General features: G+C 47.3%; 1 protein-coding gene across 2 annotated transcripts; it reads left to right on the forward strand.

The window, feature by feature from the left end:
• The first annotated feature begins 1,736 nt into the window (after window positions 1-1,736).
• On the forward strand, window positions 1,737-45,881 carry RFT1 (RFT1 glycolipid translocator homolog). Of its 2 annotated transcripts, XM_025986403.2 has the most exons (13): window positions 1,737-2,589; window positions 7,470-7,555; window positions 9,574-9,690; window positions 10,924-11,113; window positions 11,875-11,976; window positions 15,445-15,582; window positions 21,877-21,955; window positions 25,376-25,426; window positions 26,968-27,098; window positions 28,204-28,348; window positions 32,484-32,589; window positions 38,627-38,876; window positions 39,207-45,881. In XM_025986403.2, exons 1-13 carry the CDS (start codon window positions 2,527-2,529, stop codon window positions 39,372-39,374), a joined length of 1,626 nt encoding a protein of 541 aa, XP_025842188.1. In that variant the 5' UTR covers window positions 1,737-2,526; the 3' UTR covers window positions 39,375-45,881. The 2 variants fall into 2 exon arrangements, with proteins under 2 accessions (XP_025842188.1, XP_072576878.1); XM_072720777.1 differs by lacking the exon at window positions 25,376-25,426 and having other exon boundaries at window positions 2,464-2,589.
• Window positions 45,882-58,555: the final 12,674 nt, after the last annotated feature.

Consider the following 58,555-nt stretch of genomic DNA (forward strand, 5'->3'; position numbering starts at 1 on the left):
GCCTGACATGGAGTCCGTGGTCAGTGCTCATTGAACCCCAGCACCGTTCCTCCCCCTACCCACCCCAGCACTCAGGATGGCTCTGAGCACAAAGTACATGTTCAATTTCTCCTTACTAAGTCCTAACTTTCAGAATGAGAGAAAAAAGCCCCCGACTCTGTACCCAGGAACCCCTCAGAGTTTGTGTCCTGGAGTCCCGTGAGGCTTTGCTCTTTGGACTTAGCTTGGACATTTCCCTTTTGGCTTCTTTGCTTCCAGCAAAACGATCTCCTTGTCCCTCCTAGACCAGCCCACCAGGATGCCCAGGGTTAAGAGTATGTGGACATGAAGAGCTCTTGGTTGGTTCTGCTTCAGGGACGAGTCATGGAGGAGGAGGCTACTTGGCTGGGGATAAAGGGAGTGCAAGCCTACCTTGCCTGCCAGCCCAAGGTCCATGGCGATGGGCAAGCTGCCCAGGTCAAGCCCTTGGGCATCTCAGCCATTAGGCCAAATACATTAGGCCGAGCCTCTAGCACTTTGCCCTCCTCTCTGGGTACATTCCTCTCCCAGGTGGGTGCCTGATTTACTCTGCCTTCCAGAACATGCCCCCTCCCCCTCTAAAAGCCTCTTTTTGTCTAGTTTCATTTTTTCATTGCACTTATCACTATGTGAAATTTTATTATTAGGACTGTTTCAGTTAGTCTTCCTTCCATTAGATTTCAGGTTCCTGAAAGGCCAGACTTTTGTCTGCTTTCATCCTTACGATTACCCTCACAGAATAGATAGATAGATGATAGATAGATAGATAGATGATAGATAATATCACCTATTTAATATATGGGCATACTGAGTTCCCCCAGGTTAGTGAATAGCAGACTGAGGATTCAGGGCCAGGTCTGTCTCAGAGTCAAACACATTCTGAACCTCTACCATCAGACACAGTTTGATTATTGGCAAGATGGAGTGGGGAAGGAGAGGACATAGGCCTTGACCCCTGTAGTCTGTTTCTAGGAGCAATAGCAGCCGTAACAGGGCAGGCGGCATTTATGGAACTCCCGGGAGCCTTCTCCAGCACTGCTGCAGGAGGCAAAGCCAGGAGGGCTTCACTCTTGCCTTCTTGGAGCCCATGAGCTGTTTAGACAGAGACACATACTCTAGCCTCTTCACTGCAAAGCAGACTGCGCTAGAAGCTATAAACATAAAGTGCTTTCCAGGTGGTTAGGTTGCTGTAAGTATTTACCAAGCACTAGGCGGCTTAAACCAGAGGAATTCATTGATTGCAGTTCTGGAAGCTACAAAGTCCAAGATACAGTGCTGGCTGGTTTGTAGATGGCCGCCTTCTTAGTGCATCCTTGCATGGCGGGAGGAGAGAGTGAGAGCATTCCTCTCTCTTGTCTCTTCTTATAAGGGCACTAACCTCATTCATGAAGATACCATGCTCATGACCTAATTACCTTCCAAAGCCCGCACCACCCCCATCCCTGCCCCTGTAATACCATCACGTTGGGGATCAGGGGGCTTCAATATGACTTTGGGGAGGATGCTAACATTCAGTGCATAGCAGATGCTGACTGTGGTACTCGGGAAAGTGGTTGGTGTGGAGGGATGCCATCGGGGAAGGCACTTTGGGGCAGAGGGCAACAGGAACAGGAGCCAAGGAGATAGGGCCTGTTTGAGGAATGGTAAGGGCTCCGAATAGCTAGGCCTGGGGCGTGCTGGGAAAGGGCAGTGGTGGTGTGTCAGGTGGTTCAGAAGGTAGGCTGGCGTCAAATCACGGGAAGGCCTAAAAGAGACTGGGCAAGGGGGCTTCCTACGACTGCACAGCAAGCAGTAAGAACAACTACACGGTGGCTGGTGCCGGGCGTTGGGTGCTTCACGTTTTACAAGGCGCTTCCCGACCGTTCCTCGGCTCTGCCCTCAACCCTGGCGGCGAGTAGGCAAAGCGCGGCGAGTTTAAGGATCTGAAGCCCGCGGTCGGCTCAGTCGGGCACAGGTGGTGCAGATCTGAGTAAGTGACATCTCCACGTCTCATCTTACTCGTCTGGCGGCGGGGCCCAGTGCTCAGCTCTTTGGGAAGGGGTACACAACACCACACGCGCGAAAACGACGGCCTAACTTCCAGGCCTTCCTTGGTCCTTTCAGTAAGGATGCTGACGGTACCTGTGCCTGGTTCGGGCGCCTGTGGCGCAACTCGGCGGGCCCACAAGGCAAGGACCTCGGGAACAAGGCGGGAGAAGTCAGTGTTCCTTGGTCGCTCGTCCGAGGCCTCGGGGGAGGAAGTCCGGCTACCTTTAACAGCTTCTCTTCATTTACTTGGGACCGGGAGGGGTAAGCGCTGAGCGCTCACAGGCTCAACACGAACGACGAGGCGCAGACCCTCTGACGTCACTCAAGCCGGCCGCGTAAAGGACCGGAACTTCCCGTGCTCCGCCTCCGCCGCCCCCAAGCCGCCAATCAGAGAGCGGGCCGCTCCGTGACGCCTATCTCCGAGCGACGAGGCGGGTTGGTGGCGGCATTTCCGGGGGACTGAGCCCGGGCGCCCGGGCTATGGGGAGCCAGGAGGTGCTGGGTCAGGCGGCCCGCCTGGCCTCCTCTGGTCTGCTCCTGCAGGTACTCTCTGGCCGGCCGGCCCCAGCCCGAGCCGAAGCCGGGATGCGCGGGGAGGCGGCCCTGGGGCCCTTGAGAGCGCGCCCCCCACCCCCCACCCCGGGGAACACCCAGTCCCAGGCGTGGACCCCGCCACAGAAGGGTTGGGCAGGAGGCGGTGGCGGCGGAGAAGGGGCGCCCGGGCCTGGAGTTAGAGCCCCGGCTGGGAGACTGCAAACAAGGCACCTTCGTTCTGAGCGTTCGTTTTATCTCCCATGGGGTTGTAGGAGGCAGGCCGGGTGGCAGGGGTCCCTTTGGTGCGGTGGCATCGAATGTTTTTAAGGCAAGGGGTTCACTCTCTGCATATCACATCGCTGACCCTCAGAACACCTTCTTCAAACGCTCTGATCCCCGCTGAGTTCAGAGAGACAGTATGGCAGAGCTAAGAAAAAGATGCTTGGGCTTAGGAGTCCCGGTTCTGCCCTGCGCCTGCTGCATGACCCAGGACAGAGAACTTCTAAGCCTCAGCCCCTCATCGGGAAAATTGGGGTAATGATAGTACCTAGCTCATAAGGTTGCTGTGAGGCTTGACTGGAGTCATCCAGGTAATTGCACTTAATGCCGTAACCTGACTCTTAGTATGCGCTTAGTAAATGTTGGCTGCATTTTCCTTCTGGCTATGTGACCTTGGATAAGTCACTTCCCCTTCTTGGCCCTAATTTTCATTATCAGAAAAGACACATGCCAGTTGGTCCAAATGGTATCTAAAGATTCTTTTAACCCTCAGAGCAGGGATCCCTGGGTGGCGCAGCGGTTTGGCGCCTGCCTTTGGCCCAGGGCGCGATCCTGGAGACCCGGGATCGAATCCCACGTCGGGCTCCCGGTGCATGGAGCCTGCTTCTCTCTCTGCCTGTGTCTCTGCCTCTCTCTCTCTCTCTCTGTGACTATCATAAATAAATTAAAAAAAAATTAAAAAAAAAAATTTAACCCTCAGAGCTGGTCATTCTAAGTGGCTCAATTTTTCAGTGGTGCGCTCTTGAGCCATGCAGCCTTTCCTCAGAAGAGTCTGGCATCCACCCTCTCCCTTTATTTATTTTTTTATTTTTTTAAATTTTTTAATTTTTATTTATTTATGATAGTCACAGAGAGAGAGAGAGAGAGAGAGAGAGAGAGGCAGAGACACAGGCAGAGGGAGCCCGATGTGGGATTCGATCCCGGGTCTCCAGGATCACACCCTGGGCCAAAGGCAGGCACCAAACCACTGCGCCACCCAGGGATCCCTCCCTTTATTTTTTTTAATAAAGATTTTATTTATTTATTCATGAAAGACAGAGAGGCAGAGACACAGGCAGAGGGAGAAGCAGGCTCCACACAGGGAGCCTGATGTGGGACTCAATTCTGGGACTCCAGGATCACGTCCTGGGCCGAAGGCAGACACTAAACTGCTGAGCCACTCAGGGATCCCCTCTCCCTTATTTTAGAGGCAACATTTCTCTTGCGTATTAGGAGAGAGAACCAGCTACCTTTGAGCTCAAGTTTAGTCCTTGTCACTTGGCAGTTCTCCGGCCTTGTGAAAAATTGCTTTGCTTTGAGCATCAGTTTTCCTCATCTTAAATGAGAACAATAAAGCAACCTCATAGGGTCATTAGCAAGATTAGATGACATGACTGTAAGTGCCTGGCTCATTATAAGTACTTAGTAAACACTAAGTATTTTTATTATGGTAATCAGGATTTTTTAAATGGCCATTATAGGGATGAAAGGAAACAATCACATAAAACATGTAGAAGAGCTCCTTGCACAAGATAAGTGTTTGATAAACATTCATCTAACTGTGAAGTAGGTGAACCCTGAATTTACCAAATTGTTTTCCTTCTGTTCCACAGCATAAATAACTGAGTTTAGTGCTTTATCCACAACACTAATTGTTTAGGCTTTGATGATACCTTACCACCCAGATTGGCTTCATAAAAAAAAAAAAAAAGCAAGTCACAGAAAATACAACGGACCAGGAGTCAAGTGGCCTACCTGTAAAAAAAAAAAAAAAAAAAAAGTGGCCTACCTGTGAAGTCAAGCTGTGTCATATGATTGTTGTGTGACACTGAGCCAGTCACTTTGTTCTGAGTCTTAACTTGCTTCCTGTGCATTTACCCAGTTGCTTTTAAGGGTCAAATAATTAACAGATGTGAAAATGCTTTATATTAAACTGTAAAGTCCTTGAGGGAATTAGATGGAGGATGGGCTAGATGGGCAATGGATAATGAAAGAGGGCACTTGTGATGACAACTGGGTGTTGTGTGTAAGAGAGGAATCACTGGATTCTACTCCAAGGATCAATATTGCACTGTATGTTAACTAAAAAAAATTTTTTTAAATATTTTATTTATTTATTAATGAGAGGCAGAGACACAGGCAGAGGGAGAAGCAGGCTCTATGCAGGGAGCCTGACGTGGGACTTGATCCCAGGTCTCCAGGATCAGGCCCTGGGCTGAAGGCGGCACTAAACTGCTGAGCCACCTGGGCTGCCCCTAAAAATGTTTTTTTTTTTTTTAAACCCACAATATATATACAATGTGTGTAATAAATCTTTTATTTAAAAAAAACTTTATTTATTCATGAGAGACAGAGAGAGAGGCAGAGACATAGGCTGAGGGAGAAGCAGGCTCCTTACTGGGAGCCTGAGGCGGGACTTGATCCCAGGACCCCAGGATCACAACCTGAGCTGAAAGTAGATGCTCAACAAATGAGCCGTCCAGGCATCCCAAATCCCTCATTTTTAATATAAAAAAATGGTAAAGTCCTTTACAAAGTTAAATGAAGACTATGTTGCTAGTAAGGGCCACTGTGGAGCAAACCTCAACCTTCATTGAGGCATGAACAACCTCAGCTTCATTAACTCAACCCTTTCATCAAGCCAATTAGGAGATAGGGAAATAGCCTGAAACATTTTCTTAGACAATGAGAACTTTGGCTTTTAAGTTAGCATAAATATGTGTGCATTGTTTAAAAAAAACTTTAGGTTTCCTGAGTATTTTAATTGGTATATGTTTAATCTTGTATGCTGCAAACACTTGAGGTCGGTTTGCAATTACATTCTATTCTGCAAGAATTTGAGAGCTTATTCTCTGTCTTAATTCTGAGCTGGCCATAGTGAAAGTATTAATGCCTTTCATTTGTATGTATTTTTCAAAAATACTTTCACCTCCATAATCTTGTTTGATCCTTGTTATCAACCCTATGAGATAGGTAGCCTCATTTGACAGAAGGGAATTGAAGCTCATAAGAGTTAGGAGATGATGGGTGATTTGAGATTATCAACTGAGCACTTTTTCCATTCAGGGCTCCATGAATTGGCTTCAGACATCTAAGATTGAGTAAAAAGTTTGGTATATACATATCTGCATGTTTCCAAGGAGAGCTACAGAGCTTTCATCAGATTCTCAATGGCTACCTTTGATTGCATAAAGCTTAAGATTGGCTTTGAAGACCTTGTTGCTCTGTGACACTTATGTGTTATAGACACTGGCAATGTGAAACTGCACTCTCCCTTTTTTATCATACCTTTCCCCAGAGATTTTCAAACCATCATGGCCCATTGGCATATTTTGATTGAATCTTTCAAATTTCAGCAGTTCAGGGGCATCTGGGTGGCTCAGTCAAACGTCCACCTTTTTGATTTTGGCTCAGGTCATGATGTCAGGGTCATGAGATCAAGCCATGTATCTGGGTCCACGCTGGGTATGGAACCTGCTTAAGATTTTAAGATTCTCTCTGTCCGTCTCCCTCTGCACACATATTCTCTCTCTCTCTCTCAAAAAAAAAACAAAAACCCACAAAGCACAAAAAAACCAAACTGAAGCTGTTCACAGGTAACTGAGAGTGATTTGTCATTTGCTGTGAAGCACACTTGAGTTACACCTGCCATGCTTCCTGGATGCGGGGGGGGGGGGGCGGGGGGGTGCTGAGGTTTGCATCTGATCAACATCTCCATTTAGCATCCCCACTTAGCACCCTGTTGTTCTCTGTCTCATGGAGAAATTCTTTGGTCAGGTGGTTTTCTTGAATTGTTTGAAATCCTGGGATATATCCCCTTCAAATGGCAATAGCTAGCTAGACTGTCTCCCTTTCCCCATTTTGTATTATCTTATTATTTGCAGTTATCATTTAAAAGGTACTTCATTATATGTTAACAGTAGTCATTTTTTTTAAGATTTTATTTTTAAGTAATCTCTATATTACTTGGAGCTCAAACTCATAACCCCAAGATCAAGAGTCACATGCTCTACTGACTGAGCCAGGAAGACACCCTTGTACTCAAAAAAAAGAAAAGGATACTTCAACTCCTCTCGGGAAAGTGGCAAATATTCAGTAAATAAATACAGCCCCCCCCCCTTTTTTTTTTCTTTTCTAATTAAGAAGACAAGTTCAAAGAGATTAAATGTCATTATCAGAATCTCCAGATATTACTAGGCAGAGAAGAAAGAGGAATTAGACCATGTGATGCCTAGAGATTTTGCCATATGCTGCAGGCTCCCACTTGTACTATTTCTAAACAGGCTGGAGAGTGGGCCAATGTGGAACACTAACTAGAATTCTGTGTCTCCTGGAGTGCCTAACTTTGAACCTGAAGAAATTTACTGAATGTTAGAGTCTTCCTCTTATTCATAAATTAGAGAGACTTCTAAGTGCCTTTGTGGGTTCTTTGACCATAGCACAGGAGTGCCAGGGGACTGCAAGGAACTCAACTTCAGAAGAAACTCAGGTGGCGCATTTTTGAGAGGGTCTCTCTGGCAAAGCTGCTGTATGTCAGTACATTATTAGGAAGAACAGCCACATATTTTCATTTCACAAATAAATATTCCCAACATAATTTATTCTCATGTATTTTTCCTCTTTTTCTGTAGGTGTTGTTTCGTCTGATCACTTTTGTCTTGAATGCATTTATCCTTCGCTTCCTGTCAAAGGAGATCGTTGGCATAGTGAATGTAAGGTAAGAAGGGTTGTATCCTGGTATTGTCTACAACTCATGTCCCTAGTCAGGGTACCTGTGTGCCACCCTCAGATTTTACAAGCATGGACTTTTACCAGAAGCAGAGTGTTTTAGCAGTAGGCTGAGGAAGAGCACACCGGGGTGGGGGAATGAGCAGGCGATGTTGCTTTTAATGGCCCCATGAAGTGTTTTCCATTAGTGGCCTCCAAACACACATTTCTCTGCCAGCTGTTCCGGTTTGCCTGCTCTTAGAACCCAAGAGAGGAGTGGGAGTAATTCTCTGCAAACTCTATCTCAGGTATAATCCTGTGTTCTTGTCCTGCTGACAGCAAAGGAAGCAGGAATTCTGCAGTTCGTGAGGATGTGCTGTGTAATTGCAGGGCTGGAGCAGCCTGCCTTCCCTCCTCAGTGAATTTTTATAATTGGAAAATGGTAGTTAGGGTGAGAGCTTGAGTTCTTGTCATGAGTCCCTTGGAGACTCTTAGAAAGCTGCCTTGCTTTGTCTTTTAGACTCCATTTTGTTTCTTCTCCTCTCCTTTCTGTTCAAAGGCACCCACACATACTCTGTATTCACAAATGACACAAAAGTATATGAAGTGATGTGAGTGCTCAGAATAGCTCAGCTTCTCAGGTGTACCTTCATGTCCTGATAAACAAGACAGTGTGTTCTAGACAGCATTTCACATCAGATACCCACCAGACATATGCTCTGGGCTCTATTCTCAGAGTTTGGAGGAGATTCTCAAATTGTGACCGGCAAAGGAATCATCTGAGAAGTTTTGCACTAGGTAGGACTGAGGAGGAGCCCAGGAATCAGTATTTTGACAAGCTCCTTAGATGATTTTAAAGTAGAGGCCATACTTTGAGAAATACTGTTTTAAAAGCAGGAAGAGGGGTGCCTGGCTGGTTCAGTGGGTGGAGTGTGTGACTCTTGATCTCAGGGTTGTGAGTTTGAGTCCTACATTGGGTGTACAGATTACTTAAAAATAAAATATTTAGGGCACCTGGGTGGCTCAGTTAGTTAGCTCAGGTCATGGCTCAGGTCTGTGGCTCAGGTCATGATCCTAGGGTCCTGGGATGGAGCCCTGCATTGAGCTCCCTGCTGGGTAGGGAGCTTGCTTCTTCTCCCTGTACCTCTCCTTACTGCTTATGCTGTTTTGTGCACATGCACTTTCTCACTCTCAAATAAATAAATAAAATATTTTTAAAAATTAAAAAGCAGGAAGGAAGAGGACCAAATCTTTTAGGTTCTCAGATTTGAAAGCAGTTTGGGCTTCTTATCATCCTGTCTCCCCTAGATTAGCAGGTCTCTGCTTTGACAACCATTGTCTGGCCTGCCCCTTATTACTTAACATATGATTTGATCTGCTCATTGGCGATGGTGGACAGAAGCACTGGGTAGCAGCATGATCCTTGGACAGCCTCAGAGAGACCTTAGCCCTGGGCTGTCCTCACGTGGCTTCATCAGCCACGTCTATTGATGAGGGAAAATCTCAGCTACCTCTCACATAGGTGCAGGAGAGTCTACCTAGGTACTGCCTATCCAGGAAGTATGCAGACAACCCTTGCTGATCTGGGCTGCAATGACCTCTGTAACAAGTCTTGCCTGTCCTGAGATGCTTTTGGCCAGAGCTTCCACCCAGTAGAGCCTCAGCTTCTAAGAATTGATGGGTCACCAGTCTCAGGGTGACCAAGAGGTTTCTTTGTTGTGTATGGTCATATCTTGTCCTTTTCTCCTCCATATGGTCAGAGCCGTACCTCTGCCTATAGCTGTGAAACATTAGGTTTTGGGGGCTACTGTGGCAGTGTTTATCCCAGCATAATGCCTCTGTAGGCACACACTCAGGTGTCCCCTGTTTAGTAACTCTTAGTTCCAGTGGATCAGATAAGTACGAGGCCCTGTAAGAACTCACCTCCCTTCAGAAGACTACGTCTTCCTGTCCCTGGCAAAATCTCAGTAATTCTCTCTGTGGGGAAAAAAACTAGAGTCATTATTGATTTCTGCTTTTGCTTTACAGGCTGACACTGCTTTACTCGACCACCATCTTCCTGGCCAGAGAGGCCTTCCGCAGAGCGTGTCTGAGTGGGGGCGCCCAGCGAGACTGGAGCCAGACCTTCAACCTCTTGTGGCTAACGTGAGTTGTGCTTTGGCAGGAGACAGTGTGAAAGCAAGTCTTCTAGGCTAAACAGCAACACTTGCCCAAAGCTGAGTGGTTTCCAGCTTCAGTTAATTGGGGGGTGGGGGTTTGGGGAGTGGTTTCTGGAGACTGAGCATGGGACAGGAAGGAGAGAGCGTCCATGTGGAAGGAGTTTGTTGGCTGTTTTCTCTGTGGATGGCCAGGAGCCGGGAGGAGGCTCTGGGTGGGGGGTTTTGGGGCCTGGTTTCTAGTCCTGTTTCTACCCTCTTGGGACATGGTTTCTGCTGTTCCTGATGCCCATTCTGGGCCCCACTGGGCCTGTGCCATCTTTATTCCTTATCTTTCCCTCTGTAATCTTTTCTGGGCTTTTAACAACCACTTAGGATTTTTTGAAAGCCTTTTAGGGCTTTCATTATATCTTTTTTCAATTTTGTTAGGTGGATTTCAGTTCTGAGCCTTTTAGAATATTCTTGAAGGCCAAGTACATCAGCTAAAACTTGTAATGGCTTTTTGCAGTTAGATCCCTGCAGGGAGGGCTGGTCCTTGAGGTTGTTTCTCGGTGCTGCCTTACGTAACTCCTTCTTGCCTCGTGGAAATGACTGTTGTAAGGCTGGTAGGTGTTCATTTTATTAGAGCAATGACAGTTAACTACTCAGTCATATTTAAGTGCTCTGTGGTGCACATGCGAAGGGACACTGTGCAATGGACTGCTGCTTATTTGAATGTAAGAGCCAACTGGATACTGACTTTAGTCATTTGAGGTGCAAACAACAGGCGCGTACTTTCTGGGAATTTTGCTTATCTTGTCAACATAACACAGTGGATAGGAGTGTAGGTTTTGGCATTAGATGGAGATTGGGTCCTGCTTCTGCCCTTGACTAACTGCCCATGACCTTGGCCAAATTACCCAGTGCTTGTCATCAGTCTTAGTTCCCTCATTACTTAAATGAGGATAATGAAGGGATCTTTGTGAGGTGTCCATGGGATAAAGGGGGTGCATCCGAGTTCCTGGCATGTAGGAAGTGCCTTTACTAAGGCACTAATGCTAGTGCTAGCTATTACTAGTGCTAGCTATTTTTATGACTATTTTTTATAGCTATTTTATGACTATTACACTTAGTAGTGCTAGCTATTTTTATGACTATATTTCCTTTTTGTTCAGCGCTACTATTTTAATTTATTTTTATTTTTATATTTAACATATTAAAAGACATTTTTCCCCTTTTCCAGAGTCCCCCTGGGTGTGTTTTGGTCCTTGCTCCTTGGCTGGGTGTGGTTACACTTGCTCGAAGTGCCTGATCCTAATGTCGTCCCCCACTATGGAACTGGAGTAGTGGTGTTTGGCCTTTCGGCCGTGGTAGAACTTCTGGGAGAGCCCTTATGGGTCTTGGCACAAACACAGATGTTTGTCAAACTCAAGGTCAGTATGCTTTCTGCTTTAATGGGAAATGTGAAGAATAAGGGAAAGGGTGGTTTCTTAAAAATGTTTTCTAGGAGAGAATGATTTTTTTCAGATTTCCATCTAAAAGGAAATTTGGAAAAAGGCAATATGATGAGTTTAGTTCATCCCCTTGAAATTTGGCAGATGGGCTGGGCTTAAGTTTACCTCTGCTGTATTATTAATGCAAAATAGGTTTACCAATAGGGAAGTTCTTAGTTTAAATAAGAATTTAAGAGGACTGTAAAGGTTTTTCAGATTTTTCTAGTAATTTTATTTTATTTTTTTAAGATTTTATTTATTTGAGAGAGAGAGCACAAGCAGCAGGAGGGGCAGAGGCAGATTCCCCACTGAGCAAGGAGCCTGACACAGGGAGCCCGATCCCAGGACCTCAGGATCATGACCTGAGCCAAAGGCAGATGCTTAACTGACTGAGCCACCCAGGTGCCCCTAGTAATTCTGTGTTTAATTGTGTACTGATATTAACCTTTCATCTTTCAAAATATATAATTTGATACGTACAAAAGAGTATATAGGGTATGTCTAAATCTTAAAGGATGATAGTATACTGAAGATCTGTGAACTTATCACCCAGCTCACCTAGAACATTATCATTGCTATGTTCTAACCCTGTGTCCCACTCCTGCTGCCAGGGTAACTACTATCCTAGGTTTCTATTCATCATTCCTGTGCATCTTTAGTTTCTAATAATGTAAAGTGCACCCTTTATCGCGTTTTTGCAGGTGATTGCTGAGAGCCTGTCAGTCATCCTCAAGAGCGTCCTGACAGCTTTTCTTGTGCTCTGGTTGCCTCATTGGGGGCTATACATTTTCTCTTTGGCCCAGGTAAGAGTTACAGCTTTTCCCTTTTGTATAACCTATGTTTCCCCATTTGATTTTTTTTTCTTCTTGTTCCTGTTACTATGTGATTTACATTCGCAGTATTCATGCATGTGAGGCAGGCTGGAAGCTCTAGAAAGATAGTCTTGACCGTGCTTTTCCTTTGGCTGTCTATCCTGCTACCGGTGTCCCCAGGGACCTGGTAAGGTCCCCACACTAAGCCTCACTGTCAAACTTAGCAACTCCTTTAGGTGTTCTGTGGGCAAGCCCATGCCAAACTCACCTTTGATTGTCTTATGTTCTTATGGAGGAGGGAAAAAAGCAGTGAAGGGGTGGGGTGGGAATTGAATTGCATGTGTGTGGTTTTCCTTGGATTTCAGTCAGGTGTTTTCAGAATAGGAGGAAACTCTGCCAAGCCTGTTTGGAACTTGGACTGTAGTCTCACACAATGCAGAGCACAGGAACCAAGTCCTGGCAGGCACGCTCTCACTTCCAGCAGCCCCAGCCTCGTTGCCATCCCATGTTCTAGTTCTAGTTCATATCTCAAGCTCTAATGAAAGTACAACTAGAGTACAGTGCTCATTTTAAAAATGAATCTTAAAATTAGATAGTTACCAGAACAGCTTATAGTACAAAGCAGTTTGTAATTTTTCTTAATGTATAGGAAGATAAGTTAAAATTTTTAGTAGTGATTTATGTGAAAGTCTTTCCCGTGTCCTGAGCAAAAAGTACAAATATTTTTGTGAAACACAGAAAAAGTAGCTTTCAAATTAAAATTATAAGAGTGAAAATTGCTTCCTAAAAGCAATTTGCAAACAGTTGTGTATCTTAGAGAAGTTATTTGTGATTATTTTTGCCATGTTTTATTGGATCTGGAACTACACTTCTATGCATCCATTGTGTTTTTGATACACTCTTCCTAATAGGACAGGAGGCCATGGAGACACCCAGTTGTTGGTTGACTCTTCTTGGGAAAGGCACTTGCATTAGGACTTTCTGATGCATCCACCCAGGATACATCATAGGTCAACAAGGCCCATTCTGAGTTCATTTGCTTTCTTATTATAAGACTTCAGAGAGCTCTTGCCTGGTACATTCTCTGTCAGTGTCTATGTGAGAGGTCTAAGAGCCAATAGCACCTCAAATCAGCAGGCAGTCCCCACCAGGGTTCTGGGATTCCCCTTTGTCCAACCCACCTCCAGTTTCCTTCTTAAACAACCCCTTACAACATGACATCATATGTCAAATAAAAGAGTCACTCTAGAATATATAAAGAATTCTTACAACTCAACAACAAAAAGACAGACTATCCAAAAGTGAGTAAAGGACTTCAATAAGCATCTCTCCAAAGGAGATATACAAATATATAGCCAATAAGCACATGAAAAGATGCTCCATATCATCAGTCATTAGGCAAGTGCAAATCAAAACCACAATAAGATACTACTTTATACCCATTAGGATGGCTGTTATTAAAAAACCAGAAAATAACAAGTGTTGACATGGATATGCAGAACTTAGAGCCTTCACACATTGCCGTTGGGCTGTAACACTGTTGCCACTGTGAAAAACAGATTGACGGTTCCTCAAAAAGTTAAATGTAGAACTGAAGTATGCCCAGCAATTCCACTCCTAGGTATATACCCAAAAGATTGAAAATATATTCACACAACTTGTATAAAGATGTTCATAGCAACACTATTCAACATAACCCAAAGGTGGAAACAACCCAGATGTCCATTACCTGATGAATGGATGAACAAAACAATTTATATGTGTGCTATGGAATATTACTCAGCCATAAAAATGACAACGTGCCACAACATGATAAACTTGGAAAACATACTAAGTGGATGAAGCCAGATACAAAAGGCAACCAATTGTATGATTCCATTAATATGCAGTGTCCAGAATAGGCAAGTCCATAGAGATAAAGCAGATTTTGATTGCCAGGGTGTGGAGGAACAGAGAGTGACTGCTTAATGGGCACAGAATTTCCTTTTGGAGTGATGGAAATCTTCTGGAATGAAATAGGAGTGGTGGTTGTACAATATTGTGAATGTACTAAAAGCCACTGAATTAGATGTTTTAAAATGGTTAAAATGGTCGGTGTTGTGTGATATGAATTTTTCCTCAATAAAAAAGGTGGGGGGATTGTTTAGTTAGGTAGGATATACTGTATGAAGACTACCCATAGGTTGTTACTATGTCCCCAGGCACGGGTCCATGGGAAGATGAAGGGAAGTGGGGGAAGGGGGGTCGTCTTGTCACAGAGGATGTTGTATCTGGTGGCATGACTCACGGCAGAACTGCTGTGTCTTCTTAAAGGGCCTGAGGCATGAAAGAAGGATGGTGGTTGGGAGCGCCTGGGTGGCTCAGCGGTTCAGCATCTGCCTTCAGCTCAGGGCGTGATCCCAGGGGCTGGGATCGAGTCCCACATTGGGCTTCCTGCATGCAGCCTGCTTCTCCCTCTGTCTATGTCTCCGCCTCTCTCTCTCTCTGTATCTCTCATGAATAAATAAATAAAATCTTAAAAAAGAAAAAAGGGAGGATGGTGGTTCGTGGGCTCTGTCCGCAGGCATAGACAGGGGTGGAGAGCAAGGAGCCCAGATGTGCAAGACAAGGCTCCCCTTTCTCCTTGCTCTGTGCCTTTGCCACAGGAGCAGGCTTAGCATTTCCAGATTGAGGGTGGCACCTGGAGGTCTCCCGTCCTTCCTGAGCTAGTGCGCATTGCTGTTCCCAGCGGGGAGAGGAGGCAGAAGAGAGCTTGTGAAAGGGGCTGTTTGGATACTCCTCCCAACCTGCAATCAAAACCCCAGGCTGTGGCTCCTGGCCAAAAGCCACCCTTTTGTCCTGGCTGCGTGGAGGGAAGGGTGGGCCTTTTTATCACCCCCCCCCCCCAACACACACACACACACACACACACTCTCCCCCATCCTGGAATAGCTCTTGCCCTGCCTGTGCACCTGGCCTGAGAGGAGGGAGCCAACAGCTCGGTTCTGCTTTGTAATCCATGTTTACATGCTTTCCCGAGTTTTTAGAAAAGTCCCTGTCATCTAGGACAGCAAGTCTTTGGATATTAGCACAGGACACATGGGTCCTTGCAGTGTGCTGTTGAGGTGGGGAGAGTCATTCCTTTGGCCAAAAAAGAACCTTTTGAGAACATATCTGACATTGCCGTTGGTGGTGGCACTAGGGGCTGGCCGTCTGTCAGGGAAATGATGTCCTGCTTGCCCAGAAGACCTGTTCTCCCAGTCTGGTGAAGTGTTTAGAGCACTTTCCCCTGAGATGCCGCAGTGGAGCTGGTACTTAGGGAGTAGTGCTCTTCTCCAGAGGGGGAAGCATTGCTCACTAGAAGATGCAGTTAATAAAGACAGTTCTATTGCTTGTCTGGCCTTTGTCACATCTCCAGGCATATCTTAATTCTGCCTACATAAAAACAGTGCTGTTTAAATCAATTATTTTCTTTTTCAGCTTTTCTATACTGCACTTCTGGTGCTCTGCTATGTTACTTATTTCACAAAGTTATTGGGCTCCTCAGAGTCAACCAAGCAGCAGGCTCTTCCTGTCTCCAGAATGACAGATCTGTTACCCAGTATTACAAGAAGTGGAGTAAGTAATACACTCTATCTCTTACCATTTTAATCACAGATGCTGATTATCCCTGAAAGAAGGAAACAATTACTTTCTTGTTTATTGCTATAACAGGATAAATTCATAGCTCATGTTTATTGAGTGCTCGCTGTGTGCTAGGCCAGGGCTTCTCAGCCTCGGCACTACTGACATTTAGGGCTGGATAATTGTTTGTTGGGGGCTGTCCTGTGCCTTGTAGGATGTTTAGCAGATCTTTACTCACTAGATGCCAGTAACTATCACCTCTCAGCTGTAATCACCCAAAATGTCTGCATGGGAGACAAATGTCCCCCAGGGAACACAACTTCCCCGTTTAGCCCCTACACTGAATGCTTTACGTGCCTGAGTTAATGCTTATACCAACTCTGTGAGGCTGACATTATTATTTCTATTTTAGGGTTGAGGAACTGAGGCTTAGAGACTGTCTGCTCAAATTGAGGGTCAGCATAAGGGCAGGAGCCTGGAGTGGCTTGAATCCCCGCAGATCACAGGCTGTGGCCACCACGTGCCACACTCTTTGTTCTTCCATGTCTTGGCTTTTCCCAGGATTGGTTTCCAGCACAGAGTCCGACGCCCTAACAAAGCAGGGATGACTTCCCTGTAGCTCTGTTACCTAGAGTCAGGCCAGTCTTTCCGGTGCCCCGCTTTCCCCTGGAGAAATCCCCTGAGGATTCTAGGTGCTGATGTGTGGGAGCAAGGCATAACCTTTTCCTTCTGAACTCTTCAACTGTCAGTCCATTTGACTTTTATTTCCTGACTCTGGTGGGGTCGTTGCTACTGTCTGTGGCTGTGGAGTTGTGCACGTGATGTGATGCCGCATTGCCTCTGCTCAGAGGCTTTGCAAACTGGCCCACCCACATTCCCCTTTACCCCTGTTTGTTTGCCGGCTAGATGTGGTGCATGTAGTTGAGGTGAGGCTTCAGCTGGACTTCTCCTTATTCCTCTTTTGTGATTACTTGAGAAAGTAGTGAAGTATTTGAGCTGCAAGTTTTAGAACTTATGGAATCCTGTTATACAGCTTTTCAAGAAAGACCAGATGTTACGTAACCAAGACGGATAATTCTCATTTGTTAAATGAGAGTTCTCCATCCTGATCAAACAGATCCCACCTTTAACCTAAATGGACATAGCATTTTGGGATACCAGGTTGCTTCATCTGAAGGCTGAGAAGATAAGGATTTGGGATCACTTCTGCCTGGAGCTTCTGCTGCCTGCATGCAGAGCAGGTCTGAGAGTGCAGGAAAGTCCCCCTCCTCAGTGCTCCCCAGGGTTCATCTATACCAAGCCTGGGCCAGCCCCTGTGCCCAGGAGTATTTTGAAAAGGAGCTTTGGACCATTAATAGAGGCAAGGAGATAGAGGGCAGCGAGGAGAGCCTTAGGAGGATAGGAGGATAGGAGGGCAGTGAGTGTATATTTAACCCAATGGTGGACTTGCAGCTCTGAGCTACAGTTTCCTTATCTGTCAAGTGGGAGAGTACCACTCTCCTCAGGTGCTTGTGGGAGTGGGATGAAATGGGGCATGGGAAGTACTTAGTACATGGCTGGCACAAGTGGGTGTCCATAAGTGACAGCTGATACCGTCACCCCCATGTCGCTGCTGCTTTGTGTAGGAGTAGCTCCACTGGCACATCCTAGTGAGGTGGTGTCTGACAGCATTAGGCTAGGGTCTCAGTGGTTCCATCTGGCATACCCCCCAAAAGTACCCAGACTCATACTGCCAGGACAGAAGTCTTGTCTGTGAGAGGGTATGTGTACCTCCTCTTACACAGTGGCGCCATTCCTGCTGACAGCACAGCCCCATGCAGGGTGCCATCAGGGTTACAGACATGTAGGAAGGTGATTGCTGGGCCTCAAGGAGCTTCCTGTATGTTTGGGAGGCAGGACTCTCTCCAGAACTCAGAGTCCTTATTTTTAAGGTGAGATTATTGGTCTGCATGACCCATGAGGCCCCTTTTAAGACTTAAAGAATTGTGAAATATTTGAACTTGGACAAAGAGCCATTTATAATAACTACCATTGCTGACTGTGCCTTGCACTATGCTGAGCACTTTACACAGACTCGTGTGTTTAACCATCATAGTAACCCTGTGAGATATTTGTCTCTGTTTTGCAAATGAGAAAACTGAGATCCAGAGGAGTTAAGTGACCAAACCAACATCACACACCTGATTTTGGACCCACTTCTCTGTAACATGGGGTTGTGGACTAACCTTAGTCTATGTGTTTAATCTCTGTTGTGTAGTCTTCTGAAAGAAATTGGCTTATTGCCCTAAGTAGTTATTTGTTGACATAACAATTTCTCAGATAGAACAATTCATTATTCAAGTTTATTTTTGTGAAAGAGGAAAGAAATGAGATGTGTCTGAATGCAGTCGATGATTTTACTACCAGCAGCGTGACTCTTGGGAGCTGCTTTGCACACTGGAGGCTCCCTCACACAGAGCTGGTCAAACAGTTACATCCAAAACTGATTTGACCAAATTGGGAGATAGATTTCTTGTACTTGCAGAATTCTATCTTCTGTAAGAGACTTTTTTAGCCTTATAATAAATGAAACCTCAAATAATGGCTGCTTTTTTATATCTTTTATATTCTTTAATACCTGAGTGATTTCATAGGAGAGATCTGCAAATGTTTAAGTACATCTGAGGAACTTAACACAGCAAGCATGTGATAAGCAGTATTCTGTGTTAAGCACTGTTTCAGGTACCTTGAGTGGGGTCCCCGCCCTCAGAACTTGCATTGTGGTGAAGAGATAAGGTGTGTACTCAGATAACCACTGTGTGTAGTGTTAACAAAATAGAAGCACAGAGAAAGAACATGAATTCCATATGGGAGCATGGAAGAAGACTTTCTGCAGGAAGCTGCTTTTTTGAGCAGGGCCTCGACACTTGGGCAGGGAGAAGTGAATGTGCATGTGTAGTGAAAATGCACATTTGCCACTGCGGGAAGAAAGAACATTTGCTTGGAACCAGTTATATGCCCATCACTGTCTTGACATTGGGATTGCAGAGGTGACTGCTATACTTAGGTTGGCTGGACAGTGCACGAGGGGAGAGGAAGCAAATGGTGGAAGGAGGTTATGGCCTGCTGGGCTAGGGCCAGGTAGCAGTGGCCTCAGTGTCCTGGAGTGTGGACTTGATTCAGGGGCAGGGGATCCTAATGAAAGTTTTGTGAGCAGTGCTGTGATCTAATTGCCTATGTTGAGGCGCTTGCCATCTGTTTCACATCGAGTGTCTTGTTTTCTCTCATTCAATCCTCATATCAGATCCAGGAGATAGGACTCCTTACCCATTTTGCAGATGGGAAAACTGAGGCTTAGCAAAATTAAGTGTCTTGCCCATAGTTTTTACGCTAAGAAGTTGAGAACTGCAGCTTGAGCCTTAGTGTCTGAGCTTGACTCTGAAACCTGAACCCTTCCAGGAGAAGGATGAGCTAGAAAAAAGATTGGAAGTGAAAAAGCTCATGAGGAGGCAGTGGCAGTTGTCCAAATGAGGAGTGAATGAGGACAGTGGGAGGGTGGGTGGACGTGTGAGTGTGGACATAGCTGGGGCAGAGTTGATGGCCCCAGAGCAAGAGGGAGGGGAAGGGGTCCACTGTGGGATGTATACGTGATACAGGGCAGGACAGGGCCATTGGCTGCAGACTCCTCGGTGACTCTTGTCAGTATGGGAGGCACATGGCTGCTGGACCATCCTGAAGCAGAAGAGTTTGGGAAGGGGAAGACTGACTCACATTAAGCCATCATGTATCCCCGAGTTCTGACTGCATACCTTCCCCTGAGATACTGCCTATCACCTTTTGCCATCCACCAGTACAGCAAGGCAGTGGAATGGCTTATTGACCAGAGGATTCCAGAGAAACACAGAGCTGTGAAGACCAGCTAAGCAGTACCAACCTAGCTCTTGTGAAATAGGCCTCTTTTGACCTCCCAAGTGATAAATACATTCTAAACAAAATGGTAAAAGCCCAAAACTCATGCTGCTTCTTTTCTACCACTTAGCAGACACCTTGGAGAAGAAACCCAATCTCTGATCAGACTTCCTGCCTCTATGTCCTGAGTGAGCATTTTTGAGATAAGTGGTGTCACCATTCCTTCTAAACTGCAGTTCCATTTAAGTTAAATGCATTAGGAGAATGGAATGCTCCCATATGAGCTTTCAGATCAGATACACTGTCAAGATTACACTCTAGTAAACAACCTTTTTTTAGAGAGCTCAGTCATATTCCTAAACCCATTCACAGCCTTCTGGCAAGTAGTCTTCACAAAAGCTCCATGGCCAGCTGTAACTGCTCCTTTCCTCGGAAAAGAACACAGGCACTACTGCACAGGCCTCCCCAGAGGACCACCTGGTGTGGGGCGCAGAGTGTGACAGAGACAGAGAGAGAGAGAGCTGCCCACAACTCCCCTGGAGTGAAGGGCGGGATCAGTGCTAGGGATGATGTGGCTCACAGTGCCCCCTAGTGGTTTTACTCTGGTGCTCTTAGTTCTGGGGAAAGGAGATGCCTAATTTTCTTTTTCTTTTTTCTTTCTTTCTTTCTTTCTTTCTTTCTTTCTTTCTTTCTTTCTTTCTTTCTTTCTTTCTTTCTTTCTTTCTTTCTTTTTAAGATTTTATTTATTTATTTGAGTGAGAGAGAGGGAGAGGGAGAAACAGACTCCCCACTGAGCAGGGATCCCAATGTGGGACTTGATCCCAGGACCCTGAGATCATGACCTGAACTAAGGCAGACATTTAACTGGCTGAGCCACCCAGGCGCCCTTATGCCTACTTTTCTTGTACAGCAAAGAGGGGAGATTTACTCTTGGACTAGAGCTCCCAGTGGCATCTACTCCAGGTGCAATGATGCTTTGAGGGCTGTGTGATTTGAGAAGATTCAGGCCTGTTTTCACAGTGTCTAGAAGAAAGGCTCTGAAACCAAGGGCTGAAGAGATTTGAAGACTGAAAGTGACCCTTGTTTTCAAGAGATACTCTACACTTACTGTGTCCGGCCACATGTGGCTTTAGAGCATTTGGAATTGAGTTGGGCTGTACATGCAATGTAAGCACTGATTTCAAAGACTTAGTATGAAAAAAACATGAAATGCCTCTAATATTTACTTACATGTTGAAATGATGTTTTGGATTAAATAAATATATTAAAATAATTTTACTTTATTTTTCTTACTGTTCACTGTGGTTTCTAGAAAAACTTAAATTATATATATAGCCTGCATTATATTTCACTGGACAGCGGTGCTCTACACCAGTGGGCTTTGGGCTGAGATCAGGGGCCCATGTGACTGGGACAGGTTCTACATCTGCCCTTCAGGCAACTTCTATAGCTGTAACTGATCTTTTGGAGAGGTGGAATGGGCTTGACCTTTGTGATTTACCCCTTTTCTCCCAAAGAACCCCATGAAATCCTCCCTTTCAAAGTCATCACTTTGAGTTAATAAGAATTTTTCAAAATTCAAGTCCTTGAAATGAAGCACCTAACATAACACCCAGACTAAATATTCTGGGATCCTAGGATCCCTCCATGAGAGAGGAGAGGCCCCGGGGCGCACTGGGGAAGAGAGAAAGAAATCTCATCCAGCTAGCTGCCTCCCTCTTCCATTTTGTGGTCAGCAGTCTGGCTTTAAGACTGCCTACTCTTTCTTACAAGTTGACCTCTGCCCTTCCTAAGTGTCTGCTTTCTTCTTACCTTCCTTGTCCTTAGGAAATGGACAGTTTGGGAAGAACTATATCAAAAGTTCTGGGTTTGTTTTTTTTCCTTTCCTCTGTCATATCAGTTCTGAGCAGTTTGCATGACCTAGGAAGCCTGGCTTCCTTTTGAAATACACAAAGTTCATTTATACATTGTGTGAAGGGACCCTGGATGGCTAAATATAGCATTAAGGTGTGGGGTGAATGGAGTAGAATTTGTTCTGCAGCTTGGCATGCTTCAGACATTGTCTAAGGAAGGAGATGACTCTGAGTTGCGTGAGTTAGATATAGTCAGCTTAACTGAGCAGCAAGGGGACAGCACAGTTCCTTAGGGCTCTCAGCAAATGATTCCTGGGTGGGCTTCTTATACCAACACTCCACCTAGAGAGTTTGTCTCTAGGACAATGGAAACCCTTTGCCAGGATTTGTCGGGTGCCTTCTATGTGCTTAGCATTAATTGAAAAATTTGTAGGAACTCCCCAAGTTGGGATTTAGGGACCAAAATGAGTTTGCCTTTCCTGTAGGATTATTTATTTTACTCTTAGACTTGCAATACCCAGGAGCTTTTGTTTTGTTTTCTTTCTAGGCTTTTGTAAATTGGAAAGAGGCTAAATTGACTTGGAGTTTTTTCAAACAGTCTTTCTTGAAGCAGATTTTGACAGAAGGTAAGTGAAAAGTCACTCTTAGCAATCAGGACACCATAGTTTGAATAAGGGGATTCCACAGAACTACCGATTACCTAAACCCAGGCAACATGCTTTCTGGAGCCCCCTGGGCAAAGGAACCTCAGAAATAGAAGCTTTTTAAATAGGGAGAGGGAAACTGACATTTATTTAGCTTGATAGTGAAGGTCAGTGCTATTGTATAACTTCTGCAGGGCCCTAGTAATGAGAAACAACTTAATTTGAATTCAAGTCTAATTCCCAAATCCCGTGTTTTATCATTTAAAGAGATGTATCATGAAGTTCTATATCAATTAGAGAAAATTTGGAAAATAGAGAAAATTATCTGTAATCTCATTATCCTATTATTTTTATATACTTCTTCTTTTGAACATTTTTAAAGAACCAGGTTTCCATCATTTTATTTTCTTAAATAATAAGATTCACCTGTGTGATAGTTTGCCAGAGTCCCAATTTCTTAAGGCTTTCCAGTTTAACAGTGACAGAGCTCTCCACACAGAGGACTGGCCTGGAGCTGAAAGTACATCTAGTTTTTCTGTGCATGTGTATTGGTTTATTTATGCCCAGCTTTAGTTCAAAGAATGAGATTTGAAGCAGAAAGAAACTGGTAAATTTAGTGGTTTCTCTCTGTATAAATTTCATATGTCTGTATATCCATATATCTATTACTGAACATATTTTTAAATCTTTTCAAAATTGTCTTTTTAAGAGAGCAAGGGAGAGTGCACATGTGTGTGAGCTGCAGGGCTGATAGCCAGAAACAGGGAGGGAGAGAATCTTAAGCAGGCTCCATCCCAAGCACAGAGCCAGATGCAGGGCTGGATCTCATATCCCTGAGACCATAACCTGAGCCAAAATCAAGTGTCAGTCGCCTAACCAACCAAGCCATCCAGGCGCCCCTCAAACATTATCTTTTAATTGTAAAAATAGTGTAACCTTGTTTCAAAAATGTTGGAAAATACAAAAAAGTTCCCTATAATTCTAGCATTCTAATATAGCCATCATTATTATTTTCCTTTTTCCCTCTTTATTTTTTGTTAATTATGCTTTTAAAGGGAAATAACTCTCCTAAGCCTCACTATCCCCGTCTGTGAGTTAAGGGATGGGATCAGGAGGGGTCTGAGGGCTCTTGAGCCCTGAGAGTGCTTATTTCTAGCCTGAGCCTATAACATTGCCATTACAAAAGTAGAACTTGTTCACAGGACTTCTGGGGAAAGGGTCAGAAGCCTTTGGAGAGCTGAGTGAAGGTGCCTTAACTCTATGTTTATTGCGAGCAGGATGCGCTGTTTACTACTGTCTCCCCAATACCCTGCTGGGACTGGCACATGCTTGGTGTTCAACAAGTATTTGTTGTTGATAAAGAAAGGTACCTAGGGATCCCTGGGTGGCGCAGCGGTTTGGCGCCTGCCTTTGGCCCAGGGCGCGATCCTGAAGACCCAGGATTGAATCCCACGTCGGGCTCCCGGTGCATGGAGCCTGCTTCTTCCTCTGCCTGTGTCTCTGCCTCTCTCTGTCTCTCTCTGTGGCTATCATAAATAAATAAAAATTTAAAAAAATTAAAAAAAAAAAAAAAGGTACCTGTAGTGAAATTGTATATTGTGATAGTTTACATTGTTAGAATAAGGAAAATCAATAGAGGGAATTTGGAAAGGGTGTTTGCTTTTATGTACTTTCTCCCAAAGTTTTAAGAGCAGTTTAAACGAGTTGAGGAATGGATCCAGTCCATGCAAATTGGTTGCCTGGGCTGCAGTAGCTAGACGGCAGCAGGTGTAAACCAGGCCTGAATGTGGTACCGATTGCTTGCTTGCCCTATGGCTAGACCTTTGCTGGTGTGACAGCAGAGGGCTGTTGGGAACCTCTCAGGGCTTCCGTCTCCATTGCTGTGAAATAAGGAAGTGGCTGGATAAGAGAACATCCGCCCCCCAATTATTTTTTCTTTAAAAACTACAACTCTAAAAAAAGTTGAAACCGTTCATTGTAATAGCAAAAATATAGATGCTGTTACATTCTGCCCCCACATTTCCTGAACACTGTGTGCCAGGTGCTGAGAATATACAGATGAATGAGTTATAGGCCACAGCCTCAAGGAGCTCATTCTCTCACCCAAGATGCTGTGAGGGGTGTACTTGGAAACATTAGTGTCTCTCAAGTGCTCTTGCATTTCCTGGAGTTCTGCTAGGAAACCAGGGACAGAGAAATGAGGGAGATGTAGTTCCTGTCCCCAGGAAGCTTAGAGACTGGGAGGAGAGGGCAGTTGTACCAGAGCAGAGTCAGGTCCCTATGGAAAAGCCAGACTAGGTGGTCAGCATGCTAAGAGCCGAGGCTGGGAGCAGGAGGGGCCCAGCCCAAACCTGAGCAGCTCAGAAGGGCTAAAAGCTGGTCAGGTAAACCAGAGGATGACAATGTAGTGCTGGGAGGTGGGGATGAAGTCGGTGAAAGAGCACTAAAAACATAGCACGGGCCTCAACTTACAAAGGCCTCAAATGCAGAATTAAGGAACCTGGAGTTTTTGCAAACACTAAAGAGCAATTTAAAGGTGTGAAAGGAGGGGTGGCCTTAAGATCTGTATTGTTGAAGCTGGGACTGTTAGCAGTGAGGATGAATCAGAGCAGTGCAGAGATGCAGATAGGACCTAGTGCTGTCCTGTGGGCCCCACCTGGGAAGGCCTACAGAGGACCCTGCCTCAGACACAGTGCTGGGAGACTGCAGGGAGGCCAAGACCAAAGGGAGACCTAAGAACCTCACTGCTTCTGGCTTCTGAATATTGTTTTCCTTTTTGAGCAGGTTGGTAGGAGGTGAGAACTTGCCCTCTGGGCTGTGGTCATTCTTCAGAGCTCCGTCTCCATAGTGGACTGTGTTTTCTACTCATGGATAATAAAATTTATGGAAGGTGGGGATGGGGCTCTGGGTTGGTGTCTTCACCTTGAAGGCGTTAGCCTTAGATTTGAATCATGAGCTTGCATTCCAGAGCCTCTTCAGCCTCCATGGAGCTTTCTCCACCCAGGGAGGCAACTTGATGAGTGTATGCACATGATCATGGACCTATCATTTCACAGAACTTACACTTAAAATTTGGGACAATCATCTTTATTATTAACATTTTTGTAATCTTCCCACCCCCCTCCTTTTTTAAGTTATTAGACTGGTTTTATTGATTTTTGTTTTGTTTTTAATTTAATGGTTTGGAGATTTGCTGTCAATAAATCCCCTAGCACTCTCCCAGTTGTTACTATTTTAAGATTATTTGAAATCAACATTTGGATGAGGAAGATGTCTTCAATTGGTTATATAATTTTTCTTCTTTGAGAGTATTTGCCAGCTGAAAAGTTGATAGACAATAAGAAGGAAACAAGAAAATAATGTGCCCTTGAAATGCTAATTATTTTGCTTCTCTGTCTGTAGGTGAGCGATACATAATGACTTTTTTGAACGTGTTAAATTTTGGTGATCAAGGTAAGATGAAAATGCTGTAGTGAACACCGTTAGTAGATACTTTCTAATATTTTTCTCAGCAGTTTGATACATTTAATAAAGAATAATAAACCTGATGATTATAAAAGATGAGGGCTGTAATAAAATGATTCCTGAAGATTGCAGGTCTTTGCAAATATCTACAGTGCATGCAGTGACTACCGCCCCCCCCCTTTTGACTCAGCTGGCAGGCCCTCGTTTGAGATCCCCTGGTTTCTGCAGAGCTCTGATACCCATTGGAGGGGTTGGAGTGCTAAGAGAAAAGGGAGCTCATGATGTGACCATCACAGATCTGCTCCATATTTATACAGCTAGATAGGTCTCAATATTTTCTTTCTTTCTTTCCTTTCTTTCCTTTCTTATTTAAGAGAACATGACTGGGGGGAGAGGCAGAGGGAGAGGGAGAGAGAATTCTCAAGCAGACTCCCTGCTGAACATGAAGCCCAGTTTAGGACTCAATCCCAGGACCCTCAGATCATGACATGAGCTGAAGTCAGATGCTTAACCAAATGAACTACCCAGGCACCCCTTTTCATATTTATTTATTTTTTTTTTTTAATTTTTATTTATTTATGATAGTCACACAGAGAGAGAGAGAGAGAGGCAGAGACACAGGCAGAGGGAGAAGCAGGCTCCATGCACCGGGAGCCTGATGTGGGACTCGATCCCGGGTCTCCAGGATCGCGCCCTGGACCAAAGGCAAGCGCCAAACCACTGCGCCACCCAGGGATCCCTTCATATTTATTTTTGACTGTAATCCTCAGGTAATGGAAAGAAAAATTTTTAATTTTTTTTTTTAATTTTTTTATTTATGATAGTCACACAGAGAGAGAGAGACAGAGAGAGGCAGAGACATAGGCAGAGGGAGAACAGGCTCCATGCACCGGGAGCCCGACGTGGGATTCGATCCCGGGTCTCCAGGATCGCGCCCTGGGCCAAAGGCAGGCGCCAAACCGCTGCGCCACCCAGGGATCCCAAGAAAAAATTTTAAAAACCACCTTGGCATTAGTGATTTTTTTAAGTTTTAAAATTATTTTTAAATTATTTTTAAGTGATTTTGTTTTTTTTAAGATTTATTTATTTGGGGGAGAGAAGGAGTGGGGGAGGGGCAGAGGGAGAGAATCCTCAAGCAGACTACCTGCTGAGCCTGGAGCCTGACATGGGGCTCAATCCCAGGACGCTGAGATCAAGACCTAAGGTGAAACCAAGAGTTGGACACCCAACTGACTGAGCTACCCAGGCACCCCTGGCATTAATGATTTTTATAAAAGGGTGCTGGTGATAGAAATGTTCTATATCTTGACTGTATCAATGTCAGCATCCTAGCTGTGATACTGTGCAATGCTCTCACAAGATGTTACTTGTCAGGAAACTGGGTAATGGATCTGTTATTTTTTAGAACTACATGTGAATCTCTATCTCAGTTTAATTTAAAAAATTAAATTAGAAAAACTGTGTGGTGCTGTGAAAATTCAAATAGAAAAACCAGTAGGAATCATCATTTCTTCCTTTTTGTCTTATAGGTGTATATGATATAGTAAATAATCTTGGCTCCCTTGTGGCCAGGTTAATTTTCCAGCCAATAGAGGAGAGTTTTTACATATTCTTTGCTAAGGTACTGGAGAGAGGAAAGGATGCCACGCTTCAGAAGCAGGTACTCTTGGTCTTATGTCATTATCTCAAGTGAATTCTCCAATTGCAGGATAAACAGCAATGAGTTTCTCTTGTTTGATCTGAAATTTCCTTCTGGGTTTCATTCTTCCATCACCTTCATGAATGATGTCAGGACTCTGAGCTCACTTCTTTTGCCCTGGCTTGCCCTTCCCCTCTTACCCTTAGTCCTTCCTTGTGACCTAATTCTTGAACTCTCAGAACTCTCTGCGGCTGTCCCCCGTGCGGCATAGACCACCCCCCGCCACCCATGCTCTAGGCTTAGCTGGAAGAATGAGATTGTCTCCTCCATCCTCAGATTCTCAAGAACCAAAAGTGAGCCAAAGGAGGCAGAGGTTGGGGCAAGGCTTGCATATGGTGTGGTGAGGAAAGGACATGGTCATTAGGTTTCACCACATCAGGTGTCTAAGCTCCTTAAATATAGTGAATTCATGTGCCCAGACTGCACTCTGGCCATGGAAATCTGCCTACTCCGATTGGTAAGTGCAGAAGAGATTTTAATCCAGGCATATTTGGTTGTTAGAAACCCCTTTTTCTAAAACCATTGAAAATGTCTGACTTATCTTAGAATTAAAAGGAAGCTAAGTCAGCCTCTTATGTGTCTTAGAAGACACTTTGCAAAATACAGTTTATGCACAATATCTCAGAATGAACTAATCTGGTTCTCTGTTGATTTAGGAATATTTTCCTAAGCATGCTTTGACAGGAACGTCAGGATTTGGAGATGTTTGTCAGGAGAAGCACACTGACAAAACTAGCCAGCTAGCAATTTAAAAACTTGCTGTCCATTGAAGAATAAATATCAGAGAGGAAAGTGAATGTTTCCTAAGCAACCTTTGAAATAATGTATCCTAAATGAGCTAAAAACCAAACCTTCCCTGCACTACCTATGGAGGCACAGATTGGCTTTTTCCCTTCATTTCCCTCTTGCTAATTGATGTGAAAACAAACACAGGCTGTAGAAAAGCAAGGATACCTCTCAGCAGTTGAAAGAGTGACCTGTAAGACAGCAGAGAAGGAAAGCCAGATGTGAGGTTTTTCTTTAGCTCGTGATTCATCCAACTTCCTTCCCTCTCCCTCCACCCCAGGAGGATGTTGCTGTGGCTGCTGCGGTTTTGGAGTCCCTGCTCAAGCTGGCCCTGCTGGCCGGCCTGACCATCACCATTTTTGGCTTTGCCTATTCTCAGCTGGCTTTGGATATCTATGGAGGGGCCATGCTTAGCTCTGGATCAGGTATGCACAAGAGTGTTGGCAAATTTGTTCTAATTTCTGAACAGAAACAGAAGAGTCTTTTGCAGTTCAAAAACTTGCGTGCATATATATAGGTTGGTATCTGCCAGTGTAGGGAGCACTGTCAGTGCCTGAGGCTCTGAGACCATTCCCCACACTCAAGGTCAGAAACAGCTCAGTGCCATCCAGGGGCTCTGGCACCAGGGCATTCAGTCTCCCAACCTCACTTGGAGAAGTCATTATGAATCCTTGGCTTTCCTCCCAGGCCTAAAATGTGTTTTGCTGGGCACTTCCCTGTGCACCCTCTGGGGTGAGGGAAGAAGGCAGAGAGCAGGTTCTAATGAGTCTCCGCTTGATACTAAACACATCTGAAGGTAGTAAATGCCACATAAATCTCACAGCCTGATGCATGAAAGTCTCTGAAGGATAACTCAGAGCCATTTGCAGAGAATAAAATTGATCTCGGCAAGTAAAATGGCATATTTAATCTAGTGACTCTTGGTTTTGGAAGGACAAAAGTATCGAATGTATCTAACTTTGAAACACCTGGTGCCCATGCCACCGAGCATCTCACAACACTGCTAGGCTTTGGGGACTTCACCAGTTTCATAATGTGCAGGGTCATACGCTGGTAGTCCATTTGCAATGTTTCATCTTGGGGTCAGCAAAGATATTTTCAGTTCCTCAAGTCACTAGACAGGAACTCTGAAGACTTCTTTCTGTGCCACATCTCAGTGAAAGGGGCTTTGTCCAGTGCCATTTTACAAGTTCACTGGCATGTTTTGGTCTCCACTATAATGGGCCCAAACTTTGGGTAGTAGGGGAGGAGGGGCCAAGTCTTTACCCGAGAGCAAAGGTCATTCATTTTGGAGAAACACCTGCTGTGAAACCGTAGTGTGGTTGGCAGCCGCCTGGGGCTCATGCTGTGAGGCTTGTGTTTCCATCACAGGCAGGAAGGCTCATTAGGAAGCTGGGGAGGCTCGTTGGGGGAGGCTCATTAGGAAGCCATTCTTAAGTCCTGTGCAAAGACTGGGCAGTCAACCATTTCACACAGCACTGCCTTCTAGAAAGGTGATCGCCAAGGAACAGTCTTTATTGTCACAGTTACAGGACGTGGTTGTGAGAAGGCTGTCAAGTCATTACAGTGTTCACCTGGTGAAGTAATGAGTCCTAGAGGGTATGGACCTGATAGCTGTGACCGGGTGGGCCTTTGGCTCAAGGGAGAGGCTGATGCCAGTCTTGAGCCTTGGTCGTAGTTATCAGGTACAAGGGTCAGTGTTAGTTGATATCTAAGGTAGTACATTCTATTTCTAATGCCTTATGTCAGAGCCATTAATAATATTAGACTCAACACAATGAGCACTGAGTAATATATAGAATTGTTGATCACTGTATTGTATACATGAAACTAATATAACACTGTAGAAAAGCAATTTTAGACTCAAAAAGATATTCTCTTGGTATCATCTTCTGAACGAGAAGAGTCTCAAGAATAGCCTGGTTTCTCAGTTTCTGAAAAGAATGTGTTGTTTGGTGAGCTAGGACCATTGTCATCTCTTGCCCGGCCCAGAGCTCCATCAGTGTCACTGTCCCAACAGGGTCTTCTAGCATTCATCTCCTTATTGTAGCTCCCTCGTACTTTGACCAAACTCCCAGTTCTCTGTGAAGCCCATAGTGGCTCCTGGTAGTACATCGTCCCTCGTTGGCCGTTGCTGGCTTTCCTTCCCTCGTTTCCATGCCACCCCACATCTCTTTGCTCTGTTCCTGACTTTTCAGACTAGTGCTGAATGAATTCCCCAATTTCAACCTCTTCCAAAAAATGGACTTGAAGCCTTCTCCTTGAATCAGTGTTTCGTGGAAAACTTTATGTTCTCCATGTCTCAAAGCGGTTCTCTTTCTACTTTTAGGTAGACCCACACATGCCATGAGCTTTCAGTTGTGCAGTGAGAGGCACAGGCTGTGAGAGGGGCCCTGCCCCTCTCTGCCAAAGAGAAGAGGGTGGAGGGAACAGGAAGCACAGCTTCGAGCCACCCTGGGACACACCCTTGGTCCTGCCTACACCACTGGAGCAATCCCCCAGCTGCAGTGGGAGCCAGGCTACTTCCCACAGAAGCTTGGGGGGTGAAGTACAACAGGACCTGATGAAATGTGGACATCAACAGAGGGGCCTCGGGAAATAGCTTTCTGTTGGGCTTCACAGCTGCCCCATTGGGACTCCGCATGTAATTGTTGACTGCCATAGAGGTATTCAGGGTGCCCCTGGCATGAGGATCTTTCACATTAAGCAGCTTTCATAAACTATGAGTGAGTTCCAGATTCTGGGACTCTGGAGCTTTAGCCCCCCACCCCTTTTCTTTTAATGACTAAGTCTTTCTTGATGTCTAGTTTACATGAAGTAAAATGCTTTACTCTTAAGGAGTACACCTTGGTGAGTTTTGACAAATACATATACCCATCACCCCAGAAAGTTCTTTCAGGACTCTTTCCAGTCAACTGCCGATGCCCTCCCGCCACCCACCCCCCCCCCGCCACCACCAGAGGCAACCACTGTTCTGATTTTTATCACCATAGATTAGTTTGCTTTTATAATTTTTTAAAAATATTTTATTTATCCATTCACTTGAAAGTGAGAGAGAGAGAACAAGTGGAGAGGAGGGGCAGAGAGAGAGGGACAAGCAGACTCTCTGCTCAGCACAGAGCCCAGACATGGGACTCAGTCCCAGGACCCTGAGATCATGACCTGAGCCGTAACAAAGAGTTGGATGCTCAACTGTCTGAGCCACTCAGGTGCCCTAGATTAGTATTACTTATAAAAGGGACTTTATATCAGTGAAATCATACAGCATGGACACTTTGGCAGTTGGCTTCTTTCTCTCAATATACAGTTTGTGGGGTTCATCCATGTTTTTACATGGATCAGTATTTTTTTCTTTTTGATTGCTTCTTTGAGAAGTATTTTTTATATGGATGCTCACAGTCTGTTTATTCTTTCTGTCGTTGATGGTCAGTTTGGACTATTATGAGTAAAACTGCTATGGACATTTTTGTACAAGTGGTTATGTGAACATGTACATTTATTTTTGTTGGATGTATATTTAGGAGTGGGATTGCTGGGTCACAGGTTGTTTTATTAGAAGTTTCTTGGCTTCCTCTTAGTAATGGCCTTCCTAAAATGGGATCAATTCCATTTTTGGGGCTCCCAGTCTTTTGTTAGCAATTTTCTCAGAGCTTGTTAGTGAGTTATAGGACTGCATCACCATGTTTTAGCAAGAAAACATCATGGTTATTCTGATTCTCTATGCAGATTTGTGGGTGTGTTCTGTCTCCAGTTTGCTGCTGCTCCCGAGCCCTGGGCTTCTCCCCATGGTCTTTTCTTCAGCTCAGTTCTCTTAGCATTCAGGGCCACTAGTGCCCTTGAGTGCTCAAACAGCAGAGCTCTTCATGCTGATTTAAAAAGAGAAAAGATTTGCTTACTGGCCAGATAAGCTTTTAGTTGTTAAGCAAGACATTTGTAGACTTACTCCTTTTTTTTTTTTTTTAAGATTTTATTTATGTACTTGAGAGAGAGAGTGTGTGCACAAGCAGGAGGAGGGAGGGAGACAAGCAGACTCCATGCTGAGCATGGAGCCTGATGCAGGGCTTGATCCGAGGACCCCAAGATCATGACCTGAGCTGAAACCAAGAGTTGGCCGCTTAACTGACTGAGCCACCCAGGTGCTCCTGTAGATTTAGCCTTTGCCCTTTCTCTCTATCTCTTTTTTTTTTTTTTTTAAGATTTTATTTACTTATTTGAGAAGGGAAACACAAGTGGGGTGATGGGTAGAGGGAGAAGCAGACTCCTCGGTGAGCAGGGAGCTTAACATAGGGCTCGATCCTGAGACTCCAGGATCATGACCTGAGTCAAAGACAGATAGATGCTCAACCGACTGAGCCAGCAGGTGCCTCAGTTGCCCTTTCTTGTTTAGCATTTTATTTTAATCAGGGCTATGGAATGGTGGACATCATTCCAGATGATTAAGACTTTAGGCTTGAGCATGTATCTGCCCATGTACAATACCAGCAGGGCTCCTAACCCAGTTCTGGTGCATGTGGGCCTCCTGTTTGTGTTCTAGAGTCTTGATGGGTTGTTTCCTTATAGGTCCTGTTTTGCTGCGTTCCTACTGTCTCTATGTCCTCCTGCTTGCCATCAATGGAGTGACGGAGTGTTTCACATTTGCTGCCATGAGCAAAGAGGAGGTTGACAGGTAAGTAAAGACCCTCCTTTAATCATGGCCAAACTGAATAACTTACCAATCTTCTTTCTTTTCATTCTGAACATGCATTCACAGAAAGCCCTTTTAGAGGTAACGCCTATCCCACTAGTGTAGCACCATCCCTGGACATTCAGCAGTTGCACAGGTGCCACACAGTTAGTCGTCCACACACCGGGCTGGGGACAGCAACTATCCTGTGCCTCCTTTTGGAGAAGGAAGAAATCTGGACCTGAATGTTTGCAGAGATGGCACAGCTCTGCGCCCCCACCTCCTTGCCCAGTGCCCCAGTGGGTTACCATGGAGCTTCTTCGAGATACAGAGTCCTGTCCCTGAAATTGTGATTTGTAGGCTGTGAGGAAGTTCAGGAATCTGTGTCACCTCTCTTCAGAGAAAGGCCCATATGCACATACACATTTTGCCACTATTTTTTCCCATCTATGGACCCCAGATCAGGACCTCTACCCTGGCACCACAAACAGTGGTTCTTAGCACTGGTTATCAATCAAAATCTCCCGTAAAACTCCTTAGATGTGCAGATTCCTGCCTGCCCTTCTTCCACCACTCTCTCCTAGCACACCTGCAGAACTGGCAGGCCCCTGAGCATTTGTGTGTTTTTTAAAAGCTCCTCAGTGATTCTGACGTGAACTAGTTTAGAGCTTCTGACCCACACCCAGGACGTATCCCAAGTGCCAGAAGTAGCATGGCAATATCTTAAGGCACCACTACGGGATGAGGTTGAGAAGGATGAAATTGATAGGGAAAAAGGAGAGGAAGAGATGAAAAAGACAGTAGAGGATGGCTGTGGGTAATGGGGCAAGCGGTCTTGGTTATCCCTCTGCCTCCTGACGCATGGGTCCTTTGGGGGCTTTTATGCTGCCTGTGTAAGGCCTTGAGTGCTTAGACCAACAGAGCTAGCATTTGAGGGGCTTGGTCCAAGGAATCTGTCATCACACAGCCCCAGGAGATTTCTGATAATAGAGCCTCAGGAACCACTAGCCCAGACCAGCTTATCAGTAAAACTACATGGAGCCCTATGACCCTCTACATATTCAGGTGGGTGTGGGTGAGTGAGGCCTTCACGAAGTAGTAAATACCCCAGTGATGTGCAAGACACCTGATGGCTTTTAATCCTGTTCTATTTCATTTTTCAGACTGCCATGTCATGACCTACTCAGCTGATTTCCCCACCTACTTTTAACTCACAACCTGTAGTTTTCAAATATTGGTCTAGATAGGGTTTTCACTTCAGAGAGTTAAATGTGTAGCTGTAAAACTACTTTGCGGCCATCCTCCTCACCCTTTATTTTTTTCATGGATGAAAAGGTCAATTTAAGTTTCATTTTGAGATAATGTGTTTTTGTTTGAAAGGTACCTCAAACATGAAATAATTTTTAGATGTAACGTAAACATACTGAGGCTGTAAGCCATGATGGAAAGAGCTCTGGACTAGTTATCTCTATCTGTTTGAAGGGAAATTTTGTTGAAATGATTTCAGCATTAGTATGGAAGGGGAGAGTCAGCTCGAAGCCTGCTTAAAATGTTAAAATGTCTCTTACAATCAAATCATGAGGGAATATAAGATAGGCAGTGGCTAGTTGCTTTCTTTCCTCTTGCGTGGCATTGAATTAAAAGAAACCACTTTTTAAGTTAGTTTAAGTTAGCTGTAATGGGATTTTGATGATAAGTAAACGTCTGGAAAATTATTTTCATGATATGAGTAGTCAACAGAGAAAAGACAGAACCAGAGCACCTTTTTTTTTTTAAGTGATTTTATTTACTTATTCATGAGAGAGACACAGAGAGAGAGAGAGGCAGAGACATAGACAGAGGGAGAAGCAGGCTCCCCTTGGGGAGCCCAATGAGGGACTTGATCCTGGGACCCTGGGATCATGACCTGAGCCAAAGACAGACACTCAACCACTGAGCCACCCAGGTGCCCTGAATTCTAAACTTTTTAACAGAATTCCTAGCACTGGTATGCTAAAAAGTCAGAATCCTAAACAGAACCAGAGCACCTTCTAATGCAGTTCTCATCTGCGGTAACGCACTTCCCCTAAGAGGTAAGTGTGACTTCAGGCATGATTTTCCTAGATGTATTAAACACTGCAGCCCAGCCCCCAGCCCTGGTCTGAGCACATGGCATCTGTGTTCATCACAGACCCCAGCATTTTTTCAATTCTGAATTTAACCAGATGTAAAACTCTAGCAAGGATTTTTATGGATGGGATTAGGTAGCTTAGTTAAATGTTATGATTGATTTACATTGGATGTTTCAGATTCTGAATTGGATAAAAAACACCATATTGATAAAATCACGGGCTTTTACTTAACAACTTCAGGTCAATCAGTGTTTTTCACTTGATCTTAGCCAAAAGGCCCAGAAGTGATTATCTGAACTTTTTTTTCCCAAATCAGAAAAGGGCATTTGGTTGGATGTGAAATATTAGAACATCCTTTGAATTCCAAGTTGCTTTTATGTTAATAATTTCATATATTGAAGATAATTGATGGATTTTTCAATCTGCCCTATTTTTAAAAAAATATTTTATTTATTTATTCATGAGAGACACAGAAAGAGAGGCAGGGACATAGGCAGAGGGAGAAGCAGGCTCCCTGTGGGTAGCCCAGTGTGGGACTCGATCCCAGGACCCTGGGATCATGACCTGAGCCAAAGGCAGATGCTCAACCACTGAGCTACCTAGGCGCCCCTCAGTCTGCCCTATTGAAGAATTTTTGTTCTGTTTTGTTAATTTTTTCTCAGTTTCTTTTGACAAGTGTTTTTTGAGCCTCTGTTCTCTAACGGACATTTTAAGTTCCAGGAGTACAGCAGTGAAAAAAACAGACAAGATCCCTGCTCTCCTGGAGCTGATGGTGGGGGAGCAAACAAGTAAATAAATAAATCTTGCACAGTACAGATAACTAAAACAGGGTTATGCAGTGAGAGTGGGGCTCTTTTAGATTGGGAGGCCCTTCTGAGAAGGTGGCATTTTGGCTGGATGACCAAGCAGAGTCTCCTAGGCACAGGGGACGGTGATGCAAAAGCCCGAGACTGATTTCTTGGCCCTTGAATGTTCACCATGGAGCTGGACTTCATAACTGCTGAGTGAAGGATGAGTGCGATCTTCTCATATTGACACATGAGACACTGGCACCGTCCCTACCATGGCTGCCGAGGCTGCAATGATGGCTGTGCCTTGAGGTTTTCAGCCAGCACCCATGCAGGGGCACTTCAGTTGCTGCCATAGTCAACATCTTTGTCCATCTTCTGATAAGCCTGATTTTAAGCCCAGTATCTTCTTGGGGCAATGGAAAAACTAAGCATTCATAAATAATTGTTATGTTAACCAAACCTTATAGAATAGTCATTATTTTCATTAATTTTGCACTGATTTTAAAAGTGGCTGCTGCTGCTTTTTTTTTTTTTTTTTCTTTTAGTTTAATAGACATCCCTTTAGGTGAACAACCTCTACACAAAAAATATATATGGTTTAAGATCTCTTTTTGAGTGGAAGGGAATTTAGGTCCCAAGCGATTTTGAGCCTGCTATGTTTTTTGGAAATCATTTAACTGAGCTTAAGACCCCTGAAAAAAATACAGAAACTGGTTCAAGGAAACCAGCAATTCAATTTTGAAATCATTTTGTGGGTTAAGTCAGCAAACTTAGAATTGGGGCAGTTCCTCTTTTGTGTTTCTCACACTCAAATTCACCTTGAGAAACAGAAACTTCATCTACTGGAAGGCAGAATGGAAAGGCAATGTGGTGGCCTTGACATCAAGGTGGACACAATTGATGGGCTGGCAAGTTTATGGAGTAAAGATTTTGAGGAGTTTGAGCAACGATGAGAAAAGTGACTATAGACAACACATAAGGTTAGATATAAACTGGTATTGACCCAAACTCCATGATTTTTCTCAGTAACCTGTGGGAATGCATAAGGTGGGTTTACCCAAGGTGACTTAAGACTTGGCATGAGCAATGGTGTACTTTTAAATAAAGCCAACCATATTTCTTCCCCTAAGGTGGCTAGTGGGTTCTTAATGTTTACAAATACCACAGATAAAGCATTTAAAATTCTGATCAAAGCCAACTTTAATTTTTTTATCCGTGCACTTAAGGGATTATCTGATGACCACCAGTTTCTTAATCCTGACATTGGTTATTAGCTTACAAATCTTAAGGTAAATCCTTTTCATTTACCTAATGTTCAATTTCCATCAGTTTTAATGTACACCAGTATAAATACCATCACCGACTACTTTGTATGAAATTCAGTATTCTATAGACTTCCTGGAGTCATGGTTAGTACCAGGAGCCCCCACCTTTTATGTGAACTTCAGTGGTACCATGGAGAACAAGGCAATTTTGCCTAGTTTAAGCAGGATTTATTCTCATTTGTAAGAGAACCTTCTTGCGACAGGTTTATTCTGTTTAAAAAGTGGTATTTTAATTGCATCTTTAAATTTTTTTTTCCTGATGTGGCTTATACCTTTAAGGCTATAGGTTTGTGAGTTCTGGAAAGTTCAACAGCGGCAGCACCCTATTCTAGTGATAAACAGTGGACCCCTATCATTATCAGCTCTTCCCAAATGGCCACACCAAAGAAGCCACACTGTTGAATTCATCCTTGCTTGAATTAGCATGAATTAGGTACTGATTTCTTTCATTATTGACATTTTACTTAGAGTTGGATGAGGATGACTTTGAAAGTTTGTGAACCTGTAGTCTCAACTCCAAGGATCTGAGATTGTTTCTGGGGGGACAAAAAAGATCATACATCTCTACTTCTTTTTGGAAAAGAGATCAGATAACTAACTGGGCTATGATGGTCCCCACCCTCAGTGGCTTGTTATGAAGTTGGCCATTCTGATTATTGATCCGTAGTTAGTGAAAAACACACCTCCCTTGTTGGAGGATTGTGTGTGCGCGCGTGTGTATGGTATTCCTGTTATCCCCTCTGATCAGGTATATCTCCATAGCACCTGGGGCTTGGTCCACCTGAGGACCAGTACCTGGGCATTCAACAGACATAGCAGCTTTTTTACCACCCTTCGTGTACAGAACCGGAGTGGCCTCTTGAGTTCCCTAACTCAGCAGACACAGCTGAGGGACCTCATGGTTTGATTCTCTCAACAACTATGTACTTAGAATGCCTGCTGCTCGCTAGGCAGAAACCAGTGCTGGACAATTTTGTTTGTGGCCATACCACAAGCCTCTTTGAAGACCACAGCAGCTGTTTTGTCTTTGCTGAGACTCAGTTTCCCTTGCTCTGAATGGAAGGTAACTAGGCTAAGTGGAAGTTCAGCATAATCCATCCAGTGAGGAGGCCAGAGAGCTCTGGAGATGTGGAGAGCAGAGGGAAGGATGTCTAAGAGTTGGGAACACTGAAGTGATTCAGGCCTACTCCCCCGTGTGCATGTCATTTTGAAGGCTGGTCACTTGCTTTAAGTGAGATCTACTAGCCAAGTTCCCAGGGCTTCTGCATTTCCCAAGGAAAGTGGGGTGCATTTCCCTAAGTTTAGGTGCCAGAGTCAGGTCACTCCTTAGGCAAATTACTCAGCCTCCCTGTGCCTGGTTTCCTTGTCTGTAAAACACATACAAACCTCATAGAGTAAGGGTTATGTGTTTTCACTCATCGCTGTATCCCTGTTCCCCTGTCAGTGGCTGTCACAGAGTTTGTATTCATATATAATTATTACTTATGTCATAATTCTTGTGCCTCACATTGAAGACTTGGGCTGAACAGGATTTTTATGTGTTTTGATCACAAAGTGTCACTTAAACTAACCAATTATCCTTAAAAACCATAATATCTTGAGTTGTTTATTTCCTTACTCTTCTATTCAGGGATGAGGGGGATAGTTATGGATATCCATATAGTTATCGATAGAGTGTCCACAGCTATGAAAACCAGCCGGGTTATGGCAACTCAGAGGTACTTTCTGTGATTTCATGTTACGGCCACTTGTTTTGGAACAGTCTTGTTTGGGACAAGGTACCTATTCCTCTGCTTTGTCTCCCTCTCCCCAGGTACAATTTCACAATGCTGGCCCTATCATCTTCATTCCTGGTGTTATCCTATCTCCTGACCCAGTGGTGTGGCAGCGTGGGCTTCATCTTGGCCAACTGCTTTAACATGGGCATTCGGATCACACAGAGCCTTTGCTTCATCCACCGCTACTACAGAAAGAGCCCTCACAGACCCCTGGCAGGCCTGTACCTATCACCCGCCCTCCTTGGGGCATTTGTCCTCAGTGGCGGGATTACTGGTGTTTCCGAGGTGAGACTCCCTACAGCCTTCACACTACATGCTTTTGTAGGCTGCTCACTGTTCCTGGCTCTAGGCTTCCCCTTCTTGCTCTTCCTGACCCAACTAGGCAAATATTTGCCTCCTCTTACCCCTTCCCCAAGCCTCAAGGACAGCATGTTATGATAGATGTGGCAAAACAATGTCACTAGTGGGAACACAGTAGCCCCTCGGTACACAGTTGTCATACCTTTTATCTGACTCAAAGCTGGAACAGCAAGGCCTCCATTCTCCCTGGCTTAACCCTGAGGTAGGATGTTAAGATGGAGGGGCCATGGCAGTGACAGTGGTTTCTTTCTGCAGGTGTTCTTCTGCTGTGAGCAGGGCTGGCTGGCCAGGCTGGCACACGTGGCTGTGGGGGCCTTCTGTTTGGGAATGACTTTTGGGACAGCATTCCTCACAGAGACCAAGCTGATCCACTTTGTTAGGACTCAGTTACGTGTGTCCAGACTGGCTGACAAAACCTCATGACCTCAGATGCATTGACACCTGTGGCACCTGGACCAGCTATGGGGCGGTTTTGTGGGTGGAACACATTAATTGTGCACAAGAGCCCTGCTGAGGGGTCTGTGGTAGAAGAGGACCAACCCTGGCAGGCGAGACGTCAGAGAGAACCGCCGCCCCAAACATCATCCATTTGAAGCCTCAAACAGGAATAAGGAGTTCCACTTTTAAGGGAAGACCAAAAGCTCTTTTAAAATAGACACATTATTTGTGTCACCATTTTGTTCTAATCAACAGTTTTATTTTTTGGTTAACATATCCCCGTTGGGTGTGAGGGACCTAAGGAGCTACGTAAGCCAACAAACTATATCTTGGATGTGATAGTTAACAGTAATCTGGCCCAGAAAGAGAGATGTAGCCATTTTACACTTCACAGGAACGTGTCACTTACTCTGTAAAAGCAGGAAGGAGGCCTGCTGTTGTGCACCCAGCTAAACCAGAGGTGGCCCTGGAGTGGTGGCTGTCCCAAAGCAAACACTGTGGTCTGGGTTTTTAGAGAGGGAACGATATTCCTCACTGAAAAATATGGGAAATGAAAACACAAAGTCTCTTGGGTCACATTCCCCAGAGTCAACTAGAGAGTGTCGTGCCTCTTGCCTTTTTTGCCGTATGCCTTCTCAGAGCCGGAGCAGGCTGGCCATCGGAGAAAAGGCTCTGAAGGAAGCAGTGATCCTGTGTGAGCTACGTTGGCCCCCCAAAGGGAACACTGCTCATGGGAGATTGCACAGGTGGCTGCTGATGGTGAAGTGATGTATACTTTCCCCTCAGAATAAAATGAGGTACATGCTATATGGCACACCCTTCCCACCACTTCTAGCACTGGTCAGCAAACCTGAATGCCAGCTTCAGGACAAGCATGGCCAGCCCGGGGGTCTGGTGCTCCAGACAACAGTGTGAGCCCAGGCCTAGGCTCATCTCCCTGCATCCCCCACCCTGCACCCAGCAGGCAGCATCACTGGGCATTATTTTGAGGTGACAAAGCATTTTTCTTCTTTCAATAATATATTAATTCCTTTTGGGTGTGATTGACCTTCAGAGCTACACACAGAAACTGTATCTCAGATAATAATAGTAGTCATCTGGCCCTGATGTCCCAGACTTTCTGTTTATACCCAGAGAACAGGGCATCTTGCATCAGATGGTGGTTTGGCTAAAGTGCACACATTTAAATCCACTGGCTGGGAGCCAGAGCAGAAGGGCCAAGGATCAAAACCCACCATTGCACTGAGACTAGCACCCAGTCACTTGGACTTTTTATCTATTCAAAGGGGGAATGCTTTGCACTAACTGGAAAAGCAGTTAAACGTAAGATATCACTGACTAATCAGAGACCTCCCAAAAGCATGGTCGTGGTTATGCACTTAGGAGGCACGGTCAGCCTAGCTCAGAAGAACTGATTGTTCCATGGGGTGGCAGTGGGGCTACCTCCTTCCCTCGAGTGTACTTTTGTCTCTTGAGTGCACAGAAATGGACCTTTGGTCTGCAGCATGTCCTTCCCTGCTGCCCTTGACCACCACTCCCCCTCGAGCCCCATTACCCACCCCATGCCCACTTGACCCAGACTCCAAGCATGGCCCTTAAAATACCTGCCTCAGAATTACCTGGTTGCAAGTTAGAAACGTAGGTTCCCAGGACCCACTCCAGACCTCTAGAACCATTGTCTCTAGGGACCGGGCTATGGGATCAGCTTTTTTGGCAAACCAAAGCTGGCACACCTTGTCCACCCACATCAGGGCCAGAGAACAGTTGTACATGTGTTCGCAATGTCCGTTCTCTGCTCCAGGAAGAGTTGCTGATGCCTGAACATTACTGGCTCCCCAGCTTGTGAGAGGAAGCCCACCCAAGTTTCTGCTGTGCTCTCCAGTGTGGAAGGAGGCTGTGTCTTACAGCCAGTGCTCTATTTCTCTCATCCCGTGCAGTCCTGCTGGCACTTCTGTCGTCAGCACAGGGCTGCTGCAGGCAGGACCAGCTCCTCTTGCAATATGGTCAGCTAGGCCGGCAGCCCAGGACTCTCCCATGTCCTACTTCCCTGTTTATAGGAAAAGTAGTCCCATGGCCGAATGTTTTCAGGAAGTGGGTGTTTTCTTACTGCTAGCACCTGCCTCCTGGGCTGTCAGCATGGTGGCAGCAGGCCCTTTGCACTTCACTGACCTCTGCCTCCACCCTCTGGCGGCCTCCTGGAAGAACATTGGACCTGGCTGCTGCCTCTGAGGCTTTCCGTTGCTGGCTCCCTAAAGCCACACCAGTGCCTCAGGGTGCTTGCATACACGTGTGCTGAGCTACCTCGATTTACCCAGGAAGGGTTTCTGGGGAGGATTCACATGTTTGGCTTTAAGTACTACCTAAAATATAGTGAGGCTACTTCTCCATGGAAACAAGTCTCTAAAGCACATCTTTTTATGAAACAAAGCGTTTGCTGGTGAGAATAGCAGCATTCCTTCCTTCTGTGCTGCTCTGGCTACATGTATGTGTTGGTGACTTCAGGTTTGGCCTGTCAGGTCCCTTGGTGAGGGGACCCCGCTGCCACACTAACTGCTCGCTCGTGGTTCTGGGGGTGCTGTGTGCTCTGTCCCACTCCCAGCCACTTGCCAGCCTGATTCCAGCAGGACACACCCTCCTGCCTGTCTCCTTTCATTGTGAGTATGTGTTGCTGGTTTCATGGCAGTCTCCTGATTTTAAAAACAAATCAATGCTTTTCTTCAGCTCTTTTCCTTCCAAAGAAGAAAAAAAATTCAAAAGGGAGGTGGACCAATAGCTTGAGTACGTGAACCATCTTTATTCCTCATGGGAACTTTTTTCCCCACATGGGTGCTGTGCCTGGGCTGTGGGTCCTGGCTCTGAAGAGGGGCCGTTGCCTGGCCTCTTGGGGGGCCTTCTGTGTCCAGGGCAGAAAGACTTGGCAGCACGTTTCTGCTTTTCCCTTCCCACCCCAAGCACTATTTCCCTTTGCTTACTGTGCATTTTTCTCTCCTGTTTTCTCTGCCTGGTCTGGTCCTCATCTTGGTCATTTTTTTTTTTTTAATTAACCAGCCATTCTTTGACGGGTGAGGGCTCCTATATTGGACTGGTAGGGCAAGTGTGTTAATTTAGACTGTGATTTTGGGGGAGTCCACGGTGCCTTCTCCCCTTTATCAGGTGCCGTACCATGTATTTGCTCTGGACATTGGACTTGTGAGCCAATCAGCTATTGTTTTGTTCTACCCTGCTTGCTGTCCCTGGGTGAGGGAGCCTTTACTGTCAGTATTTCATTTGCTAATTAACTTTCAAAGGTTAAAAAAAAAAAAAAGACGCTTTGTTTGAAGAATTTGAGGGGAAGGAAGACTCCTATTGATTTGCCGCATCAGTCTGACCCCAATTACCGTGGCATCATTAGTCCTGCTATTTAGCGTCAGTTCCTTTTTAACCAGAGTCGTCTGGGCCCATCACAGTGAAATTGGAAAACTGGGCTCCTAGCATCCCTCGGCGTCCCTTAGGGGCCTGATGAAGAAGGCTTTATAAATACTTCTTAGTTAACAAGTTGCTGGGTCCCCCCGTCCTAAAGTGCAGTGGATTCTTTGCCCAGCAGCTTCTCCATTATCCCTGGACAGTGCGGCTTAGGTGGAAGGTTCTGGAGGTGAGGTGCAGGGGGTTAGGTCTTCCCTTCGGGACTAGTGCTCCCCAGAGTCCGTGTACCCAGAACCCTGTGCCAGCCTCTGCAGGCTCCAGAACCCTCATGGAGACCCTCCCAAGCGTGTCAGAGCTAGTGCCCCCTGCCCCCAATCGAATGTAACAAGCATACAGGTGCACAAAAGTTGTAGTTGGCAAATTGGCGTGCTGTTTTGTCCCTGGGTCGGGTTCCTGAGGAGTTGGCCCCTAGATGCTGCCCCCACAAAGCCCAATGAACCAAAGGCCCCAGGAGCTGGGAAGGAGGGAGGGGTGCCTGTGAAGCCACCTGGCTGGGAGGCTGGAGGCAGGGCAGCTCCTGGCCCTCGTGCTGGGCTGATCCTCACCTCTCCTAGGGCCCAGACGGTGGGCAGTGCCAGGGGTATGCTGCCTCAGGGTAGAGGCCTGGGCTCTCCACTGAGGAGACCTCCTCTTTCCCCACTTTTACCTCCAGCTCCCGATCCTCTCAGCTTTAATTTCTGTTCCCAAAGCAAAGCCCCTGCAGGAGAAAGGGAGCTGCCCCAGAGGCTGTGGGTCATGTTTAAGTGAGCCAGTGGCTGGGCCGCCCTTGAGGCAGCTGAGCCCCCATTCAGTCGGCTCTCACTGGGCGTGCGCCATCCAGGGTTGCCCCTTCAGCCTCAGGAGCGGCATGAGGGCCCATGACGGAAGAGCTGACTTGCGAAAGAATCTAAAACCACCATTGGTTTGTCTCATTTCCTCCCTCTGTCCTCCCATAAATGTGTCCCCAAATTATTACCCTCTTGACCCCACTGGCTAGCGTTGCCCTGGCCTGACAAATGCATTTGGCAGAGGCCACGTGGTTCCCAGTGCTTGGTGGGAAAGGAGCCTAAAACACTGGGGGCTCTGGGTCCTTGCATCTCATCTGCACTATCCTGTCGCAACGCGGGGCCTTGAAGCCAGGCTGTGATGCTGTCGGAGCAGGCAGTGAGCAGGGACAGATTAAGACATGACTGCGTTGGTCACATTGGACATGACAGCTGAGCAGTGTGTTTCTGGTTCGTGTCTGAGAGACCCTGACACCCTTTTTCAATTATGTGGGAGTAACAGTGTGTGGCTTCCACACAGCCATATCTGACAGGGGAGAAGTTCTGGAATGAAAGCATGACTCACTGTGGGCAGCCCTGGTTGTCTTCCCAGCTCACCTACCCCTCACTCCCTTGCGCTTGCTTTTGAAAATGACAAGCAGTGACATGAGAAAGAATGGTGTACAGGGTATCAGAGGGCCTCTCCTAGGTGGCCTTTCAACTCTGAGACAACCAGGTGACACAGGGGCCTCCATCCTTTCCATAGGTGCACGAACCACCCCCCCAGAGCTGGTTGACTCCAGCCTCCCCAGTCTTGGAGCATGCTCTTGTCCAGCCCTCATCAGGGCCTGGCATGGCCGTGGGGGGAGAAGGATGAAAACAGGAAAAGCCAAACTCTGCAGCCATGACAAAAATGGGAATGTTTTCCTCCACGAATAATCTCAACCAAACTAGGGAATGTTGCTAAAATAGCTTCTGTATCCCCTAGGGCATTAACAATTTTATTAACAAACCAGATGAGCAGAGTGCATTTTTATATTCCTGAACCAGAGCCCAGGATTCCTTTCTCTCTGTGGCTCATGGGATCTCTGAGTGGCATCTCTCCAATGACAAGAGAATGTCTTGCAGGTGTGCAGATGTCAGGCTGTGGGGGGCAATAGAAGGGACAGAGCTCCTTGCCATTTTTTCTCTTGTATCCCTGAGTGAAATCATGTGGCTCTCTGGCTCCCCAGCGGGGCTGATGGCATGATGCCCAGGCACTCTGGCGACTTGTCTTCGCCTCCCCTCAGCTCTCCTGCAGCAAACCTGCAAACACAGGCCTGAGAGTTCTGGGGGGACAGGACCCCAGAGGTGTCCTGCCTGTGGTGTTTCTTCCATCTGCACTGTCACTGAGGGAACCCACTGGTTCCACATCTGCCTTCAGAAGCACGCGAGTGGGTTTGGCTTGCTAGATGGCATGTGGTGATGCACACGTGCCATCGGTTATACCGCAGCCTGGCTGTCCTCTCCTAACTCACTGGGTGACCTTGAACCCCTCTCTCTGCCAATTACGGAGTACTGAGCATGTGCCTGGTACTCGGTGACCGCACACCTGAGCCGTGTTAGTGGTTAGATTTCCCAGCAGTCCCATCCGTTGTCCACGTGTTAGAGGAGGAAGCTGAGGCACAGAGCAGTGGCTTGATTTGCCGTGGGCCAGCCAGCTAGGAAGAGGGCGGCAGACCTGGGGGTCGGCCCGAGCCCCACCCATTTACCTCCGCAGGTGCCTCCTCCCTGATCTGAAGGCCCCGGGCTATCTGTGGTGCTAGCGCCTGAGCCGGCGCAGCCGCTGTCCTCCTCCTCCTGCTCTTCCTCCTGTTCTGCTGCTCCTCCTGCTCCTCCTGCTCCTGCTCTGCTCCTCCTCCTCCTGCTCCTCTTCCTGCTCCTCCTTCTGCTCCTGCTCTGCTCCTGTTCCTGTTCTATTCCTGCTCTGCTCTTACTCTGCATCCCCTCCTGCTTCTGCTTTACTCCTGCTCTTCCTCCGCTCCTGCTTCCATTCCTGTTCCCACTCCAGCAGGAGCAGGACCGCTTTTATTAAGTTTGAAATTTTGGGGTAAAGAGTTTGCTTGAGGGACACCTGGGTGGCTCAAGTGGTTAAGCCTTTGCCTTTGGCTCAGGGCATGATCCCGAAGTCCTGGGATCAAGTTCCACATGGAACTCCCCGTGGGGCACCTGCTTCTCTCTCTGCCTATATCTCTGCCTCCCTCTCTCTATGTCTCTCATGAATAAATAAAATCTTAAAAAAAAAAAAGAGTTTGCTTGAAATAAAAGTTATTTTTGTCAAAAACAAAAGCAAAAACACATCGAAATCCACAGTATTTGGTGTCTTAAAGCTCTTCTCTGACCTCCTAGGGCTCCTTTCCCTCTACAACTCCTACCCCACCTCAGTCTCTCAGTCTTCATTCCATGTTAAAGAATTTGAGGTTATTGCTTTGCACAGGCACTAGCATTAGCTTGAATGAGAAACGTTTGAGAGAAATAAATCTTACCAAAAAATGATGTTGCATTACAAAGAAAAGGCTCCCCCCACCCTGTCTGTGGGTGTCCTGGCCCCAGGTGATACCACCAAGGAGTGGGAAAGTGGCTGACTTTGGGGCTCCCAGGCCACTTCTTCACTTTGCAGGACATCTTGCCATCTGTGTTCAGCTTTCTCATCCGTCACTAGCCACCCTGCCGGGCCCAGGGAAGGGGCAAGAGCAGAGGTGGGCCGGCAGCTCTGAGAGCCGCGGGGAACAGCCCAGAGCAAGGCTTCCTCCACACCCGGTGTGCCCGCCTCCTTCCTACTTTCTCCTCTGCTCCCCATCCCCTGGCTGGTTTACTCTCCCGACACTGGCCCCCCATGCGCGCCCGGGCCCCACTCTCCCACCCTGTGGACCCAGCTATTTCTGGCTGAGCTAGCAGAGAGAGAGGCAAAGGCATTATACACTCGGGAGTTCACACTTTTCCTTAGCTCTGTCCCCCACGAAGGACATCCACCCAAAGTGCATGGCACTGTACATCCCCATCCCGTCCCTTCCTCGGCTCCTTCAGGGGTGACTCTGAGGGCGCCCTGGGGAGCTTGGCTCCTGTCCGCACCTGCCATCCGGCCTCCGACCCTCCCACCTCTCCTCACTCCCAGCTGCTGGGCCCTTGCCCCTGTCAGGTTCGGTTGCCTGTGCCTTTGGCCTCCCAGGCTGCTCTGTCCCCGTCCCACCCAGCAGCCCTGTGCTCTTTCTCCCTCGAGAATTAGGAAGGCAGGCTGTGGTGGGGGTTCCTCCCGGGAGGGGCATGGAGGCAGATCCAGCCCCACTTCAAACCGTGTGATCTTGAGCAAGGCATTTTCCCTTCGAGCCTCAGTTTCCTCATCTGAAAATGGAGATAAGAGCACTTGCCTCCTAGGACGTGGCCAGAAATAAAGGAGACAATGTGGGGCCTTGAGCAGGGGGTGCCTAGCACCAGCCTCGTGTTGGCCCTGTGAGCGGAGTTATAATTCCGCCAAACAGAGTTGGTGAGGACCTGTGGCTCTGGGGACATCGGTCTCACCCCTGCCTGCTTCCTCTGCCCCATCCCCAGTCCACAGAAGCTACGTGCACGGGCCTGGGAGTCCTTTCTTCCCTTGCCTTGAGGGCGAAGCTACAACTGAAGAGGAAACGGAAGCTCCTTTCGGCCCAGCCTGCCCGGAGGAGCCGACAAGGGTGAGAACATGGGTTGGAAGGCTGTGCAGAGCCAGGCCTAGGCCTCCTGAATCGTGGCAAACTCTGGTGCCAGGCCTGGGAGGCAGGGCCACGGCTTCAGGAGAGGGCCACGAGCGGCCAGCACCCCGAATGAGAGAGGGCCCCTCAGAAGCTGGTTAAGTGATTTTCAGCGATGTCAGAGATCGCCTCGGTCGGTTGTTTAGGTTTCCCCACAGCCTTTGATCAAAGCAGAAAGAAAAGGCCCCGGGTGATGAGCAGAGAGCGCGGCTTTGTCCCCGGAGGGCCAGCTGCTTCTGCAGGAGAGGGAAGGCCGACTTGCTCCGCCAGCCTCGGCGGGAGGCCCGGGCCCAGCACCCCGGCTTCTCTCACCAGTTGGCCGGCGTCCTCGGCTTGAACCCACTCATCACGGCTGAGACAAAACTTGTGGAGTTCTTCCTCCTTACCCTGAGACAACCCAAACCAAGCACTGTCTCTGTCGTCAGCCTATCAGACTTAACCTCTGTAGACTGTGTTTGCTTCTGTTTTTCCTCGCTGGACTGGGATGAGGGTGCCAGGTTCAGATCAACTGGCTGTCTCCTTCCAGAAGCAGCTGGGAGGAAGAGAAAGGCCAATTCTTGGGGTACCTGTGGGTGCTGTCTTGGGTGCCACTGTTGAGATGGGGTTTCCTAAGAAGGGACACGTGTCCTGGCCACAGCTAGGACTCCTGGACAGCCCACAGACACCAGACATGTCTGAGCCTGGCGCTGGTCCTTGGGGGAAGGAGTAAGGCTGTTGACATTCAGTATCTGGGGTCATATCTCACTGATGGGGGGGTCCGTCGGGCCTTCCTCTTGCTCCTCCTCAAAGAGCTGTAACCTGAGCCTGCCTGGTGCTGACCCTCACAGCCCACTGCTCCAGGTTCCCCCATTTCCATCTGCCTCCATGGGCCACTCCTCCAACCTCCACCAGGGCTCCAGTTGCCTTTACGGCCTGGGAGATGAGGTTTGGGCCCTGGAACCAGCTGGTGATCCAGATAATCAACAGAGCCAGAGAGCAGGAGAACCACATTCTAACTCCAGCCCTGCCTTTGTCTCTGCAGAAGACACTGGGGGTTAACCTGACCTCTTTTCCATCTCCAGAAGATTCTCATCCCTGCTCACTATTACTCCGGCGCCATCGTGGGAGCCAAGAAAAAGTCACTGAGCAACAGTTCTTGGGGTCTGGAGAGCGGAGATGCCTGTGTGCTCTGAGGCTGGAGCGGGGCCATGTTCAGACAGAGGAAGTGGGCCAGAGTCACATGTCTGCATGCACTGTTTCTCCTGACAACAAGTGATTTTATCTCCTGATATTATTTTGTATTTTATAGATTTCTTAATATTAAATTACAAGCTGTAAATTATACAATATATAATTATCCCTGGGCAGGGATACCGGGGTGGATCAGTCAGTTGAGGGTCTGACTCTTGGTTTTGGCTCAGGTCCTGATCTCAGGGTTGTGAGATCAAGTCCTGCATTGGGCACTATGCTCAGTGGGGAGTCTGCTTGTGCCTCTCCCTCTGCCCCTGCCCCCGTCCTCTGAAATATGTATATATAATATATATGAAATATATATATATTATATATATATATATATATATATATATATATATATATATATCCCTGGGCAGCTAGTGCCCTATAGACTGTTTAAAAGGCCACATCCTGTCCATGCTTCTTTTCACTTCACACATGGTGCACATACCTTACCCTGCCTATACTGTCCTCTGTAATGTTTTTTTTTTTAACTACATGGTATACTTGTTAAGGTTGTTTCCAATTTTTTGCTAATTTGTAAACTGCATGATAGTCCCTGACAGGAAGACCTCTAAGTACCAAACCTGCTTCCGCATTTTGCCTACAGATAGAGGCTGATAGTGTAGTTGCTATATCAGAGCAGGTCACTGCCTCTTGGTTCCAGGCTGAGCCCAAAGGAAGCCTGGGATGGAGAGAAGACTGCCTAGGTCTCGCTAAGTTAAAGACTGACTGGCCAACCTGGAGGCCCAGACTCAGGATCTGCTGGCCAGTGGGCCAAACCTCTTCTTTCACTTGGGTTCCACATCTGGAAAGGGCTTCACATGAAGGGCACCCAGCTATGGTCAGCATTAACTGTGGTATCACAGCAGCCTGGCACTTGGTCACTTAACCGACAGCCTTTCTCACTGCTGAGGGAGGAGAACCCTGGAGGAACAGTGGGCCTCGGAGTCCCTAATGACCACAAGCGGGCAACGAGGACCTGATGCTCCAGGGTCCACTGGCTCCCCGGCCTCAGAGGGGTGCAGCAGGCTCAGCGTGGAGAGTGTGCGTCTGTCACAAAGGATTGCTTCCCAGAAGTGTCAGGAGCATCATAGATGCCCCAGCTCTCCTCTGATTAATCTGATTAATCAGCCTGACTGCATGGGGCACTTGGGAACAAAAGCCACCAGTCAGCAGAAAGGAAGCGGAACAGCCCGCTGAAGGCATCTCTGCCTGCTGCTCCCACTCCACCCCCCAGGATGACGTGCCCTCCACAGGCCGGTGGCTCTGAGCCTCTGTGTCCCTGCCCAAAGGCATGGCATGCATCCCCATAAGCTCCAAGCCCATTCTTGCAGCCTTTGGGGGTGCTTGGTGAGCCGCCAGAGCATAGGTTAAGTCCACGGTCTTGACAAGATCACTCCAAGCTCTCCTGCCTTTGGCCACAGACGTGAGCCCAGATCCCCGCTTGTTCTCTCCTGACTTCACTACCCTGGGTGATTCACTCTTTCTCAAGCCTCAGCCTGCTCTCTATCTAAACCCTACCTGCTTTTATTTTCAATTTTTATTTTGATCAAAATAATATGTGTGCAAAGTTTTAAAAGTTGAATGATATGACAAGGCTGGTGACCCAAACCTGGCAGGTTCTGCTCCCCACCCTGAGCTTCCCTCTCTGTGGCCCCTCCTTTCCATTCTTTTGGCCAATTCTTCTTCCGTTTCCCTCCTTATTTCTAAATAATTTACTTGTATTGCTATTGCTTGATTTTTTTCCCCTTTATTTAAAATTTTTTTTTTTTAGATTATACTTATTTATTCATGAGGGACACAGAAAGAGAGAGAGGCAGAGACACAGGCAGAGGGAGAAGCAGGCTCCACACAGGGAGCCCCATGTGGGACTCGATCCTGAGACCCCAGGGTCACGCCCTGGGCCAAAGTTGGCGCTAAACTGTTGAGCTGCCCAATTTTCCCCCTTTTGAACATAGAGCTCCTACGTGTGGGAAAATGAGCTCTGATAGCCACTTCTCCACACACATCACTCCGTCCTTCTAATGTCACCATCTGGGGCAGACTGATACTCGGTGTTTATGTGTTGAAAACCACGTAAACATTGTTCTCTGCTGGACCCAGTGGTATACGGTTTCCTTTCTGCTACAGTACGTTGTTTTTCCTCAAGCTATTCATTATCTCTTATCTTTCCATTTGCTTTTTCTGTTTTTTTTTTCCTCCTGTACTTTATGCTCTCCCCTACAAAACTCCAAGCCCACACCATAAATGCCTAAACCAGGAGACAGCCCCGGGGCTGCCACAGCCCAGGGGGGTGACAGCCACGTGGAGGGTTTAACGTGCAGCAGACTGCACATGAGCCCTGAGGGCAGAGGGCAGAATGAATGCTCCCCCATGCCCTTTCCATCCCTAGCTGGGCAGACCTGACCGCGGTGGAGCCATACCTTTCTCTGATCATGCTCTGGCTACCTCCTCTTAAGTGTGTTAAACCAGGCCCCATTCAACTGCCAGGGTGACGTCCTGGCTCCAGACGAGGCACTGAGCATTCAGCATGAACAAGGTGGGCCTGCGGGTCCTGGAGGCAGCTGGCATCCAGGGTAGGAGGTGACCATGACAGCCCAAGCCCTCTGGAGAGGACTCCATGGCCACAATGCCCCCCTCCCCCAGGGAGGCCCTGCATGCCTCCCAAAGCCACCAGCACCACCACCCCACAATCCCAGACAGGGACTTCTCCCCTCCTCCCCCAGGTCTCCTTCACTGGGGGGCCGGTCTCCGACCCCACTCCCAGTGAGGTCTGATCTCTGTTGGTCAGAGTTGGCTAAGGTCAGGGAAAGTGCAGAGGTTAAGGTCATTCTGGGGCCTGAGGGGCCCAGTCATCCAGCTGTTCACACAAGGCAACTCTCAGCCATGGTTGCCGGAGCCCCTAAAAGTAGCACACGCCCCTGAAGGGGACAGAGAGAGCCTCCTGAGTCCAGAGCTCTTGCCAGAAACCCCGGTGCCTCACATCAAAGAGGCCTATGCATTGTCTGCCGCCACTGGCGTCCACTGCCCAGCTTACCTGAGAGATGGCACACCAGAGTTCTGTCCAAGGGATGGTGCAGGTGGGAAGCCAGATCTCAGGGGCTCTGACACAGGGCAGGACCACCCCTGGGAGCAGTGCACCAGGGAGCAGTGCGAGGCGCATCCCCTCTGCCCCAGTCATCAGGAAACAAGGAGTGGGCACCAGAAGCACCCGGGAAATTGAGGATGCGTGCATCTCTCCAAGCAGACACATGCTTTCTAACCAGACAACTCACCAGGATTTAATCTGCAACTCAGATTCAATCTGCTAAGTAGGGAGGAAGAAAGTGTGTGGTTGTCATGGCAACACCAAATTGCCCAGGACTGGTTGATCCCTAAGGTGGGGAAGGAGGCCTCTGTCTCCCTGGCGGGGATGTTCTGGGGAACGGGCGCCAGGACCGACACACCTGCGCTCTTCCTGTCACCGCAGCTCAGGACGGAGGCCCTGAGCCACTGTGGTGTGGCACAAAGCGGGTTGGTGGCTTCCGGCCCTCGCTCTGGGGGCTGGGTTCAGGCGGCTCGGGCGTATGCCCCACCACCTAGCAGCTTGGACCCGGGGCCCCTCCTACCCCCAGTCCTGGGCCTTCCTGCCAGCGCCCGTGGCCTCAGGCCTGCTCATGGATGGCACATTCCCGGAGACCAGTCTGAGTGATCAAGGGAACAACAGCCTCACCAGGGAGCGCCAACCACAGCTGCACGGAGGAGGAAATGGGGCCGATCCTTCCACTCACAGGCACACCACGCTGCCAGCCTTTTCTCCTCACCAGCAATGAAATGGAACCAACCCAAGGGTTGCCAGTGTGGTCCATACCCAACTGGGCCCAGGCCTGTGTGGGGTGAGTGGTAGAGGAGAGGGCTGCGCCAGTGGAGGACTTAAGCACCAGGAACCTCCTACCCCGAGGCCCCCTCATCACTGGTCTGCCTCTGACCATCCAGTGCCTTTGGGATGAGGGCCTGGCCCTCAGCAGGCCTTCAAGGTCCTGCTGATGGCTGCATGTCATTTTTGTGGTTGCAGGGCCTGGCCATCCGAGGGGCTCCATGGACACTCAGTGCATTAATGGATGAGTGAAGACGTGAATGGATGGGTGGATATGTGAGGACGGGGAGCAGAAGAAATGAGAGGCCAGGTTGGAGTGAGTAGCTGGTGTGAAGGCCTCAAATGCTAGGCTAAGTGGGGGTTGTGTCAGGCTCCCCATCCCCAACTTCTGCCCTAACCCTGGAGAGGCTCCCATCTTCCAGAGGGACCACTGGGGTCCCTGGCAGATGTGGCCCGTCACTTGATGCGCCTCAGAGAGACAGAGACCCTAGGGCCCATCCCCCAAAGCCTGGTTCACCTGGGCCCTGGTGGGGCCTACCTCCCTGGGACCCTACAGACATAAGTGCTTTTGTTGCACCATCCGTGGGTTCTCCCTCTTGTCCAATTAGTGCTAATTGGAAGCAGGATGATGGGGGTGGGGTGGCTGGAGCTGTGATGTCCTTGGCAGAACCTGGAGGCTTCCTGGAACAGGCCTTTCCCCAGAGCTGCAGGGTCTCTTGTAGGACCCAGGTGGGACTGCACTGAGCCACTGTGGCTTGGACTGTCCCGGTCACTTCCTACCCGGGTGCCAGCTGCCCCCAGGGATGGGCAGACGCACCGTGTTCATGCTGAATCTTGCACCCGGCTAGAGTTATGACTCTTCACAGTGTCAGACTCTAGAAAGGAAAGGCAGGGGGCTCGGGGTCTGGCATGGAGAGACTGGGGGTCTCCTGAGGCTGAGGTCCTAGCCTCGGGCCATGGCTCAGGAAAGGCAAGGAAAGACTTGCTTGTCTGCCCAGGCACACACTCTTGCCTCCCTGAGAAGGAGGACTTTCCCTTACATTCCCTTCCTCTCCTGTGTCCCCTGCTCCCTTTATCTTGGGGCTTGGGGCAGAGATGAGGGTGTCCAGAGGCAAAACACCTCTTGTGTCAAGTGCTAGGCCAAGTTCTCAACTCCAGTGATACTTCCCTGCCCCCCCCACCCCCCCCAAGGTGCACTGGTCACAGCCTGATGTCAGAGGCTGCAGTCAGGGAAGGCCCCGCTCCAGCGGGCCCAAGCACACTCCCCAGTCCAGGCCTAAGGCTCTCCCTAGAGCTGACCACTGACTGTGAGCGCCCTCATGCTGGGGCACAGGCAGGCATCCCAACGGCAGACTCAGACCTTTGGTCTAGGGGACTCACATTTGGAAACAGGGACATCAGAGCTCAAAGGTGCTCCGAGATGAAGATTCCTGGGTGCTGGCTCCAGGGACCAGCCTCAGTTTCAGCCCCTGTGAAATGGGCTCGTTCCCGTGCAGCAAGCAGGCCCTGGGAGAAGGCCCAGGGGGAGTGGGAGGCCCGGGAGCTGGGGAGAGGCCTGACCACCAGTGGCCACTAGAGGGCAGATCCCTCCCTTCGTTTCCTCCAGAAGGCTGGTGAGCTGAGCAGCGCTGGGCGGGCCCCTGCATGTGGGCGCCAGTGGGGGGCTGAGATGCTGGCGGGAATTCCAGCTGGCTCCCGGGCCCCACAGGACCTCCCCAGTGCCTTTAGGCTTTCACTTCCAATGGGCCCAATCCTGAGCCCGCCCAGTCACTCTCACTTCTTAGGACCAGCGGGAGAGGCCCTCCAGGCTTCTTTTGGTGCATTAAGGAAACTGAGGCAGGGAAGGAGTCACCTGAGGGCACCCTGTCCATCGGGTTAGTGTAGACATTTCCTGAGGGCTGACCATGAGCCAGGCACACACCAAACTCCTCAGGGCCATTACTCTTGGAATCACCCTGTTTTTGCAGATGAGGAAACTGAGGCTCAGGCAGGCTTTCATTTGCCTCAGGTCCCATAGCAAGAGTGGTACCTGGATTCCAGCCCAGGCAGGGTAATGGCAGAGCGGAGACATCCCCCTGTAACTCTCCTGACAAGAATATGTGTATGCATGCTGGGCCCCGGGTGGCAGGAACGAGGTGCCAGTCATCTGGCATCTGCCCTCATCTGGACCTGACCAACAGTGAGGCCCAGGAGCACTGCCTCTGGGGCACATGCCGTCTGTGAGGATGCCCAGCCCCTCCCCTGGGCAGGAGGAGCCATGCAAGAAATGGCTCCATGCCGTGACCACTCCTCATTTAGGGCCACTTGATGCTAACAGGAAGTGGATGCCAATTAAGGGAACCAGTGATAGGTTGCTGACCTCATGAGGCTGTGCCTGCAGCCATGGAGATCAAGGACCTGCTTTTGAGCGCTTCACTTGGCCTCATTCCTTCCAAGCAAGCTTGGAGGTCTCTGACCGGGGTGGGGGATAAGTAGCTCCTGGCTCAGACAGCCCCACTTCTACCCTGTGACAGAGAGGGAGAAGGCCTCGGGCCCTGGAACTGCTGGGCCTCATATGCCGAGTGAGGGCCCAGGCATTGGAGGCCGAGCCTGGCTGTCCCAGTGCTGCCGGGGGGCACTGGGGAGTGAGGGTGTCTTGGAAGCCGGTTCATGGAGCTGTGGCTATGCTGTGGCCCATAAGGCTTATGAGGCTGATTTTAATGGAGACTTGGCTTGGCTTGGCTTCTGGGTTGGGGTGTAGGGCCCTGTTAAGGGCCAGGGTCTGATGGGGGAGATAGCCCTGAAGCCAGACCTTTCTCTATAGCCCAGACAGGCCCCTGGTGTGTTGAGACCACAGGCACCAGGTAGGCTGGAAGGGTAGCTCCACAGGCAGATACAAACAAGGGACTTAGGGGAACCCTGCTCTCTAGCCAAGTATCAGGGGAATAAACCCCTCAGACTGCAGAACGCACCCCCATTAGTTCAAGGGTCCTCTTGGCAGCTCCAGGGCCCATAGGAATCGGTGTACCCATTTTACAGATGAGGACAGCCAGGCTCAGGCCTCACCACGCTTTTGCCAATAGCTTCTCCACCGATCTCCTGGGCTTTAGTTTTCACTTTTTCTTCCTTGTTTTCAGCTTTCAAAAAGAATTTATCTTAACTTCTAAAATTAATTATTTAGTTTTTATTATGTAAAAATACACAAACACATCTTCATTTTAAAAATATAATGCAAAAAATTAGGGGCACCTGGATGGCTCAGTCACCTACGCATCCAGCTCCTGGTTTCACTCAGGGTCCTGAGATCAAGCCCCAGGTCGGGCTCTGTGCTCAGCGCAAACTCTGCTTGAGATTCTCTCTCTCCCTCTTCCGCCTCCTCTGCCCTTCCCTCTGTTTCCACAAGTGTGTGATCTCTCTGCCTCAAATTAATTAATTAAATCTTTAAAAAAAGAAACAAAAAAATTTTTAAATAACAAAATAAATTGTAATACAAAAGAAAATTAAATCAGAAAGTTCCCATGGCCTGTTCCCCCCAAGTTCAGGGTTTGCAAGGGTTAGTGTTTTGGTATTTCTCTATAAAATGAGAATAATAATATTTGTGCTACCCAACCAACAGGTTTATTACATAAAAACAGAACATACTAACATAACATACTTGTTAGTATGTAGGTTTAACATATATAGCTGATTTATCCAATGTTGTGTGCGCATCTCCCAGGGTTGGGGCTGGGTGGTGCTGAATGGCTGGGTGGTCCTGTAGGCAGCCCATCAGTAAGGACACCGGGTAAGGACACCAGGTAAGGACACTGCCACTCTGTGCCCTGATTCCCTCTCTCCATCCCCTCATGTCAGCTTCAAGGCCCAATCCTTCTCCTTGAAAAGCTCATATCTCTAACTATTTTTAGAGCTTATTTTCTCCTTTCTCCTCACCTCCTCCATTATAATGATTTGAGTTGAGATGGGGGCAGATAGGGAGGTGGGAGAAGCCTGTGTCCCCACCTGGGATAAGGGGAGTTGTTGCACGAATACTTTGCCAAAACATCTCCTTTCAATGTGAATTTGCTCATCTTATTATTTATTTAATTGTATATATGGGGCAGCCCCTGTGGTTCAGTGGTTTAGTGCCACCTTCCACCCAGGGCGTAATCCTGAAGACCCAGGATCAAGTCCCACGTCAGGCTCCCTGCATGGAGCCTGCTTCTCCCTCTGCCTGTTTCTCTCTCTCTGTGTGTCTGTCTGTCTCTCTCTCTGTCTCTCTAATAAATAAAAAATCTTAAAAAAATAATTGGGTACATGTATGTAAATTGGTGATTTAATACGCATATTCATTGTGATAACCAATAACCAACAGATCCACTATTTCCCATAGTTACCTTTGGGGTGTGTGTGTGTGTGTGTGTGTGTGTGTGTGTATGGTGAGAACATAGGATCCTCTTTCTTAGCCAAGTTCAAGTATGCAGTACAGTGTTGTTACCCACAGTCACCATATTGCATATTAGCTCTCCAGAACTCCTCTATCTTGCATAACCGAAACTATGCACGGCTTCATCAACATCTCCCAGTTTATCTCTCCCCTGGATCCTGGTGGCCATTCTACGCTTTGCTTCTGTGAGTTTGGGTATTTTAGATTTCATGTGTAATAAGTGAGACCATACAGTACTTGTTTTTCTGTGTCACTTGCCATAATGTCCTCCAGGTCCATTTATGTCACCAGTGGCAGAAATTCCTTCTTTTTTATAGCTAATAATATTCTTCTGTGTGTGTGCGCGCACATGTACCATTTTTTCAATTATTCATTTTTCTGCTGATGGACACTTTGTTTGCTTCCATGTCTTGGCTATGGTGAATAATGCTGCAATGAACCTGGGAGTACAGATATCTCTCTGAGATTCCAAATTCAATTTCTTTGGATCAATACCAAAAAGTGGCCTTGCTGGGTCATATGGTAATTCTGTTTTGAATTTTATAAGGAACCTCCATGCTGTTTTTTGTGATGGTTATATCATTTGCATTCCTACCAGTGGCATGCCAGGGCTCTTTTTTCTCCCCAACCTCACCAATACTTTTCTTCTTTCTTTCTTTCTTTCTTTCTTTCTTTCTTTCTTTCTTTCTTTCTTTCTTTCTAATAATAGCCATCCTAATAGGTGTAAGTGATTCCTCATTGTGATTTTGATTAGTGATGCTGAGAACTTCTGCATATATGCCTGTTGGCCATTTGTCCGTGTGTCTTCTTTGGAAAAACGCATATTCACGTCCATTTCTTCATCAGGTTGTTTACGTTTTTGCTTTCAAGTTGTTCTAGTTCCTTCTGTAGTTTGGATATTAACCCATTGTCAGGTTTGCAAATATTTCCTGCCATTTTGTAGGTTGCTTTTTCATTTTGCTGACTCATCTTTTCTCATTTATCAACCACTTAAAAAAAAAGATTTTATTTATGAGAGAGCAAGAGCATGAGCAGAGGGGAGGGGGCAGAGGGAAAGGGAGAAGCAGACTCCCCACTGAGCAGGAAACCTGAGGAGGGGCTCCATTCCAGGACCCCAAGATCATGACCTGAGCTAAAGGCAGATGCTCAACCAACTGAGCCATCCAGGTGCCTCTTTTAGCAACCACTTTTATCTCCTCTTCTACGAAGAGTCTATTTATATCCTTGGTCCATCCGCACCATGCTTCTTTCTGTTTCTTACTCATAGCACTCTGTGTGAGGTATTTTACTCCTTTATTACCCATGTGCAAATATTTTTTTCTAGTCTCTCACTTGCATTTTAACTTCATTTATGGTGTCACTTGTCACACACACACACACACACACACACACACACAGACTTTCTAAAACGCATGCCTTGTCTCTTCCTCGCAAAAATTCCTGGTTCTATCCCCAGACAGCAGGACACGACTGCCGCCTGCAGGGGGCGCGCAGGGACTGAGAGCCTGGGGCTCACTGCGTGCTCCCCGCTGCTGCCCTCTCTGAGCCTCGGAGTTGGCTGTAAAAGGGGCTAATGAGCCGCCTGGTGCGGCTGCAGTGGGAAGATGGCAGTGCAAATGAGCCCTTGGAACCATCCGTGTCAGTAATCCTCACCATTACCCGCATCCAGGCCCTCTCTGATCAACCCCCCAAATCCTTTCCAGTCCCATCTGCAGCACTCC

Source organism: Vulpes vulpes, chromosome 9, assembly GCF_048418805.1.
Source record: "Vulpes vulpes isolate BD-2025 chromosome 9, VulVul3, whole genome shotgun sequence".
Lineage (NCBI taxonomy): Eukaryota > Metazoa > Chordata > Mammalia > Carnivora > Canidae > Vulpes > Vulpes vulpes.

Coding starts and splice junctions, on each gene's coding strand:
- RFT1 (XM_025986403.2), top strand. CDS start 2,527: ATGGGGAGCCAGGAGGTGCTGGGTCAGGCGGCCCGCCTGGCCTCCTCT. Junction 21,956..25,375: donor GAAGCAGATTTTGACAGAAG/GTAAGTGAAAAG, acceptor CTCTGTCTGTAG/GTGAGCGATACATAATGACT. Junction 27,099..28,203: donor ATGCCACGCTTCAGAAGCAG/GTACTCTTGGTC, acceptor CCTCCACCCCAG/GAGGATGTTGCTGTGGCTGC.